The following is a 72,089-nucleotide window of genomic DNA, read 5'->3' as shown; positions in this document are numbered from 1 at the left end:
ACAAGAAAAAATTTGAGGTCTGTAGAAGGCAAATCACTTGCCAGTGATTGCTATTTCCTCTTGTTTTAGGATAGAAAGGGAAGGAAATAGAGTGTATGGGAAGGCGGCCAACACCTCCCTAGGGGGTTCTTCTTCTTGCTCAGGAAGGAAGAAATTAAAGTCTAGAGTAATTAGTGAAGAAAAAAGATAAAGTCAGAAAGATAGTTTCAAAAAGCTGGAGCCCTGATAGGTCCAGTCCACTCAGGAGCTGGAGCTAGACAATTAGAAAAAATGGTTCCCATGGTTTATTTCCCGGGGTATATCAAAGGCAGGGATAAGGTTTGAGGGGTGGGGTCTTGCTTTATTATGCTTTGCAGTCAGCAAGTTGATTGGCATCTTGGCAGGTCACACCTATCTCAGAGGGGATGAGCGGTTACAGCAGGTCACCCCATCTCTGGTGCTGTGTGGGACCTTTGACAGAGCAGAGGGGGAAGTTCACCTGCATCAGACTGTCTATCCCTGTGGCAGTGCCATGAGAAGTTCCCAGTGGCAGACCTATCTCCTCACTGGCTGCCATGCTGATGTAGTCCACAGACAGCCCACAGATGGCTCTCACAAATAGAAAAATTGCCCCGTGCTTACAAAATTAATGCAATTTAATTTATCTGGTTGAGCACAATGCTAGGTCCATTGAATACATAATAGTTATCAGTACTACAAGGCAGATAAATTCTGATTTTTCTATTCAAGAAACTGAATTTTCAATAGATGATGATGATATGTGTCCAAGTATCAGAAAAGCAAGAAAGCAAATTTGGGTCAGACTGGATAGTAGGTAGAATAGTCCCCTACTCTGACCTGCCACAAAGATACACATATCTTAGTATCTTCATCCCTAAACCTACGAGTGTGTTATATTACATGAAAAATAGGAATTAAAGTAGGTGAAAGTAAGATTGCTAATTAGTTAACCACAAAGTAGGGAATGTATTCTGGGTTTTACAGGGGGTGCTCAATGCAATCACAAGTGGCCCATTTTAGTTAGTTTGTCACTGTAAACAAAGGACCTGAAAAGAAAAATATAGAGGAGAAAAAGGTTTATTTGAGGGCTTACAACTTCAGAGTCCTCATTTCATACATGGCAGACTCCAATGTTCTGGGCCCCAGGAGAAGCAGAACATCATGGTAGAAAAGTGTGAGGGAGGAAATCAGCACAGAACATGACAATTGGGAGGCAGAGACAACCCCACTCACCAGTGACAAAAAATATACCTCAAAGGCATGTTCCAGGTGACTTACTTCCTCTAGCCACATCCTAACTGTGAGGCAGGTGTTACCACCCAGTTAATCCCTGTCAAGGTATTAATCCACTAGTTGGGTGACAACTGTCGTTATCTAATCATTTCACCTCCGAACCTTCTTGCATTGTCTCACACATGAACTTTTAGGGGAACACCATGTTTCTAAACCATAATAGGGCCTTAAACATGGAAGACGGAGGTATAAGAGTCAATGCCACAATGATATGTTATAAGAAACACTAGATTAGCTCTCTCTGGCTTGGAAGATGGACATAGGCTAAGAGCCATACAACGTGGACAGCCTGGAGAGGGAAGTAAATAGACACCTTCAACCCAAGACGACTGAGGTCATTTCAGATTTCTGACTTCTAGGACTGTTGTTTTAACCCACTACATTTAGAAAAAAAATAAATTTATTCTCATTAGTTATACATGACAGTAGAATTCATTTCGACACATTGTCAACCCACTAAATTTAAGGGAATATAAAAGAATTTCAGCAGCAATACAGAACTAATACATACTATATGAAAAAGAACAAGGATTGAATTAAAGACAGGTTTAAAGACTGAGTTTGAAAGCAAGTTGGCAGGAACTTCTGATGTCGTACTTGAGTGGCAGGCAAACAAAAGATATATTTGCTTCTGAGATACTTTGAGAAATGCCATAAAAAAGGTTTTAGAGAAAAGAGTATGAAAGAATAAACCCTCTTACCTCGTTGAACTGCCTACTTTGGGAGAAACTGGATAAAACAACCAAGAAAAGAGCATTTCTAAAACAGCTTTTCATGAGCACATTGTGCTTCGTAGGCAATTTTAAACCACACTGTCATTCTGTGGCTCCGTCAGTAAAAATGGTTTGCAAAAATACAGATTACTCCAAAGCAAAATAACTCCAAAACAATGTATCATGTCCATTTAACTCTACCTTTTAATCTAACACTAAACCAAAACATTTTGTGAAAAAAAAAATCCAACATTAAGGCTCACTTGTTCTATTTTAGAAACTAGTAAAAATGGCTATTAGTAGTTTTGGCTAATTATGGCCTTTGGGACATAAGATGCCCTTTTGAGATAGAACTGCCTCATGCCTATTCCATTTCGCATCAACCAGACATTCTAACCATGACCTACCTTGGAAGAGAACTAGCATCAACCAAAGGATGATAAAAATTGCTGTGGAATTCAGCTCAGAAAGCATCAGGAAATTATAAATAATATTTTAATCACATTTTGTTTTTTTCATGATAATTTATAGCAATGTATAAGAGTTTATCCATGCTACATTTTTTCCATTACTCCTTGAAAGTAACTCTGTAGGAGATATGCTATGCTTTGGCCCAGAATTCTAGATCCTTAGAAAACATTTTAGTTTTGGACTCACCCACCCTTGACCATCATTGTCTTTCCTTAAGTCTACAGGCTATGATTCAGAAAGAAGTCAAAAGAACTTCTGCCCCGTAAGACCACCACCGCTGTTTACTGGTCATTATCTGGACTTCTGAGATAGAACATAAAGGATCTGAATTTCTTTCCCTACCAAAGATGGCAGGAGAAGCAGCTTATAAAACACATCTGAAACACACTCTTCAATGGGCTAAAAAGTCCCTGAAGTGAGCTCACGTGACCAGTGCTAAACATTTTAGTATGTATTCATTTACCAACTTGCTTACAAAATTTTGAGTAATCACCAAGGAGGAAAAAAATGTGCATTGTAAATAAATGTGGTGTTAATAAATAGAAGGTGTTGGTTTTGCAAAATTACAAGTATTTCTGAAAAACTAAAATTTGAATATGGTCTCCTGACTCCAGGAAAGCCTCACTGAGATCAGGCACATGTGGATTTCAAAGTCTTTTAAGATGAATTTCTTATTTTAAAACTCTAAATGTACAGATTACATCTTATATCATTAATATAAGTAAAGTGTTTTTTCCTCTTCATTAACCTCTATTGGCAACAATCCTCTCGTACACTACATTCTCTAATATCAGAGAAAACAATTCTCTGGAGCTATTCTGAAGCCTTTTGCAGTTTAGAAAAAATGAATTTAAATAAATGAATATTGAGAGCCATTTATCTCATAATAATATTTCATTGTGTTTTAATAAGTAATACCCCAATTTTATCTGAACAAACCTGAACATCCCAGGTCTTTTCTTCTCAGGGAAGCTAGAAATTACCTTAATGAACAACAGAAAGTTTCACTTTCATTAGTGGCACATGGCTTTGTAAAGGGAGCTTTGTGGGAAAATAAAAAAATGTTCATTTGAGGCAGGTGAATTAGAGAAAGGGCCACTCATTGGTTGAAAAGGACAGATTAAAAACAGTGACCCCAAACACTCAGGAACCTTGTGGAAAGTATACACCCAGTACCCCCCAAAAGTAGTTAATGTACTGCTCAATATGTAGGCCATTGAAAGGCATGGCATAAATGTGTTTATGCAAATAAGAAAAATTAAAACACCATTGTAATTATTTAAAGGTAAGTGTTTGTAGCCTTGATGCACTTAGAGTACCATAACAGCTGTAAAATAATACCAATATCAATTACTTTGGAGCATTTTACCTTTGCAAAAAAACGTTTGCCTCTCGAGTCCTTGTTTCACTGCATTGTCATAACATTTGTGGGAAGGACTTGTTTCCTCATTTGCTTGATGTAGATTGTAAAATGCAGAGTATGTTCAATTACATACTGTTGAGGATTAATCCTGTTGAGGATTAATATGATTATCACATAAAGCAGTATTCAAAGGTGACATTCAGACATTGCAAACAAGTGAATTGTGGGGTAAATATTCCTATTGTTGGGTTTGTTTAAACTTTTGAGTCCTGCAGAACATTTAGGCAAATATTTAAAATCAATAAATTTTATATATGTCTGGATTTCCAAGATTATCATTCTAACATGGTACCAGACTATTGAAGCTAATATCCAACCTATTAGAAAAGATGTATCCTATTTAGGTGGACATAGTCTCTAGTTTATTATAGATAAATAAATTCATATTAGCAGGTTTCAAGCAAGGAGAGAGTCCCACCAGTCCCTGTCTCATACCTACTTCTTAAGTTAACATTTTCTTTGATTCACTGATACAATGTGCGTATGTATATTATTTACTTTGTTCATTATTTTCAGCTTGGTGTAGAATAATGGATGAGGATTTCTGCCCTCATGGAGATCTCTGTTGTATGGAGATTTGGATGGGCTCCGTGTATACCTCCATCTTATTTCATCATAAATGTTGTATGCAATAATTTTGAAACATACACATCCATTTGACATATTATGGTGTTTGTGATTCTGTTGATTAATTACTCTGCTTCAGGTGCAACAGTTCTTATCTAAAATTGAAAGCCCCACAAAAGCTCTCTGAAATAAGGTGGTTGTTTTTCTTATTTTAAATGTAATTTTACAAATGTAATCTCAGGGAAGAAAATATACACATGGTCTGTAAGCTGAGAAGCAATAAAGACATGATTCATATATATGTCTGATTAACCCAAAAGACCATCTTTCTTGTGATAATTTGTCATATGAAGGTAAAAGCAACTAGTTCTTGCTTAAACATTTCAACCAGAAACTATACTCAAATTTACATGTTCATTGAGTGTATTTAGTATCTCCTAAGTTATAACAGCAAAACTTGGCAACGTAAGTTGCCATTTCTCTAGCCTTTTACTACTTTCATTTCAATTTTGAACCTTTAAAAAAAAAAACAGTTTTCTTCTCTTCTGCTATTCACTCCCAAATCCAGTATTTTACGTTTTTTGTTACAGCAGTAGCATACTTACTACCTATATCAATGAAAATTTTAACTAGAAAATTTCTGCTTAATCAGAGAAATTTTCCTTCCAAAGCTATGTGATGTCAAGAGACATATATTTTTGAAGGTGGAGAGAGTAAGGAAATAGATGTGAGGTCAAATTAAATAATTATGAATTTTTAAGGACCATACCCTCACTTATAATATTAATCATATTTTATAGAAGATGTAGCTGTCAACAGATTCTGCTTTAGACCCATGAATGAAAGAATAAGTAGGCCTTCAAGAAATTAATTTCTAAAACAGTAAATTTAATTGTCTGGTAGAGTTGTTTTATGACTACTGAAATACTTTTTGTTCATATATAGAAATTCTCATAAAATGAATTACTTTCTGCAAGCTAATGTTCTTTTTTAAGAATTAAAATTAACTTTTTAATTCTAATCTTTATTCACACCATAAATCAAGAAATTCTGTGTTTGTATGTCAATCAAAAAGAAAGAAGCAACAGCTTGAGTAATATTTAGTTATCTTCAGGGTATACTTTAATACAAGTGAAAACATGCGGTGATGTATCACTCCAAGGGCATAAATTATGCATCTTCATAATTTATAGCTTTATTATCCATACAAACACAATATAAAATTTAATTATTTTAGAGAATAACTAGATTTGGTTAATAATTACTTATGAAAAGCAAAAAAGCTAAAAAAAAAGTCAATTAAGCCATAAGGAATTTGGCAATCTTGGTTTAGCAATTGGGTTGTTCAAAAAATAAAGAATCTCTTGAACCATAAATTATTATGTACTTTCACTGAAAACTTGCTAAGTTTGCAAAAATGGAAATTGCATGTGTACAAGAAAAAGTGCATTCCATACCACCTTCTGTATTTTGATATTTAACAATTAAGGACTATCATGGAGAAACATGTAGCAGAACCACTTGGCACTAGATTTAACATTCACAGTTTCTCAAATTTCAACTTGTACCATTATTTCCAAATGATGTTGTACTTAAATCACAGGGATACAATGATGGAATTTAAAGGAAATCATGAACACAACTCTATAAAGACACAACTAGTTTTAACTCCTATTTTTATATATGTTATTTTTTTAAATGTTAGCCCATGAAATGAAATCAACATTGGTTTCTGTAAAATTTTTGTAGACTCTGAAAATAAGACTTTTATTTAGTGTAGTTTTTTTTTAAGAATAGATACTTATAAGAACATTTAGCCAGTTTTTATATGTTGAATGTTATCATGATTAGTGTCATAGACCCAAATATCAATTTATGTATTAGTACAGTATCTTAATTCTTGAGAAAAACTTCCTAAATGAACTGTCTTGTAAGGGTAGAAACACATAAACTGATAAACGCATTTGAATGTTACAGCTGATTTGAGAAAAGTCTTTCCTGAGTACATGTCAGTGTGAATGACAAAAAAAAGAAGAAGATACTATTTCTAGGGAACAAGACAATGGAAAATATGAAGTAAGACTTCTATGAGAATTTATATTTTAGGTGAATATTGACACAAGTGAATTTCACTAGTCAATGGAAAAGAACAAGATAAAAGCATGAACCAGGACGTCCACAGCTGTGTGATGCATTTGGGACCCTTCAGGTTGTTCACTGTGCCTGATCCTTACCTAGAGCATTAAAAGAGAGAGAAGAAGAAGATGGAGACCTAAGCAAGGATGTAACATTAATCTCGTATCCCAGATGTTACAATTTGTGTTAATATCATCTAATAAGATAGCCACCAGTCATATGCAGTTACTCAAGTTAAAATTTTCATTATTTAAAATAACATAAAACAGTAACCACATTTTAGATGCTTAATAGCCGTATATGATAGAGTCCACCATTCAGAACAGTATGGATGTCAACCATGTGTATCACTGCAGAAAGTTTAATTAGTGTTGGATTGTATAGAATAGAAATTACAAAGTTGAATGCAAAGACCTTTGAAAATAATAATTCAGCATGATTCAGACATACTGTGGCAAAAGGGGAAAAAACAGTAAAGACTATTTTTCTTCTCAAGGAATCACACGTGCTATGTTTAGATACCTTGTTCCCCAAAGGGCCATGTGATTAAGTCCTGCTTCGAAGGCTGTGGTATACTGAGAGGTGGTGAAACCTATAGGAAATGGGGCCTAGTTGGAGGAGTTAGCTCTTGGGCCGGGGTCCTAAGGGGATACTGGAACCCAGCCCCTTTGGTGCTTTGTTTCCCTGTCACAATGGGGTGAGTTGTTTCCTCTACCATGTGTTCCTGCCATGATACACTGAGCTGACACAATCCCAAAGCAGCAGAGTTCAGTGACTATGGAGGGAAACTATGAAACCATGAGCCAAAATAAACCTTTTTTTTCCTTTTAAGTTGATTATCTCAGTTATTTTGTCACCATATTGCAAACTGACTAACCCAAGGAAGAAAACATCAGCAAGGCAGATTTGAAAATTCTGCCAGTTTGGACATTTCACAAACAATTTTATTTAAATTAATTCAAATTTCTACTGAAATGTTAGTTTAAAATGTCTTTTTGACATTTCTCCCATAATAATTCAACATTTATACAAAGCCATAGAAATGTGAAGAGGTTTCAAAACCTAAATCTATGAAACTTTAAAAATATTTTCATTTGGAACAGACCTTTAGAGAGGAACTTTAAGAGAAGACACTTCTTGGTAGACCTACAATGAAGTAGGTAACCATTCACGCAATCAGTGATTCACTCATCCGTCTACTGACTTAGCAAATTTTTTTAGGTACTTACTATTTACCAAGCAAGAACTATTTTGACCTTGAAGTAACAAAAATGTGCAAATTAATGAATTTAGGAACCAATTTAGATGTTAATATTTGGGGGAAATTATGTTCCATGGGATCATAAGAGAATATATTAGTAAAGTTTAAATATTTGTGTAAGAAATTAAACAAATTTATTAACTGCTACTTTCTCACTAAATTCCATAAGAATGTTAACATAGAAAATTTTAAAAATACATCAAAAAAAATTAAGTACATATTAAGTAAAGCTGAAAGACAAAAAATCAACAAAAACAAAAATAAAGTTGTTTCTATATACAAATAAAAGGAAAACTGAAAAGTAAATCAAGAAAATAATCCTTTCTACAATAACAAAAAATAAAATAAAATACTTGAGACTAAATGAGGAAAATAAAATATTTATGTTCTGAAAACTACAAAATATTGATGAAGGAATTTAAAGACACATGCAAAAAGTAGAAAGATTCTACATTAGTGCTTTGTAAAACAATATTATTAAAATGTCCACACTATCCATAGTGTTGTATAAATTCAATACACTCTCTATCAAATTTCCAAATGGTTTATTTTACAGAAATAAAAAAATATGCTAAAATCTATGTGGATCCACAAGAGACCCCCTAATAGCTAAAGTATGAGAAATAAGAGCAATATTGGTGGTATCACACTTCCAAATTTCAAAATAAATTATGAAATTATTTAATGATTTCAAAAATACATTAAGAGTGTACTTTATTCCAGTACTATAGTGTTTTAGTTACAGGAAGACATATAACAAATTCAAAAGAAGAGTGAGAATGGAAATAAGCCTAAAATATATGATGACATTGTCTTTGATAAAAAATGCTAAGAAAACACAATCAGGAAAAATAATCTTCAACAAATGGCATTAGAAAATTGGATATTTATATGGAAAAAAATCAGATCCTTTCATAAACAGGAAAATCAACTTGTCAAAATTAGATAAGTTAATTGGTACACCTGAAACTGTAAACCTTCTAGAATAAAATACATGGGGAAAGCTGCTACGCTTGGTATTGACAATGATTTCTTGGAGTTGACATCAAAAGCACAGGAACAAAAGCAAATATAGATGGATGGAAATACATAAAACCAAAAGCGTCCTTATAGCAAAGAAAATAACAGTGAAAGGGCAATAGTGTGGGAGAAAATATTTGCTATTAATATGTATATATATATATATATATATATATATATATATATATATATATATATGAATGGTAAAGAGTTAATACCAAAATCAAGTAAATACAAATTGTATAAATATTTTTCAGCTCAATTGTCAAGAACAAATAACCCTGTAAAAACATAGGCAAAGTACTTGAGTAGATATTTCTCCAAAGAAGAGAGACAAATGACAGCAGGTATCTGAAAGATACTAAGAACCACTTATCGAGGAAAAGTTTAAGAAACTGAATATCAGTGACTTTTGTTTGACTCATAAGAAAATTCAGGTTTCAGGGAAAAACACCACAAATTTTTAAAAATTGGGTTAGAAAGGTGATTTCAGAGTCTTAGTCGAAATCCCCTTAACTGGATCAGATGTCACTGTAGCCATAAAAGAGAAGAAACCCTTAGTAACTTTTATTAATTGCTGGGAGCTGAATGAACATGAGAAACTCATGGGTTTTACCACACCAAATTATTCCATTGACACTACTAGAAATTTGCCCTCATGGCTCTGGAATGGGGAGAGGAAAAGGAATAACTGTATAATACATCCAGTGTCTTCTCTGTAATAAAAATCACTCTCTGGGGAAAGAATTTACTAGTGTTCTGTTGAGGGAAATGATTTCCTGCTACTTTATTTTTTTTTTATTGGTTGTTCACAACATTACAAAGCTCTTAACATATCATATTTCATACATTAGATTGAAGTGGGTTATGAACCCCCAATTTTACCCCAAATGCAGATTGCAGAATCACGTCGGGTACACATCCACAATTTTACATAATGCCCTATTAGTAATTGTTGTATTCTGCTACCTTTCCTATCCCCTACTATCCCCCCTCCCCTCCCCTCCCATCTTCTCTCTCTACCCCATCTACTGTAATTCATTTCTCTCCTTGTTTATTTTCCCACTCCCCTAACAACCTCTTATATGTAATTTTGTATAGCAATGAGGGTCTCCCTTCATTTCCATGCAATTTCCCTTTTCTCTCCCTTTCCCTCCCATCTCATGTCTCTGTTTAATGTTAGTCTTTTCCTCATGCTCTTCCTCCCTGCTCTGTTCATAGTTGCTCTCATTATATCAAAGAAGACATTTGGTATTTGTTTTTTAGGGATTGGCTAGCTTCACTAAGCATTATCTGCTCTAGTGCCATCCATTTCCCTGCAAATTCTATGATTTTGTCATTTTTTATTGCTGCATAGTACTCCACTGTGTATAGATGCCACATTTTTTTTTATCCATTCATCTATTGAAGGGCATCTGGGTTGGTTCCACAGTCTACCTATTGTGAATTGTGCTGCTATGAACATCGATGTGGCAGTATCCCTGTAGCATGCTCTTTTAAGGTCTTCAGGGAATAGTCCGAGAAGGGCAATAGCAGGGTCAAATGGTGGTTCCATTCCCAGCTTTCCCAGGAATCTCCAAACTGCTTTCCCAATTGGCCGCACCAATTTGCAGTCCCACCAGCAATGTACAAGTGTCCCCTTTTCTCCACATCCTCGCCAGCACTTGTTGTTGTTTGACTTCATAGTGGCTGCCAATCTTACTGGAGTGAGATGGTATCTTAGGGTGGTTTTGATTTGCATTTCTCTGACTGCTAGAGATGGTGAGCATTTTTTCATGTACTTGTTGATTGATTGTATGTCCTCCTCTGAGAAGTGTCTGTTCAGGTCCTTGGCCCATTTGTTGATTGGGTTATTTGTTATCTTATTGTCTAATTTTTTGAGTTCTTTGTATACTCTGGATATTAGGGCTCTATCTGAAGTGTGAGGAGTAAAAATTTGTTCCCAGGATGTAGGCTTCCTATTTACCTCTCTTATTGTTTCTCTTGCTGAGAAAAAACATTTTAGTTTAAGTAAGTCCCATTTGTTGATTCTTGTTATTAACTCTTTTTGCTATGGGTGTCCTATTAAGGAATTTGGAGCCCGACCCCACAATATGTAGATCGGAGCCAAATTTTTCTTCTATCAGACGCAGAGTCTCTGATTTGATATCAAGCTCCTTGATCCATTTTGAGTTAACTTTTGTGCATGGCGAGAGAAAGGGATTCAGTTTCATTTTGTTGCATATGGATTTCCAGTTTTCCCAACACCATTTGTTGAAGATGCTATCCTTCCTCCACTGCATGCTTTTAGCCCCTTTATCAAATATAAGATAGTTGTAACTTGGTGGATTAGTCTCTGTGTCCTCTATTCTATACCATTGGTCCACCTGCCTGTTTTGGTACCAGTACCATGCTGTTTTTGTCACTATTGCTCTGTAATATAGTTTGAAATCTGGTATCGCTATACCACCTGATTCACACTTCCTGCTTAGAGTTGTTTTTGCCATTCTGGGTCTTTTATTTTTCCATATGAATTTCATGATTGCTTTCTCTATTTCTACAAGAAATGCCGTTGGGATTTTGATTGGCATTGCATTAAACCTATAGAGAACTTTTGGTAATATCGCCATTTTGATGATGTTAGTTCTGCCTATCCATGAACAGGGTATATTTTTCCATCTTCTAAGATCTTCTTCTACTTCTCTCTTTAGGGTTCTGTAGTTTTCATTGTATAAATCTTTCACCTCTTTTGTTAGGTTGATTCCCAAGTATTTTTTTTTTTTGAGGATATTGTGAATGGAGTGTTTTTCCTCATTTCCGTTTCAGAAGTTTTGTCGCTGATATACAGAAATGCCTTTGATTTATACGTGTTGATTTTATATCCTGCCACTTTGCTGAATTCATTTATTAGTTCTAGTAGTTTCTTTGTAGACACTTTTGGGTCTTCTAGGTATAGAATCATGTCATCTGCAAATAGTGATAATTTAAGTTCTTCTTTTCCTATTTTTATGCCTTTAATTTCTTTCGTCTGTCTAATTGCTCTGGCCAGTGTTTCGAGAACTATATTGAATAGAAGTGGTGATAGAGGGCATCCCTGTCTTGTTCCGGATTTTAGAGGGAATGCCTTTAACTTTTGTCCATTCAGAATGATGCTAGCCTGAGGCTTAGCATAGATAGCTTTTACAATGTCAAGGTAAGTTCCTGTTATCCCTAGTTTTTCTAATGTTTTGAACATAAAGGGATGCTGTACTTTGTCGAATGCTTTCTCTGCGTCTATCGAGATGATCATATGGTTCTTATCTTTAAGTCTATTGATGTGGTGAATAACATTTATTGATTTCCGTATATTGAACCATCCTTGCATCCCAGGGATGAATCCTACTTGATCATGGTGCACAATTTTTTTGATGTGTTTTTGTATTTGATTCACCAGAATTTTATTGAGGATTTTTGCATCTAGGTTCATTAGAGATATTGGTCTGTAGTTTTCTTTCTTTGAGGTGTCTTTGTCTGGTTTTGGAATCAGGGTGATGTTGGCCTCATAGAATGAATTTGGAAGAGCTCCCTCTTTTTCTATTTCCTGAAATAACTTGAAAAGTATTGGTATTAATTCTTCTTTAAAGGTTTTGTAAAACTCCGCTCTATACCCATCCGGTCCTGGGCTTTTCTTGGTTGGTAGTCTTTTGATGGCTTCTTCAATTTCATCCATTGATATTGGTCTGTTCAAATTGTGTGTATCCTCCTGACTCAGTCTGGGCAAATCATATGACTTAAGAAATTTATCGATGTCTTCACTATCTTCTATTTTATTGGAATATAGGTTTTCAAAATAATTTCTAATTGTCTTCTGTAGGGGTGGAGATAATACCATGCATTTTATCTGATCATAATGGAATGAAACTGGAAATCAATGATAAAAGAAGGAAGGAAAAATCCTACATCACATGGAAAATGAACAATATGTTACTGAATGATCAATGGGTTACAGAAGACATAAAGGAGGAAATCAAAAAATTCTTAGAGATAAATGAAAATACAGACACAACATATTGGAATCTATGGGACACAATGAAAGCAGTTTTAAGAGGAAAATTCATCGCCTGGTGGTCATTCCTCAAAAAAAGAAAAAAAAAAACAACAAATAAATGAGCTCACACTTCATCTCAAAGCCCTAGAAAAGGAAGAGCAAAACAACAGCAAATGTAGCAGAAGGCAAGAAATAATTAAAATCAGAGCGGAAATCAATGAAATTGAAACAAAAGAAACTATTGAAAAAATTAACAAAAGTAAAAGTTGGTTCTTGGAAAAAATAAATAAGATCAACAGACCTTTAGCCATGCTAATGAAGAGAAGAAGAGAGAGAACTCAAATTACTAACATACGGGATGAAAAAGGCAATATCACAACAGATCCTGCTACTTTAGATCTTCTGAGCTTCCTGTTTTACAAAACCAGAGGGGAAGTCATACCCAGGGAGACACAGCTGAGAAAGTCACAGCTCAAATATATGGGCCCACTCCAGGAGTAAGATTTAATCATAAGTTTATAGATTGCTTTCCCCTCCCCATTCCTTACTGCACAATAGGGCTCCAGTATAATAACAGGAAATTATAGCGGTTAAGATCTTCTTTAGAGAGAAGGGTACTTAGGATGCCCTGAGCCAAACAGGGAGACAAAACAAGCACTATAGGGAAATCTGAAGAATTTTTTTTTTCACCTAAAGCCAAATCAAATATGGATATAGTTCAATTCCTAAGCAAAACTAGCATAAATCCTCACACTGAATTTCTATTTGCTTCATTTCCATCTCTTAATAAATATGCCTAGATTTTTTTAAACAACAAGAGATGAGGTATGCCAAAGAGCAAAAGATAAATAGCTTAAAATGAGAAGGTAAGCATCAGAAAGCAGAGTCATGTAAAACCTAGATGTTAGAGTTAAAAAAAAATACTATGATACTATGCTATGTGCTATAATGGAAAATGAAGAATACATGTAAGAACATTTAGGTAATGAAGGCAAAGATGGAAACTCTGTGATAAAGTCCAGCAGATATGCTAGAAATCATAAATGCTATAAAATAATGTAGAATGCCTGTGGCAGGTTAATGAGAAGATGAGACACATTTTAGGAAAGAATTGTGAATTTGAAGATACATCCATAGAAATTCCACAAACTGAAATTCAAAGAGAAAAAAGAATGGAAGGGGGAAACCCAACAGAAGATTCAAAAACTTTGGAACAATGTTAAAAGGTATCAAAATAGGCATAACTGGAATACCAGAAGGAGAAATATTTGAAGTAACAGGGGTTGAAAACCTTTCTGGAACTAATGGTAGACACAAAACCATAGATGCAAGAAGCTCAGAGAACTCAAGGCAGGAGGAATATCAAAACAAAAACAATTTCTACAAATATCATATTCAACTTTAGAATTCTTCTCTCCCCCTATAAACAAAAAGACAGGAAAAAAAATTAAAAGAAACCAGAGGGGAAATTGCACTCTACCTAGAGAGTAACAATGAACTTCTTGCTACAGATCATGCAAGAAAGAAGGAAGTGGAATTAATAATTAAAGTGTTTTTTTCTAGAAAAGAGAAAAGATTAAACAAAGTCAAGAATTCTGTATCCACCAAAATTATCCTTCCAAGTCAATAAAAAATACTTTAACAAACAAACAAAAACATAAAGAATTCATTGGCACTACAACTGCATGCAAACAATATTGAAAAAAACTTTTGGTCAAGAAGAAAACAATAAAAACATGGATTTACATCAATAAAAAAGAGCATCAGAGAAACAAGTATATGAAGTTATAATAAAAATGTATTATTTTACTTAATCTCACTTTGTCTAAAATAAAATTCTTTAATAATAACAAGTTATTGTGTGATTATAGCATATAGATAAGTTAAAGGAATGACAACAATGTCATGTAAAATATACATTAGATAATCTAGGGAAACCACTACATTTAAAAGTATGCATATTCTAAAGACATAAGACGAAAGGAAATCACATAAGCTCACTTAAAACCAAAGAAAGTAGAAAAGATGAAAGTTTCCTCTAGTGAAATTCCTGCAAGAAGGCTTTGTCTCAAGGTCTGCTTTCTGTTGAACTTGACATCTCTGATTGTAAATACACCGAAGAGTCCAAAGTGTTAAGAAAAAATTAAAGTGAGCAATCTATCAATGGGACCACAGAAAATAGAGACTAGGTTCAACACACAAGATATAAGATTAGTGTACCTAACACACATTTGAATGACCTCAAAATGTAGAGAACTGGAGATATGTTTCTGATCCCAACAAACTAAAGGGGCTTCAGATGGAAAAATCTCATTTATCTGAATGCCTGAAACCTATTTTTATTTAATTATCACCCACATTAAGTTAAATACCATTGCTAATAGGTGGTGTCATTGTAGGTGTTATGTGGATGTTTAGTCTTATATATTTATCTAATGTATAATAGAAAATATAACCATTCTATGGTAATATGATTTAGCAGACTTTTTACTTAGAACAATAATCATGGTAATAGAAAATTATGAATTTGGTAATCAGCTGATTAAATTTTAATAATCACCGAGGTATGGGGAAAAGAGGCTGATTGGAAAAGCCATGGAGTGTGGAAAAATAAGTGGGGGGCAATAAAGAAGTGTAGATGGATGAAGTTTTGCAACTCAATGTGTGGCCATCTGGGGATCAGCTGTGGAACTTTGAGGAGAACAATACTGGAAGAGGGCATGGTAAGCTGGAAGAACAGAGCAGTCCAAAATTAATATGAAGAGTTATTGAGCTGAGATGGGACTTGAACTTGATTCTGTGGCAATCTGAAGGGACTTTTGCCAGTGAATACAGAATCTTCTAATGTTTAAGGGACTGCAACATGGAAAAATCAAATGTGTGTGTCTTGGGGTTTGCAGAATTGTAGGTCCTCCAGAGCTAATATTTAAACATTGTTTAAGTTCATCATGGGCAATGCCTGTCCTAGACATGAGAGATACAACAGTGAACAAAAGGTACAATATCCCTACTTTTATGGCCCATGCATTCCATCAGCCACATCTAAGTAGACTCAGCCTAAGTAGATTCAGTTTTGGGTGAACTGAATTATGATTTTTAACTGAAGAAATTTTTGTCTACTTTTGATTTTTTTTCTAAAATTTTTGTGTTAAAATTATTTCTGTTCTTTAGCATTAAACATTTAAGAGTTTTGATTTTTAGAATTAAACATTCAAGATTTTTAAGTTTCAATGTATTCAAATTTTAAATGTTAGAAAAACTTTAGTGATACTATTTTTTGAAGAAGATATTAATAATTTTTTAGTATTTATAAAATAGTTAGTTTGCATAGGAAATATTTCTATTAAGACCAAAATTGTAATTTTTATTTGCCAAGTAAGTTTAGCAATATTTTAGAATCATAAAATATGTCCTTCTCCTGTGTCATAGATGTGCTGTGGGGTATGTTACCAATGCTCTATTTTCAGTACTGAATAGAGAGCTTAAATTATGTATGTATTATTAAAGACAGTAATTCCAAACACATCAGTTGGTTTTCAGATTTATCTGTAGTGGATAAGTTATAAACAAACATTTGGTGACATTCAAGTGTTCTTAATGAATTGTTTTCCACAGAAAATCTGTACATTGTGATTGTTGCATTCCTTTTTTGTACTTATTTTAATAAAGAATGTTAAGCATTTCAAAATTACTCTTTTAACATATTCATGGCAAGCTATCAGCCCTACCCATCAAAATTTATTGATTGAACTCAGAAATGTGTTCCTATAAGTCCTTCCTCTAGAAGTCTTATAGTGCTGCCTCCTTCTTTGCCTTGATACTTTCTTCCCATTCTCCTCTCCTCCTATGTAATTTCAAAATGAAAATCTAGAAAGAAAGAAGAAAGAAAGAAAGAAAGAAAGAAAGAAAGAAAGAAAGAAAGAAAGAAAGAAAGAAAGAAAGAAAGGCTTAGCTTTTCCCTAAATTAAAAACTTGCTTTGGGGCTGGGGATGTGGCTCAAGCGGTAGCGCACTCGCCTGGCTTGCATGCGGCCCGGGTTCGATCCTCAGCACCACATACCAACAAAGATGTTGTGTCCGCCGAGAACTAAAAAATAAATATTAAAAATTCTCTCTCTCTCTCTCCTCTCTCCTCTCTCACTTTCTCTTTAAAAAAAAAAAAAAAACTTGCTTTGATTCCTGAAATGGGCAAATTTATGGAGACAGATAGAAGAGAGGTTACAAGTTCCTGAGGAGAGAAAGAAATATGGAATTATTTAATTGGCACAGAGTTTCTGTATGGAAAGATGAAAAAGTCCTGGAAATGGATCCTGGTGATGGGGGTATGACACTGTACATGTCCTTAATCCCAATAATACAAGCACTTAAATTGTGAAATGGTAAAATTAATGTTATGTGTATTGGTACCACAATTAGAAGTATACAAAATTTAAAACAAAGAAAAATTTGGAAACTACCAGATTTGTAATGGATTTATTAAATACTTGTTAACGTATTGCTATGTGTTACTTGTCAATGTTGGTGCGATCCCATTTTAACTGCCAGCTGGCAACAGTTAAGATTTGCAACTACATCAAATCTAAAACAACAAAAAAATCTCCACAGTATTTCCTCTAATCCCTGAGCAGCTTTCACTATGTGGTTTTACTCTCTTGGATAAGCACATAATGTTCTTATCATTCAGAGGGTAAACAAATCACCTTTTTAGAGAATGTTTTGATAGCAGGAACTTCTATGGTTCTTGGCCGATGGGAGGAATTAAGCACTCTGCTTATAGTTGGATTTTTGTATTGTCTTGGACCATGAGTAATGCTGGGGGAAGTTCCCAAAACTGGCCTCCAGGAATGAAGACGTTTCATGAGAAGCCAATCTTTTGATGAAGAAAGCTCTAAAGAGATTTAAAACTGAAACACCACATGTGATCATGCCCCAATTTTCTTTTGTTTTCCCCATAGGTTCATAATTATAAAGTAAGCTTGTCTGCTGGTGATTTAATGCCTTTTTAAATGATAAGCTTAGACATCATTCTGTGCAAAATGGTCACATAAATTATTTTCAGGAGGTACTATTTCCTCAGGTATTTGAAGTGGATTCATTCAAGATACAGGATGGTTTCCAAAAAAATAAAAACACTCATGATTTCAATGGAAAGCATGTTTCACTTTGTTGTCATGTTAATATATACCTGCATCAAAAAGCTCATCTCATGAATTGCTAAAGAAATAACCTCAACAAGGCAAACTACAAGGGATAAACTACAACCAGGGAAGGGGCAGCTTGAATCAGATCAGATCGTTCTCAAGGGGCCACAAATATCTCAGAAAAGTTTCCTAAACGAAGTCATTATTTTACAGTACTGACATTAGAATAAAACTTTTCATTCGTTTGCTTTACTTGAATTCTGGAAAGTTGTACTCTGTGGTGGAGAATTTACTTTCCCTTGGATACAGGGCAAATTGAAAGAGAATATTTACAGACCAAATAGGTGCCCTGCAGTAAACACACAGCACAGACATGACCTGCATCTGAATGCTCGAAACCAAACGGAACATAGCTTTCAGGCCAGAGTATGTATAAAAGGCAAGAAGAAGAAGAACAAAAATCTCTTAAAATCCTCAATCCTTTCTGAAATTTGAATTACTTAACACAAACTTACAGAATTCTTTTATGACAGGTTCTGTTCCAGACCCTTTACCCACACAGACTCATTTTATCCTCATGTGAGATAGCTGCTATCATTATGGAGAAAAAAAAAAGATTCCACAGATTATCAGTGGCAGAGCTGTGAGTCAACCCTAAGCAATCTGGCCCCAGGGTCTGTGTACTCAACTATCACACTGCTGCCTCCCTTAAAACTGATAATAAGAAAACATCTTCTTTAAAGGAAATGAAAAACACTGTGTGTTCTTTGCTTTCCCTAATTCACTAATTCATGTATTATACCTTATTCTGCTCCTTCTTGTCTTGAATTAAGCCTTGAGTTTTGTACTCACACATTTTTTTCTTTGCTTGCAAAAGACATATTACATGGCCATAGAAGCCTACTTTGACAGGTTTATAGTAGCAGCCCTTCCTTCCAGCTGCATAAGTCAACTAAGATGTAAAGAGGCAGGAGCAGGGCCCAAGAGGTGGCCTCGAGGTAGTGTCTGGGTTTTGTCTTTCTTTTCTGTAGTTTCCACTCACTTGCATTACACTGCTCCAAAGCTGGTCTCATCTGTGAAAGTCACCTTTCTTCCCATTTAGTGAGATAAACTTTTGTTGAAGACAGGGTCATTTCCCATGTGAGAATTCTGTCAATCAGGGGAGGAGTCTACATTAATTGTTCCTTTCTTCTTTCATTCTTCAATTCAGACTGCATGATTCCCCAATTACTCATAGTAAGGTCGCTATCAGCACTACACATTATTTTGTATCTTAAGAGTTGAACTCATAGAATATATTATATTTATATTCCAATAAATTCCAACCAGTGCATGCATCAAGAGATTTAGTCAACTCAGTTATTTTGTGGTTCTTTTCCTCATAACGTTCTCCTTGGAGGAGATAACAATGCAGACAAAGCAGCCAACTCTTTCCTGGCTAACACTTAAATGATAGAAGCCGTTGGTTGGAGTGGTATAGAGAACAGCTGGAGTGTATGCCTTCCTCACTCTTTAACTCTGTGCTTTTAAAATTGATTATGAAAATTGTTTATGATGCCACCATAGTAGAAGATTTATCATGAGCTTTAGTTGAGATAATGCACTTAAAGAATATACCTCAGTGTCTGACACGGAATAGATACTCCAAACACATCTTTCATATATCACATCAGCTGTCTGAGGAGTATCCCTATTTCTGCCTTGCTCATCTTGTTATTAAAATATTAAGCCAGGCACAGTGATGCTCTCCTACAATCCCAGAGATTCTGGAGGCTGAAGCAGGAGGATTGCAATTTCAAAGCCAGCCTCAGCAAAAGTGAAGCAGTAAGCAACTCAGTGAGACCCTGTCTCTAAATAAAATACAAAATAGCTCTGGGGATGTGGCTCAGTGGTTGAGTGCCCCCGAGTTCAATCCCCAATACCAAAACCAAAAAAAAAAAAAAGATATTAATAAATACACTAAAGCAATAACCTCTCAACTAGTTTCCTTGACTCACGTTTCACTACTATGAACATAGGTATAGAAATTGATTAGCTAAAATAAATAATTTTAACATGTTATTACCTCATTCAAGGACCTTTGATAATATCCAGCTTCCAGCACAGTAACTGGTATATTTTAATCACCAAATAAATATTTGCTGAGCAAACGAATGAATAGATGGATAAGTGCCCCACTGGAGACTTTCAAGTCCTTCCCCAGTGAGACTCTCTACTCATTTATTTTCTCATTTCTATAAACACTAAACAATCATTTAGTGTGTGTCTTGAACCTGTCATACAGCCTGGGAGTGTTTGAATATTCAAGAATGATAAAGGAGCTCATGGTTCCTTTCAAAGAAAAACATGTACTTCAATCACATTGTTTTCTTCATCTTTTGCTTTTTCATTTGCAAGATTATGTTAGCACAGTTTTGCCATTCTAAAAAGCCATTTCTCTCCTTTCATTCCATGCACATTCTTGTTATCCCTCAGGATCCAGCTGAAGTTAAACTCCGTTCTACATAAATACCTACTTAACAGTCCTGTGTAAAGTGATCTCTCCCTCATTCCTCCTTCTCACTTGCTAAGACAATTACTCTTAATTACATCATACTTTACTTTGGATGGGAATCATACGTTATAACTTCTCTGGTATGCTAATACTAACATGTTATTATATAAATACAGAGTTTACGCTCTATCTTCTCGTCCAGTGTAAATCCTTCGTGCTTAACTTTGTGTTTCTTAGTATCTTGCATAGGCCTTAATATTAATGCTATTTTCCCATAGTGGTTCCTCAGTCAGTATTTTCTGATTGGTTGAGGGATAGGTTACTGAAAAAATTGCCTTGTTTTTAACAAAGGAATATGTGCCTTCATCGAGAGAGTCAGTAAGTGTCGGCCTGTTGACCAAGTACAAATTGATTGTTCAATATTACAGGAAGAATAATTCGTCTCTTGATTGTAACTGAAAAAGATGCTCCTGAGCATTCCAGAAAAGAGTCAGAGAATAACAGAATTGATTATTTCCTTGCAGAGAAAGACAGGTTTATATCTCTGTACCTTTTCCCTATCTCAATTCATTCTTTATCCTGGCCGAGTCCCTATTCCTATTTCTCTATTAATGTTTAGCATAGTTATGCTGAAACTGGAGTCTCTGGTTACTTACAAAGTCCGTCAATGAATTTCAGCAGCACCTACTTCTATAAAACATTGTCAGAAAGAAAGCCTGGCCATTATTTAATGACAAAAAGTGGGGGTTGAAACCCAGACTCATCAAACTGCACAGTGTTCTTTCTTCTCACTATAATACAGTTTGGGTATTTTCTTAGGTTGTTGATAGAACAACCACTAGGGGTATAGTATTGAGTTCTGTACTGGAATGTCCAAGGGAACGTTTGTAACAGTACCATCCATAAGAGCAAGAACAGCAGAAACAACAACAAATGTGTATATGTTGTTGGAGATGCATCAGGCACAGCTCTAAACGATTTATATATTAGCCTTTAAACCTCAGCCAAACCCATGAAGAAAACAACACTAGGGCTTTCCACAATTTATGGGCCAAAAGCCTGTGGAGCCAGACACAGTGGCACATGCTTTTAATTCCAGAAGCTTAGGAGGCTGAGGCAGGAGGATTTAAAGTTCAAAGCCAGCCTCTGCAAATTAGTGAGGCCCTAAGCAACTCAGTGAGACCCTGTCTCTAAATAAAATATAAAACAGAGATGGGGATGTGGCTCTGTGGTAAAGCGTCCCAGGGTTCAACCCTGGTACCAAAAAAAAAAAAAAAAACCTGTGCAACAGAGAAATTTGTGTAAGGACACCAGGGTGATGGGTTGGGGACACATAGCAGGGGAAGGAAATCAAGGCAAAAGCGTCCTACACTAGGTTTTGTTTCAAGCCATCCTGCATTCAAGATTTCCCTAAATTTCACCTTAGTCATCTTCCTTGGTAGAGTGAGAAATCTATCTGGGGTGGCAAAACATACAGCCACATATTTCACTCCAACCCCTGACTTAACTTTGAAGTATCAGTCTAAGAATAGACCAGTCACGTCAGGTTTGTGAAGATAATCACTTGCTTCCAGACCTCTTAGGAAATAAAAGGGTGTTAGAGGAGGCCTTTCTAGGCTCTGGCATTCTTCACTACCTTAATGTGTTGTAAAATTGAAGTCGCTTGCTTGAGATGTCAGTGAGAAAAAGTGAGTAGCCTTGGAATGAACTTTGACAGCATGAATAATACAGTTGCCCTGTTAGCTAGTGGGCTGTCAATAGAAATCACAGTTATAATAGTTTAGCAGAAGGTATGGTATCTGCTCCGAATTAAAATACTTCACATAAAGTATTTTAATTCAGAGCACTTTATTATATATATATCAACCAAAGTTTCAGAGAACCCAGTGTTCAAACATTCCAAGTCAGGATGAAACTAAGCAATCTCTGCATAGACATTGATTCTAGCCTCAAAACTGTTCTAATTATGTTAGATTACAAAAGACCTGGATTTTAATTCATTTAATTTTATTCGTTTGATTATCTATTTATTTATTTGCTGTCAGGGATTGAACCCAGTGGTGCTTAAAACTGAGCTACATCCCAAGCCTTTTTTTTTTTTTAAACACAGGATCTCAGTAAGTTGCTTACAGCCTCATTAAGTTGCTGAGGCTGGCTTTGAACTCTTACCTCAGCCTCTTGAGCCTCTGGAACTACAGGAATGAGCCTCCCTGCCCAGCCACATATTACTTTTAAAGCAGGCAAAGAAATTAAAAGTCATCTATGTATATTTTTGCTTCACATACAAAACTCCATCAGTCATATGTGGCTTAATGAGGGCCACAGAAATTAAATAAGTTCCCCGAGTTCACACCATCACAGGAAAAAAACAAAATGTGAATCTCTACCATAATAGTCCTGCTTTTATAAAAGCAAAATGATCTGTATATCAAGGTTTATGTCTTTTTCTTCTTCTACTCCTGTTCTCCTTCTTCCACTTTTATTTACTACCTCTTTACCTCTACTTTCTTTTTTTCTTTTTTTATTAGATACAAATATTGTTATAATTCAACATTATACATGTTAGTAGGGCTGGTTTTTGATAAGGAGCAAATCAGGGGTTGAACCAGACAATAATCATGGTATAGTCCACAGTCAATATTTGACTGTCCTTGCTAATTCATCAAGTATTTCTTCATAATTCACTATGTTATATGATTGTTGAGTGCAGGTACTTTAGAAATATGGACATGGCCTGTTTCCTTCCTAAGAGTAGAACATGTCCATAAATAATGAGACTAGGAGGAAGAAGTAACTGTATATCATCAAAAAGTCATAAATTCTATGCAAGGAGAGCTCAGAAGAGGAAAATTAATTAAGTCCAGGTATGGGGAGTAGGGTGTTCACATGAATGTCAAAGAAAAACTTTTACATGCCTTTTTCTAAACTACCAGAAAAAATGGGCATGGGAGTATGAGATATTAAGGATATAGGGAGTGGGGGTAAAAACGTGGGAGGCTAGGCTTGGGAAAAAGCCAAAATATAATGGAGTCACACCCACCCCCTTCCTTTGAATACCCATTAAAGAATTTAATTCCTTCAAGTTGCATCAGGGAAAAAGAATATTTACTGTAGAAGTATATACTTAGATGACTACATGAGGGAGGGAAGGAGGGGGAGGTTGGGAGGGGGTTCTTCTCATGTTTCACAGATGTTGACTTTAAGTTTCCACCTGGTAACAGCCTAGGGGCCAGAGCATAAAGATACAAGTTAAAACAAAACATAGAGACTTACACAGAAACAACTCACAGCATCCAGCAAGGGAAGTATTTAAAAAAAAAAAAAAAATTCTTTCCAGTGGCTAAATAAATATCTTTCCTCGTATTTGTACTTTCTTTTTTTCCACTTACTGAAATTTGGAAAGAGCCAAAGAATCTATTTGCCTCTTCAAAGTTCTGGATTACATATAAATACAGCCTAAGAAAAGCAGTTTTTTCAAAATGAGGATTAAACTATATTGTAACCACTTTCTAGTATCTAGGTGTTTTATTTTATAACAGCACAACAACAACAGGCAGAAAACAAAACAATTTTTAAATTGTGAGTAATGAAAATAATAAATGACATACTTTTTATATAAATCCCTGGCTTTCTTCCAGGGTACTATAGAAACACATTTAAAATGCACAGAAAGGTCCATAGCATAGTACTTGAATTTGCACAAACCTTGTAAGGTAAGTAAAAACCTGAATGAGGAATTTTGAATAAGCCTACTCAGTCATCTTTGCAAACCACATTTAAAACAACTCCAGGATTAATTTCATTCCACTTTCTGGACTTGTGCATCTTAAAAGCAAGAAAACTTGTCATTTTGGAAGTATAAAGAATGTTCTTGATAAACAAAGCTAGAAAGTTTGCAGAGGGGGGATGGTGTTGGGGGTGGGGAGACAAACCCTTTAGTTACAATATTTTAGGGAAAGAATCAACAATAAGACAACTTTCAAGTCAAGTTGCTCCACTATACTACAAAAGCAGTTTAGAATCTTAAGCAGATGCAAAAAGAATAAAGCAAATGCGGAGGAAAAAAGACCGATAAAGTTTCTGGCTACAATACAAGAGACATATCATTACCATATGATCTAATGTGGGTGTCAGCCGGATTGTGTTCATTGAGGGAAACCTTATTTTTTAACTGTGCTATGGAGTAGAAGCAGGAGGTTTTCAACCTAGTGACAGTCACTGAGCAGCACCTACCCCCTCCTCCTTTCCACACCTGCAAACTCTTTTGCTTGGGCTGAATATTTAGTGTAATTGCATCTCAGCTTTGAGGGCTCCTGTGACAAGTACCCGGATTAAAAGGTACGGTTTTCAATAATTGTCCTGAACTCTGCTACAGACTAATAAAACTTCGGTCAAGTCGAGAGCAAAAGGAAATATTTGGTGAGAAAAAGAAAAAAAAAATCATGCTAAACTTTTAGTAATTTTATGCAACCTTTTAAACAAGTATTGCTTGAAAGCAGAAGTTAAATATTTGGTAAAATGGTTGAATGCATTGTTTTACTTTTTTCTCTTCTGTTCTTGCAAAGATGCTTATGAAAAAACTGTAACAGAACACCACGACTATCTATATTGATGTTTTTGTATTTGTACTGATGAAATGTTTAGCTCTTTATGAAGTGTTAACAGAAAAGTATTCTAAACTAGCATAGTATTTGTGGTTAGATTATACATTTAAGGATTTATTCCCATCCTGAATTCTTGTATATTTCACAAACTTTTAAAACCTCAGAGAAGTGAACTCTAGTGATTAGCGGTAGAGAGCTAATGTATATTTCTATAACCCCCAGAAATGAATAGAAATTATTACCAGAGGTAAAAAATAAACATTGCAAATACTTATTATGTTAAAGACCTAAGATATTTTTGCAATTGCACAATTCCTTTACTGTAAAGGAGTGTTCTTTTCAGTATTTTAAAGCAAATGGAATTTATTATATACATGCACTGTAAAATGAGGGTGTGGGTAATTTTCTTTCTATCTTTAAAACAGGGTAACCTGATGACCACTGGTTAAGTGGGCTCTCAGTGATGTAAATGCCTGTGGCTTTTTCTTCCTCCTGCTGTTTTTAACAGAAAACAAAACAAATACTTTTTATAGTAGTCCTATTTATGGATAAATGCTGCTATTATTTATTTTAAATTACTTGTATTATTAATGAAGTTTTGAAGTCACCCAGCACTGGGGATTTTAATTTTGATTTGCACTTAATATCTGCCCTTATCATTTGAGGGATATATTTTAACTTTAAAAGTCATACGAAAGGTATAAATGACATTTCATAAATGTTGGTCTGAACGATACAGTGACTTCAATGTGCTGAGGTCATTTTATTATTTTTGATAAAGCATTTATAAGCCATGACAACTAACATTAGTGGAATAATGACCCTACATACATTTTAAGAATACTTAATATAGTTGCAATGAAATGTAAAAAGTATGTCATTTCAGTAACAGCCTCCTTGCTTTTTATGGGCAAGTTCTATTTGCTGTTCATTTTTTGCATGTGATTTATTAAGAAAGGAAGGAAATAATTGAAGAAATCAAGACTGTCAGGAGCCTACATTAATCATTTTAAGATGCTGTGTTTTCAGGTACATATGACACTAAAGTAGAAGAAGTTATTTCATGAAAGGATTTACATAAAGTTTCTGGACATGTTAGTCTTTCTCAGGATATTTGTAGTTAAAATGCATTCATATACACAAAGCCCATGAAAATGATGTAAAAATAAGTCATTGAATCTATGAACTGTCTTACTCAGTTTCTATCAAAAAGAATATTGCACAGAGAATTTGCACCATTTTTAAAAAGAGTAAACAATTCCAAATGATGATACTATTGCTCTGAGCTAATGCTCAACATTTCCTTTTTTGGGTCAGTAGTAAAACAGCCAGGCATTTTCTACTCTGAGGAAAGGATTACAAAATGACATCTGCATTGACTCTCTTTGCTATTTATTAAATCTGCAATTACTTTGCTTCATTTTTTTTCTAAAATTATAAGACATTAAATATGCAAGGCTAGCAAACTTGTGGTAAACCGTAAACATTGCATTTTAATGTGAAACAGATAGAGGACCTCTCCTTCAGATCAATGCAAGAAAATGTCCTGCCAAAACAACAGTCTCCCCTTAAAGAGAAACTCAACAACTGAGTGGGAATGGGCTCAGGAGAACCCCTGACACTGAATTTCAATTGGCAGTGTTAATAATAACATTTATTTTTAAAAAGAAAAACCATAAGCCAGTATTGTGTATATTTCTTTAGACATACTACAATACTGAATATAAACTAAGAGCAAAGGTGTAAGAAATTGAAAAACATTTTGTTTCTTCTCTAGTGGATATGGAAAAACTTCCAGAAGACACATACAAAGATTTTTTTCCCTTTATTTTCATATGTTTCCATTGGCTAATGTGGCTCAAAACAATTCTTTAATTCTAATTATGAATGTTCTGCCTTAATATTAGTTCTTATACATGTACAATTCAAAGCAATGATGTTGAGACTAAACATAATATCTGCAATATGTTCTGGGAATTTAGAAGAGTTTCAACGGCATTTTAAAACACATCTTCTCAAAAATGGATTATTTGTTCTCTATGCAATCAACCACTTTTCCTATTCTGACTTATTCAGATTTATCATTGAGTTATTTAGGTCACATCGGCCCATTTAACAATATGGATGTATATATTTATAAGAGTTTGTTTAATGAATAGGTAAATATTATATTTATTTGTCAAAACTGAGCTTTTTTTCTTTATTTGACTTTACAAAAGATTAGTAAAATGTAAAAATAGATAATATATAAATTATCTACTAGTAAAAAGTAGATAATATATAAATTATATAACAATCAATTAGGTTTTCCACATGTATTTATTGACTTTTTAAAAATAATCAATTTGGGATTTTAACCAACAGATTTATTTTTTAAATGTGAATTTTTCTTATACCACATTGAAGCTCTTTCCATTTGATATATGTATACATTTTTTTATTCTAGAAATTTGGATTTGAAGAAAACACTAGATTGTGTCTTAAAACATCAAAATGATTGGTGACTTGGAAAAATATTGAATAAATTATGTTGTTAATAAACTGATGGTCAACTGAGTCATTTGTGTGCAAAACATTGTGCAAGGTTGGGTACAGAACAAGGGATAATAAGACACGCCCTGAAGGACTACATGGTCTAGAGGGGGGGACAGACCAAGCATGCAAAACAAATTACAATATAATGTGATAAGTTCTTTAAAAGAGGTAAGAGTGATGTGCTTTGGGAGCACAGAAGAGGCAGAGAGGAGCATCCTGCCTGTATAAGTCAGGGGACACAGAAGGAAAGCCATTATTTAACTTAACCTTTCCACCTCTCCGAAAGGTAAGTACTGTAAATGGCAAGTGACTTTGAGTATAAGAGTAGAGATAGGATCGAGTAGGAGAGAGAAAACAGAGAGAAATATGCCTAGAAATATCAGATGGCACCAAATTATGAGTGGTCTCACATTTGGCACAGGGAATGAGGACATTATTGGCAAGCCATTGGAAGCCAACAAAGGAGTTGCAATAGAAATTAATGAGGTTAATTTTCAGAGGATTGCTTGGGGTAGAGAAAATGTTCAGGGTAGAAATGAGCAAGCTCTTGCAGTAGTTCAGGGGATGATGAGAAGGCCTAGACCAAGATAAATACAGTAGTATGGAGAGATGAGGATGGTTTCCAGAGCTTCATCTGAGATAAGAATTGTTGATCTTTCTTCTGTATTGAAAGAATTTTAACTATGTCAAGGTTTGTGTTGAGAGTATCAAAAACCAGAATGACTTATAATCATTAAAACTTTGCGAATTATATGAAAGTATAGTATATCATCTTAATTCAGACAGCAGATTCAAATAGATTCACAACCTATTCAAAGTCTTCATAAGTAATTCGCTGTGCAAGTGAAGCTATAATTACTTTATTACCTCTTGAATACATCTTTAATGTTCTCCTTCCTCATAGTAAATATTATTTTTTATACTTTCTCCATCTTCACTTTAGTATGGGACATTATATAAAAAACAACTCATGGACTTTGGTCTTCCTATACCTTTCATTTGTTTCCTAGGTTCCTAGGTTGTGAAAATAACTGAGATAAATCATGAAGGCGACCCTCATCTTCCTCCTGCTTGCACAAGTTTCCTGGGCTGGACCTTTTCAACAGAGGGGCTTATTTGACTTTATGCTAGAAGATGAGGCTTCTGGGATAGGCCCAGAAGATCGTGTTCCTGAATTTGGAGAAATGGAGCCCCTGGGACCTGTGTGTCCTTTCCGTTGTCAGTGCCACCTTCGAGTTGTGCAGTGTTCTGATTTGGGTGAGTGGGGTGCAGGCTCTCGTTGCCTACCTAATTTGTCTCTTTCATGGGTCTGGCTTCTCTCAGAGTTGAGGATTTTCGGTTGGTATCTGCAATTCCAAAGACGAGAGACACTGCCACCTAATGAGGAGTAAAGGAAGCAGCATAGGGTAGAAAAGTAGTTTTCAGGTTAGGGACACTTTGTCTTTCCTCCCTTCTTAAAAATCAGGATTCCATCACTTTGCAATCTTGACTAAATCACTTTCTTAAGAAGTCTTTCTGAGCTTCACGGCCCCCTTTTTTTGTAAAATAGAATTTTGAACAAAACTTATATTTTATGATTCCAGAGGATGGTTCATTTTAATTCTATGATTTGGTGTCATAAAAATTTAGACAGTAAGAAAACCTGGACAATCTCTCTACACTGGATTCAGCCCACATAGCGGAGTTGGACCATGACTTGATCATAAACTATGGAGTTATCAGAAGCAAGACAAAGTACATTTTACAACAAAAACTTATCTTCCAAGTACTAAAATGCTCCCTTAATCTCTGGGTCTTAGTGTTGCTTCTACCTATGGTATTTCGTAATCTGGCTGTTTATATTCTTTAGAAAGTTTCAAAGGAAATATTTATGATTAAAGTATGGTATAAATATCCAATGTAATCGTGGAGCATATATCTTTAGCCTAACACCAGACAGTTTGATTGATCTTGTTTTCAGAAACACTTGGTCTGGAAATTCCAAGAGTAATATACTTAAGAGATAAACCTCCAGAAAGTTTGGAGGCCCAATGGATGGGCCAAAGAAGAGTAAACTTAGTTTACATGGCAGCCGATTCACATTCTTCCTTTCTTTTGATGTATTTTCTTATTGGAAAAAAAGAGAAAAAGAATCCTCTTATTATGATTTTGCCGTGTGTATTTCCTTATGGAAGAAATCCCATAGTGTATAAGGCACTTCTTTCAGAAGCTCTTTATTTATTCAAGACATGCCTGCCAAGAATATTTTTTGCAGGAAAAAAATTGCCATTAATTTCTACAGTGGAAATAAACTACACAGAGGAACTCAGACAAACATAAGATATGTTCAACAGAAAGAGCTGAAAAAAAAATACTTGCAGAAGTTTCTTCAATGTCAGTATATATATATATATATATATATCATATAGCTATCCACAACCCAAATGCTTGTGCACATAATGGTTTTCCAAAGGGTAAAGGATAAATTCCCTGGCTTCATTCATTCACTCCTGCAATTAAGATACTAAGAGCCCACCATGTTTCAATTCTATTCTAGATTATGGGGAAGATGAGGAAGCCATATATGGTCCTTGTTCTTTGGGTCTTACCTTTTAGTGGTGGCAACTTCCTTTTTGAATTGCATAGTCACTACAGGGGATATTAGATTACTATGAAATTCTCCAGAAAATTTTATAAGTGTCTAGAGATAACTCGCATTACTGTCTTGGGCAAGAAATTAATGAGGTTGAAAAAATATGAACAAAGTAACACCATTTGATAGATATACTAGTGGTAAACTCTTTTTTGAAGTTACTAAAATGGCAAAGTTTCCAAGAAGTGTGATGCAGTTAAAATTCACTTTACCTCTGAGAATAAGGTTAAAGGGACTCATGATTACTCCCACTAAATATATTATCAAAAATGAATGGTTGGTATTTTTGAGAGTGAGCCAGTCACTTTCCATAAGCATTATTTTTGAATATAGGTTCACTTTGCTTCCATGAGAAATAGTTTATAAAGCTGGAATCTGATAAAAGCATTGCACCAGTTTTCCAATTCTCTACTTTTAAAAGGCACAAACCTACTAATAGGTCAAAACTAAATAGAAAATCTTTGTCTTAGGAAACATCAAGTACACTGACTTGGAAGACACATAATGCAATTTGTTGTTTTGTTGTTGCTGTTACTGTTTTGTTTATCTTGTTTTATATTTAGACACTAAAGTTTTCTATATGTTATCTTTTTTTTGGTTTTGTTTTGTTTTTTTCCTCTAAGTGCCCAAAGCATACAACATTCCTCCCTTACACATAGATTTTTCTGAATCTTATAGGTTAAGGAAGTAGCCAAGATTCTGACAATGATTTATTTTAAGAAACTACATTTAATTAATAAAACTGAGTTTCAGTGAGCAGTGGGTTCATCCAGGGTACTTTTATTAATTCAGAGATGAATATTGAAATATATAGTAAAAAATTTAATGATGTATTTCTACAGTAGAAAATGGACTTGAAGAGAAGAGAAATCCCCTTGCCTTTAAAGAGAACAGTTAGCGCTATTCAGATTTTCAACTATTATCTAACTGTTACTTACTTTATGATCCTGGAAAGCTGTTGAGAACCTTTACATTTTCATGTGTAAAAGTCAGTCTAGGAGATCCCATTATGTAAGTGAAATACTCACCTCACAGAAGCAACTCAATACATGTCTTGATTATATAATGATCATGTCAAGTAAAAGATAATAGATGAGTTTTTTTTAAAAAATGTAAGAAAAAAATGCGACCTTATTCATAGTAAAGACAGTGTGGTATATTTTGTTTCATGTTCCCTATTGATCTTAGCATGCAGCTTGAATTATTGCAATAAAGAAAAAAATCCAATGCAGTTTATGATGGAAAATGTTGGTTATTTTCTTCATCAATAGCTAATATTATCTTAAGGATTATTCTTGCTCTAGCATTGAATGAAAAGAGAAAAGCTATGATGTTGAAAGATAATAATGCTTGGTTATTATCTAAATAAAATACAAGCAAATGTTTCTGTTATAATATTCAACTATTTTTTCCACTAAGAAGTATTTCTGGTAAAGTTAAAGAGTGAACAATTTAGATAATTTTTTCAAAGTTAAGAAGTGAAAACTGTGAAATTAAGTTGAGTGATTAGTCCACGGGCTATTTCAAGTCCCTAGTTGTAACTCATCGTAATATTATCATAATATACTTTTGTAGAGCATGAGGGACTGAGAAAGTACACATGAATTTCCACAGATGGTTGCCAAGTTGTTTTGCATAGTTTGTTGTAATTTAGTGTGTAACTTGAATGGGAATTTTATGAGACCCTTATTTTCTCTCTTTATCTGTCCTCTTCAGGCATAAAATAATTCACTCTTAATCATAGCATTTATAAAAAAAAAAAATAAAGGTAGATATAGGACTAGTGACTTCAGAAACCTATGGACATACTCATTCATTTTCATAAAAATACATAAAAATTTTACTATGAATGGGGTACTATGTGATACTTTGATACATGTGTATATTGTATCATGTTTAAATTAGTTTACACATATCTGTCACCTTAGTGTTTATCATTTCTTTTTAGTGAAAACTATCCTAATCCTTTCTTCTCGGTTTCTGAAATGTGTGGAATATTATTGTTATCTCTAGGGCAGCAGCACACCAAAACTTTCTGCTGCTGACTGTAACTTAGTACCCATAGATAACATTTCTTCCTATTCCCACTCTTTCTAGTCCCTGGCAACCACCATTCTACTCTCAGATTCTAAGAAGTTTCCACATAGGAGTGAGATCATGCTGTGCTTGTCTTTCTGTGCCTGGCTTATTTCACTTAGCACAATGATCTCAAGTTTTATTAATGTTGTTGCAAAGGACAGGATTTCATTATTTATGGCTGAATAATATTCCATTGTGTGCATGCATACCATATTTTCTTTACCAACTCATCCATCGATGAGTACTATTCTAACAGGATTACATCAAATTAAAAAGCTTTTGAGCCAAGACACAATCAACAGAGTAAAGAGACATCCTGCAGAATAGTAGAAAATATTTGCAAACTGTAACCATGATGAGGGAGAGTAGATATCCAGAATATAACAGGAACTTCAAACCTCAAAATAAAAAAAATATATTAAAAATTGAGGTTTTAATAAAACCTCATTTTAAAACCTCTATTTAAAAAGTCTAAATACATATTTCTTAAAAGAAGATAGATGACCAAAAGGTACATGAAAACATGCTGAATATCACTATCATCAAGGAAATGCAAATCAAAACTACAAAATATTACCTCACCTGGCTGGGTGGGGTGGCACATGCCTGTTATCTCAGTGTCTCCAGAGGCTGAGCAGAAGGATAGTGAGTTCAAAGCCAGCCTTAGCAAAAGTGAGGCACTAAGCAACTCTGAGACCCTGTCCAATAAAATATAAAATAGGGCTGGGCATGTGGCAAAGTGGTTGAGTGCCCCTGAGTTCAATCCCCAGTACCAAACAAGCAAACAAACAAAAACAATAACAGAAGATATTACCTCACCCCAGGATGAATTGCTATTATTGAAAAGAATAAAGATAACAAGTGCTGGCAAGAATGTAAAGAAATAAGGATGCTTGTACACTCTTGGTGGTAATGTAAACTATTACAGTCATTACGGAAAACATTATGGAGGCTCCTCAACAAATTAAAGGAACTAACATATGATCCAACAATTCCAAGCTGGGTTTATATTCTAAGGAAATGAAATCAGCAAATCTAAGACATCTGTGCATCCATGATCATTGAAGCACTCTTCATACAACCAAGAAATGGAGGCAACCCAAAAGTCCAACAATCTATAAATGTAACTCCTTGTCAAATCTTTTTAAAATGTCTTAATATCAGTCTTGTCCTTGTTATCATAAAGGAAGATAGTATTTCTTGTGTGTTCTTTGGTTCAGCCATTCATCGTTTGTCAAGTATTATCAGTTAGCAGAATTTGGTAATGACTTTAATCTCATTGATGAAAGACAGATTAGGCCTGAAAAGTCAAATATAAGTATATATCTCATCTTTTGTATATTTTTCAAACTTAAAATAACACTGATTAAATTTTTTTATAGTTAAGTTTCAAAAGATTTGGAGGAGGTTTTAAAATTATTTGATATTGGAAAGGGCTTGGGTCATACAATTAAACACCTCTGAGCTCCTATCCTGCTTTGCCATGGTAAGACTAGAAAATGTGTGTGAAAATGCTTATCATAGCAACTTTTACATATAGTTCATCATTTCTAAATTAACCAACAACCTGAGGTTACTTATGGCACATCCTTTATTTTCTATTTGAAATTGACAAGTCTCTCATATATGGTTTGTCAAACTAGATATAAAGAGTACTGTCTTTCTCCTGTCTCCTAAGGAAGGATGTGTTATCTCCAAATATAAATAGATGAGATTTTTTTTTTAAAAAATGTACAATTATCAAGAAGTTTGGTGCTCTTTAATCCAATATTCCTTTGAACAAAAACTGTTTGTCTGGAGTTGAGGATGAAGCATGTATTTATTTTATGATAGTAAGTGATTCAAACTTCACATTCTTAACCTTCTGGAAATGGCACCAGAAGATAGAACACATTAAATTTGGTCATGTGAAAGCAACACAATTACCTACTGGTACCTAAAATGTTCCTCTTAATGTAAAGGATATTTTCATTTAAAAAAAACTCAGGGAAACCATAGAATTGTTAAAATTGCATAGTTTCTTTTTAAAACTGACTCTGCTCATGCTGGTGAAAACTTTGTCCGTGGTTACCACTTGGGATATATTATGTCACAGTTGCTGGTCTGGGGAGACTAGTTTGCCCAAAGCAGATCTTATAAAGGAAACAATAAACCATTAGACTTCTCCCCTGAAGTCAATCCAGGATGCTAGAAGCTCCTGTTGCCTTCATAGTTTCTAGCTTTATAGCATCAGGGATGTGGGTGGCGGGGGTTAGGGGGGAGTCCCTTATTCAGATTGTCAGATGCATCAAAAGGGCTTCTTCAGAACACACTATAGGAAGAAGGATGTGCAGAGTATGCCCACTGGGTTGCTAAATTAGCATTGGGCAGAGGGTGAGTCTGGACAATCCTCAGAAAAAGCGAGATTTACACTCAGGTCTTACCCAGAGAGCTGAGATGCCTGACTCAGGGGTTAAAGATGGTGAGGAGGAAGAGAGGAATCTAAAACAACTGGATAAGCGTTTGCCTTCTTGACCCGCCTGAGAACTGATGCAGCCCTGGTTTCCCTCTTGGCCCCAGGAGGGAGAGCAAGGCAGCTGTGTGGGATCAAGGCATTTCATTAGACGCCAGCTGGGTTGCATTCTCTTTTGGAAGAACATCCTGGCTCCAGGGGACAGGATGGAAATAGGTTAGCTGGAACAGCAATTCCCTGGATGAAAGAGGAAAACCATGAGACCCTGTCATCTTAACTTTTTCCCTTCAAAATAATTACAAGAGGATTATATATTTCCTCAAAAAATGAGGATAAAGAATTTAAACCAGTTTGCAATCCAGTCTCAGTAAAAGGAGAAAGCCCCATAGCAACTGCATTGTAATACTCCTGATTTATTTACCCTGGATTTGTTCTGTAGACTGCTTTGAGACAACTTCTCCTGCATGTCTACTTCTGTGCTTTCATTCTGTCTATGATTGTTCTGTAACAATTGATTATACATACATGCATAGAATTATGCAATATTTTAAATTACCTCTGTATTGATCTGCTTTCTCCAGCAGAAGGGAAGTGTAGTGATAATTTATATTTGTAACATTCTATGCACAATAAAATGTCATATACTTGATGGGCTCTTAAAAATCAATAAGTAATTAATCAATTAATCAATAAACATATGCACGGCTTGGTGCTTGGGTGAATACTCTATAGTAGTACTCTTGATGCTACCAAACTGGACACCAGAGGGAATATGGTTGATTGGGTATTAGAGAGCATACAAGTACAGTGCACCCTGGCTTCTTCTTTTTGAGGATGACTGTAAAGCCAGGAAGCTTAACCCTTCCTTAAGTTTGTTTGGAAAGGCAATAGAAATAAAAGAGAAAATTTTCTGTTTCAGAAGCCTGGACTAACTGCTATCACAGTCCGATTACCATTTGTTTTTTAATATGGGAAAAAGGAAAACATGTTTGCCTGAAGTAGAAAACATTTTTTGTTGGGACTGGAGAACCTGAATGTTATTTTGGTGATTTGACAAAAACTAAGGCAAGTGTATCACCACTATCCTAATTATTAAATTGAAGACAGAATTATAAAAAATAAATCAACAAGTATAAATCCTAGAGTTTGGTCTCCTGCCACGTGGCAGGAAATAAAGCATGATGTTTTAGGGTAACCTGGCCTTTGTCCAACGTGATGTTTACCAGATTGCTGACATTTACCAGCAGAGCAGTGCTCTTCATCACTGGGACTACCAGAAGGGAAAAAAAAAAGGTAGTACATTTCTTACTAGTCTTTATTCAGAAATGATTTTCTGTTAACAACTTAGTATATTTGTATTTACTTTAATAATCATATTTTAAAGAAGACAAAACTCATTTTACACAATTTGTAAGAGCAAATAAAATAATTCAGGTTAACTTAGGGGAAAAAAAACTGTGTTGTAATAGAAAAATGAAAATTATATTAAAGTTTGTTGAAAACTAAATTTAGGAAATCGCTTTATTCCTGTTACTATTGCTGCAGAAGTATTTTATTCCCAAACATGGTAACTTCAAAAAAATCATCTTATTTTGCTTACAATTTGAGGAACAAGATATTTGGGAAGGGCTAATAAGGGTGTTCTCACTTGAGGTTTCTCACTGTTTACAGTCAAGCATTAGATAGGACCAGAATCATGGGAATGCTTGCCTTAGGCTGGCCACCTGGATGATGTCCTTTAGACTTATGATGAGCATTGGCGCTAGTCACAAGGGACTGTTCAATCTGTTGTCTTCAGAGTGACTCATCTGTCCAGATGGTGGTCTAGCAGTAAACATTTTTCTTCAGGCTTCTGGCTGCCCCCAGAGCAAGCATCTCAGAGGAACTAGAGGGCAGCTGTGAACTAGGTAGCAGCTATGAACTGGGTACCACCTTTTCTGACCTAGCCTCAAATATCATAATACCATTCTACAGCATCCCACAAGTTCACAGAGGCATCATAAGTCCATCCTAGTCTTAATGGAAAGGAGAGAGGATTGGACTTCACTTCTTAAGGGGTTTGGGATGAGTTTTTATATTAGAAGGACATGAAGATAAGAAATATAATTAATGAAATCTTTCAAAAGTACTATTATTTCGCACATTTGCTTAGATCTTCATGTTTCTAAAGAGAAGCATGAGCATAAGTTACTCTACAGAGTACTAAATAGAGAAGATCCATAGATACTACTTGTCTCTATGAAGGTCATTACTTATAATTGCAAACTGCTTAAGAAGTTAAATAAATTATATTTAAATTAGTTTTAAGCTAACATCATCTACTTAAGATTGTATGAGAAGCAATCAGTCATATTATCTGGACTTTGTTAAAACTATAGAACATCTTATTTGAAGCTTATTCTACCTGGCTAACTGTTATATCATTTTTAAAATGCTTAATATCTTATTTTCTCTATTGTTTTGTGAATTACTGTAAAAAAATCCATCAATATCTGTAGGAATGATTTTATGAAAATCATATGAAGTTAATATAATTATATGTAATTAAAGACAGTATTTGTTAACTTTGCTTATTTAAGTGGTTAAAAAAATAAGATAAAATAATGGGTTCCATAGAATACCACATAGCTTTTTGCATGGTGAAGATTAGTTTGGGTTCAAATGAGCAACTTTTAATCATCAAAATAATATTTAGCTCAAATGTATTTCTATCCAATTGACCCTAGGCTCAGTTGGTTTCAGATGAAAATATACAGGTTTAGAGATGCAAACTTGAGTTCTGGTCATCATTAGTTAGTGGTTGAGGTCATTTTAAACCAGATAATTTTGAATACAGATGGATAAATAAAGACTGATATTTTTTAGATTTGAAAAGTACAGCATTTACACCATCATATGGAATTAAATTAACCAGAAACAGCTAGTGAAGGCCTAATTACTTATTGGGATTTTTTGGTACAGATAATGTGAATGACATATTTGATGATATCATTTACTTGAGAATTAGAAACAAAGTTATGATAATTATAACCAGTTATATCCCAATACTTCTGAAAAAAATAACTACAATAAAAGTAGGATGTGGAGAGATTTAGTAACAAAATATGGTGGAAAGGATCTCAAAGACATGTTCACAAACTTCCTGCCTATGACTGTATTTCAAAATTAATCAGAAAGACACCTGTGTACAAACAGCTAGAGGACATCAGGAAACTTTTGAGGTAATTCATCCTCTTTTTTTCCCACAGGTAGAGACATCTGATGAAAAATGATCATTTGTCTTAGTTAACCCCAAACATGCAGAAACAAAGAACAAGCACAAGATCCTAAAATACAGGACAGTACATCATAAGCTTTAGAAGCAGGGGATCAGTGTTATTTGAAGTGGTAGAGATGAGTATTTATAGAGTGGGGAAGGAAATAAGAGGTGATTTAAAGCACTGTGAGATGGAAGTAGGAAGAGATGCCTGGATGGAGTTTTCCATGAGTGAGAACTCAAACCATCTTGGTTCTTGGGCTACTTTAGCCATGAGGCACCTTGACTAACCCACCTGGCATTTCTGGGTTTCTTTTTCTCTACCTGTGGGAAAAAAAGAGGATGTGTTAGCTCAAAACTTTTCTGATTTCTGGGACAACTAAATATTTGTGAATGTTGAAAATTTCATTGATTAATAGGGTCAAAATCAAGCCTAACAAAATAACAACAACCTGGGCTGGGGATGTGGCTCAAGCGGTAGCGCGCTCGCCTGGCATGCGTGCGGCCCGGGTTCGATCCTCAGCACCACATACCAACAAAGATGTTGTGTCTGCCAAGAACTAAAAAAATAAATAAATATTTAAAAAAAAATTCTCTCTCTCTCTCTCTCCTCTCTCACTCTCTCTTTAAAAAAAAAAAAATAACAACAACCTGATGTCTACTATCATAATGTTTCTTTTAAAGAAGGTGTGTATAAATAAAAGGAAGTAGTAGCAAGAAATACTCTCATAAATTGCGGGAGGTACTTTATATTAAAACTAACCAGATTCCCCTTGTTGTTTTTCTTATTTTGATATAGGCCAATAGAAACCTCGTTGTGCATGCTGGAACATTTGGGATGCATAGACTACCTGACATTTTCCCTTTGTGACATTCTAGAAACTCAGCTGTAGTATTTTGCCCGTGGTATTCTGCCCTTAGTTCTTGAACATTCCAGGCAACACTTGTTAGAGTCTTTAAAAATATAACATGATATTGGGTGTGATATCTTTTGGAGGATGTAGATTTGACAGGAGAAAGTATATGTCATGTTGGAATCCAAGAGAGCAATCTTCTAAACACACTTTGTCACTCTTAGCTAAATGAGTTTTCTCTTGTCATTAAACCTTGTCTGAAAATCATCTGGACAAAGGAATGTATCATATTGCCTTACCTGTCACATTGGGCTGTTTGGAAGAAAATGAAATAACATTGTATTTTTTTGAATAATTATTAAAGCCTCAGAAATATAAAGTATTAATAATAAAACATTCATATATGAATTATCTCAAAAGGACATGAATTTATGAGTGATTCATACATTAAAATAGCTCTACAGGAACTTAGCAGTAAGAATCACAAGGCTGAAGAAGGCATTTTTTAATGCTAAATCTTCGGAAATAAAGCATTATAATTAATCTCAAGCAATTTCTTTTATTAAAACATTCTGAGAAAACAACATAATAAAAATTGCTAGTCACTCGGATATATCAATCTCTTCCTCTACATCTAACACTATCTTTGCAGTTTGAATCTGAACAAATGTTAAGTGTAACCAGAATTCAAGTGCAACGATGTGGATAAAGTAAAAATAATGAAAATTAAGGCTTATTTTTGACTCCCCAAAAATGCCCAAGAAATAATATGTGGGCAGTAACTTTATATCTTTATTTGAAATTAAAGGAAATTATATCTTTTCTTGGTTGGATAACAACTAATTATCAAAGATTTGGCAGAAGTCTCCCACCTCTAATTGCATGTAATTAGTAAATTGACATTCTGAAAATGGCAGGGATTATGACTGCATAATGCCATTAAATATCCTCCTACGAGGTAGCTGTTCTGGTGGTTCACTGTTTATGATGGAAAACACTTCACTCTTGCTATTTCTATGGGAACTGTTTCTGTAGCAAGTTCTGTATTTACATGGCATATTGATGTAAGTTCAGAATCACATGAATTTTGATATTGCAATTTATGAAGAGAGTGGTCACTGGATTAGGGACAAGATTATTTTTTCCACTAACAAAACAATGATATCATGAACAAAAATTATTTGGAAAAAAAACTCATAAATACGTGACTTTAGATGTATTTTAAGTCATTTCCATGAAAAGCAATGAGGATAGTTGAAGTATGTCTACCATAATGGTTTATGAATGTATTCTAATTAAAACTCAAAATCGGAAAGGAATTTTCCAAACATAGGAGTTATTCTGCCTCATTATAATTTGATTTTTAATTGAAAAATTTGGATTAAGTTATGTTTTCCATGCAACATGGATAATTTCTAATTTATTCCTACTTTATATTCAGCTGCTAGCAAGTTGATGGTTCCTAGGAGGTACTCAACCACATGCTGTTGAATGAATGAAGACATGTTCTTCAGCACTTCAAGTTACAGATATGATGGAAGATTGCTTCTGTCAAAGACTAAAAAGTATTCCAGATTTACGTTATGCAATCTTAAAATATAGAAATAACCACATTGAGTTAATAGAATGTCAAATTTATATTTAGCATCCCACATCGATAAGAAAAAAGCCAAAGGAAGACCAAAGGCCTCATTTAATAATTTTCCATTAGCTTTCATTCCCTTTACTCAAGGTGGCATACATTTTGAATAAAATTGTTTTAGTGACTAGTGAAATTTTTTAATACCATGGACAAATTGCTTACTCAATACATTTATATTTGTAAACTAACAAAAATAACTCATTTAGACCTAAATGTAAAGTTCAAAAGTAAAATTTTATAGCATTACCTTTAGAGAAGTTATACTATCAAATTTATTTCATTTTATTCTAATTAGCCTAATATTGATTGATCATAAGATTTCAACTAAAACTAATATTGTTCTGGTATTACAGTTAAAACTGAAAGAATTGATCTCCAAAAGCGTGAAAAGTTTTCAAGTTGTTGGATTAACATTTTTCATGTAGTCAACACACATTGATTACATATTTATATAATTTAAGTTAAAGCGTAGCTCTATGACAGTGTTAAATTATCAATAAAAGCTTTACAGTTGATGATATGACTAAAGTATGTTCTTATTGACAGGGTGTTTATTTAGAAATATATAGATTTATACTTCACTCCTACCAAACAAATGTAGTAAAAAACAGTGTACACTGAAAGATTTGAGCCGCACCCTAAGGAAATACAAAATTTCCCCTTTGCATAAAAGTAAATACGCAGGGAGAATATCATGTTCTGCTTATTACTAGGAAATAAAATTGTTTGACTTGGTTAGAGGATAAAACAAACCTTTTAAACTATAAATGATGTAATTCTTAGAAGAAAAATAGTTTGCTGGTAAAACTATCATGGCAACATTGGTTTCTGTATAAATCTATGTTTTTTTTTTTTTTGTGATTCTATAGCTATGTGTCCCCTTTTACTGACTACACACTCCTTTTATTCCTATGCTAGGTCTAGACAAAGTGCCCAGTGATCTTCCACCTGACACAACACTGCTAGATCTGCAAAACAACAAAATAACGGAAATCAAAAATGACGACTTTAAGAACCTGAAGGACCTTCATGTAAGAGCAATTTGATTTTTTAGTGATAAAGTGGTATGCCTCAAAGTATTTTTTCCAAACAAAAACTATGTAAGGTCAAAACCATTTATGATAATAAATCAGCACCCAACCACATGTTTATTAAATTCTCTTCTTGGTAGTGGTGGGGGAGTAGAGCAGCATGTTAATTATTCAACAAAAAATCATCAAATGTTCCTCTGTATATTTATACATTTTTAGTATTTAATTTATATCTATCACTTTATATCTTAATCCCCTCACAAGTTTTCATGAGTAAATATATGTATTTTCTCAATTAGACTGTACTTAAATAGTAGAACAAAATGCAATATAAATTGATTTTTGTATTTTATTTCTTTTTTTCCTTTCATTCATTCATTTTTCTAAGAGAAGTGAGAATAACCTTGTAAATTCTCAAAGACTGGACCAACAGAAAAAGCAATAATCATTAGTATTTTATCTAGTAAATATAATCATATGTGTATGTACACATACATTCACCTATAGATAGGGTTGTATTCAGAATCATGCATGCTGCATCCTGAGCTGTGTTTTGATTAAGATTTTCACTTATCTATATTCCATTATGATGTCTAGTCTACTGCTCAGGATCCCCTCAGAAAACAAAAAACAACAAAACAAAACAGCATTCTCAAAAGGACTTCCTGCAGGAGACTTTACAGAAAGAATGGTTTGCAAAGAGGTATGGGAAACAACAAGGCTTTGCGAAGCACCCAGCTCCACAAGACTTCAAGGAACTTGTATTAGTTCCCCATGAGAGAACTGAGTAGCTATAGTCCTGTTCTTTTATTTCCTGCCAATGTCTCCATTGGCTGAACTTATTTGGAGGCCATATGTGGAGAGCACTGGGTTGGTATCGTCCCTATAGAGAGATCAGTGTCCTAAGACACGGAGAAGGGCGGGAAAGAACAAAGAATATAGTTGTAGATGGAAGACAATATGCTGTAAATGGACAATAGGGATACACCTCTAAGGCAGCCTTGTGTAAGAGTAAATCCATGGTCTCTTTATAGAGAGTACTATGAAATTTGTTATCTAGTCCAGCTCCCTACCTATGCAATGAGTATGCTCAACATCTCAGTGTACATTTAGAATAAATAAGCCAAATATCAATGTTCAAAAGATATACTGTGGAAATCTCACTATGTGTGTTCCACTGTTTGGCTATTCCTGGAGCAGTGGTTTTTTTCTTGGCAAAGAATGGCAATTAAGAGCATCCAGGGAAGGCAGGTCTTATGGGAATGAGGAGACTGGACATCACATGGGCACAATTGATGGATATGATCTCTAAACTGAATTTAAAAGGGCCACCAGTGAACTTTGAAAGGCTGTGTTGGAGAAGAGGAATTATATTTACTTGCTGCTATACTACAAAATGACAGAATTATCCTAGTGACTGGAAATTCCAGGGAAGCAGATTTTTGTTCAACATTAGAAATGCAATGAAGCTGTGTGTGGCAGCACATGCCTGTATGCTAGTGACTCTGGAGGAGGAGGCAGGAGGATCACAAGTTCAAAGCCAGGCTTAGTACCTTCGAAAGTTCATAAGTAACTTAGTATGATCCTGTCTCATATTAAAAAATTTAAAAAAGGGCTGAAGATATGAATCCGTGGTTAAGCACCCCTAGGTTCAACATCTGGTACCAAAATTTTTTTTAAAAAATTTTAAAAAAGAAATGCAATGAAAATTGTTAGAATTTTTGGAAAATTGTTATATGATATCTGTATATGGTGACAAAGAGTTCATTTTTTTATAATTAATGCTATAGAAATACATTCTTAAGCTTAAAATCATAAACTTGGTGAACTCTAATTTCACATCTATTTCTTCTTGTCATTATAGAAAGGCTATGTAGTAAAAATAGTCAACTTATAATAAAATATAAATATACAATACGTCATTTGATTGCTATGTATTAGAAATAAGAAATATAGATACAGGGGATAATGAAATATAAAATAGTAAAAATGGCAACTGTATACTTAATGAAATTAACATAAATTTTAGCTATGGATGTTCTAAAAGCCCTGGAGGGAAAAGAGTACCATTTAACCATCAGGAGAACATGTACCCGATTTTTAAAGGAAGTACATTTTTTTTCCATAAAACTTTTAAGATTGTACATGTAATATTTTTTTTGAAAATAGCACATAATAAAATATCCATGGTCAATTTATTATGTTCAATACTATAAGCCGTTATAAGTATTGAGTATTAATAGCACAAAGTAACAGAAAAATCAGTCATCATCATTATATCAGAATATCAGGTAGAGTATTAGGAGAATATGGGATAATGGGGATTTAGAAGATGAGCAGAAATTGGAAAGGTAGAGAAAAGAGGACATTTTTTTCTATAAGAGAAAAGCAAAGGCAGAAGACAAAAAGCAGTAGGTGATAAAATAGAGGTATGGATGTGGGCTCTGAGATAGTGCAGGACTAGGCCTGAACAAGAGATTCCACAGCTGGGCTGCTGGGTTCTGTTTCCACAGGTAGTAGGTGGGTCCCGAGCTGCTCACCTGCTCTCTGCCTTCACCTTAAGATTTCACTGGGAGTGAGGGCATGCCGAAACTAGCAAGGTTGTCAGTGATTATTTGGAATACGTTTAAAGAGGTGATAATAAAGAACGAATATCATTAATTTCAGTGAACTAAAGTATGTAAAAATCTTTATTTGCTAAGGTTAACCTAAAGCTACTTTTTTTAAGGAAGAAAAATTATCTTACTCTAATCTTAACTTCATATTTAAATATATGCCAAATAGTTTTTTAAAGCTGTTCAATAAGGGACATCTAAATTTCTGTGACGTTTCTTTAAATCCAGTATTGGTAACAATGTGTTCTTTCTTTCCCTAAGTCTCCTTCTAAGTGTGCTTTCAGGCAACCATTACCTTGGCAATCCCCTTCTTTCTACTTCAAAGTGCACATTGGAAGAGACAGAGAGCTTATTAGAGCTTCTAACCTTTCAGAGGATGTCAAACAGCTATTTTTATCTTACTCTTTCATTCCTGATCTTTACCATCCTTGTTATTATCCAAACAAACATCATAATTTCAGCTAGGAAAGGTACACTTGAATGGGAGGGAAGGAGGGCAATGAAAAATAAGCAAGGTTTAAAATAGAAAGGATTCAACTGGAAAAAAATTCTTTATTCTCCAATAATTATATCCATTTGCAATGCTGTGGCTTAATATGAGTAATACTTGTTGCATATTAGTACTTTTATACTTAGAGTAGAAAACTATATCATCTTTCTTTAAAATAATGGAGATAAAGTGTGGCAATACTAACAAAGTATTTCTTTTGAATTAAAATTTAATATATCTGGTAAAGAAGGTGTTTTTTAAATTAAAAATCAACAAAAAATTGCCAACAAACAAAAACTTGTCAGCAGTTTCTATATACTAGCTGCTCTTCTTAGTAACGTAGATATATGAAAATATTTAATATTTGTAACTATTCTTAGCGATTAAGAAACAGAACTTGAGTTTAGAATACCAGGATTATTCTTCTCTTGAGCATGTTCATTAAAAATTGCCAATAAATATGATAGTAACCTTACAATATCTAGTACAGTGTAAGCCCTGCACAAGGATGATATTAAAAGTCAGACTTTAACATTTAACATAATAGAAACCAGATTTTAAGACCATATTGCATACATTTGATTGTATCAACCTTCCGAATTTTTCTCTATGGATGGTAGTCAAAGATGTGCTTTGTATTTCTCATGCTTTGTATTTCTCATTGAGCTTCTGCCATTCTGTGTGTCTGATAAATATAAGTTTTGCTCACTCGGCTCCTCTGCTTTGACTTGTACTGATTTCCATAGCATTTGCCTATTAATTTCAATTTTATATTACTTAACCCCCATGAATGCTTTTAACTTTCTGTAATATACATTGGAAACTTTTAGAATTTTGTATTAATCAACCAATGTATCTTTGGATTAATTAAAAGACTATGTTACTCATAATAAGTTTTAATTCATAAAATAATGTGAATAACATGAGGATATACTTCTGAAAGCCACTGCTTTCAGAATAGATTCTTGCATTTCTGGGACTGAAATTTTTTATGTATATACTTTTTAGTTTTAGATGGACACAATAGCTTCATTTTGTTTATTTATTTATTTTTATGTGATGCTGAGAATCAAACTCAGTGCTTCACATGTGTTATGCAAGTAATGTACCTCTGAGCTACAATCCAGCCCTGTGATTGAAATTTTACCATTCTATTACCTCAGTTACTTTCCCCCACCCCTGGATTCTCATTAATGCAAAAACATGAGTACTGCATTTGAAAATTCATGTTTCCTAGACCTTCATAAAATTATCTCAAGTTCTTTAATAAGAGCACATAATGTGACTTAAAGCAATAAACACAGTATGGCTCTGTTAGAACAAATATTGGGACAGAATAAAGTGTCCACAACCATGTTTAGAAATTACTATAAATATAGCACTAATTAATTAAAAATAAGTTTTTGCATTAGGAGAACTCAGATACAAAAATCACCAAATATATTGTTTTATAAGGACTTTTAATTGTAAAAAGAAGAGAGAGAGAGAGAGAGACAAAAAAGAAAAAAATTTGCTTCTTCATGTTATATTGGCTACTTATTTATGTTCTAAACCAATTATTAAAATATATTACAATTTGTAAAAATTAAGAAGCTTTTGTGATCTGAAAATGTCTTCCCTAAGGAAAAAATAAACAATACCTGGCAAGTAAACATAATGAAGTTTAATTTTTCAAGAAAAGACAAAATAAAGCAATGATCTACAACATAATTAATGTTAACTTGGCAAAAGTTTTTTAAAAAGAGATCAAATTTTGTGAGGCTACAATAAAATTTCAGTCTCTTCAATTGTTGATGATAGTGTAAAATGGCACCACCGTCTGCAGCAGACTCTGTGATACAGTCAATGACAATGGACCTTTAGGATGAAGACTTGACTGGGACATGAATGTCTGTTACTAGGAAGTGCAATCTTGGGGAGTATTTATGGTTTAAAGATTGTATATGTACATACATATCTATGTAGACATACAGAGACACAGATAAAATGATCATATTTGCTGATTTTTCAGATTTCTTGCAATTTTCCAGATATCCTCCTCAAGTACCATTAATGGAATGAAGAGACTACATACTTGTTAAATATGTGTGTGTGTGTGTGTGTGTGTGTGTGTGTGTATACTTATATATAAGGTAGTTTGGAACTTAAGAAAATGTTTCTGTTTTCTGTCTATAGGCATTGATCCTTGTCAACAATAAAATTAGCAAAATAAGCCCTGGAGCATTTACACCTTTGGTGAAGTTGGAAAGACTTTATCTGTCCAAGAATCAACTGAAGGAATTGCCAGAAAAAATGCCCAAATCCCTTCAGGAGCTTCGTGTCCATGAAAATGAGATCACCAAAGTGAGAAAAGCGGTGTTCAATGGATTGAACGAGATGATTGTCATAGGTACAGATATTCTTAAAACTTGAAGACCAAGGCACCAGGTGGTCCTTAGAGATATCAAGTATTCTTTAGCTGCAGGAAGGTTGAGCAGCTGGAGCCTGTGTGCCTGAAACCTACATGGTGTAGAGTAGCAGGGCCAGGGGAAATTGGACTGAATTTGTACTTTACAACATTTTTCTTTCTTGATTTTGAGGATCTGAGGATGTAGAGGAGATCTAAGACTGAAGTTACCTTGCTGTGTGCTCAATGTGCAGGATGGACTGAAGTAGTGCTTAATTAGAAACATTTTTGTGTAGGGATTTGCCATATCCTGAACATTCATAAATCATTTGCTTTAAATACTATGTTATAACATTTTGCTGGAAGGATGGTCAAAATATATATAATTATATAACCAATTTGCAAAAAAAATAGATTCAGATATTTTTAGCAACACTTTAAAGTATCTTAGAAAAGTAATAGCATAATGTATGATCTATAAACACTTTTTTTAATGTCAGCATTTTCTGAAAAAAAACATTAGATACTTGGTTGCAATTCTTTTTTTGTTTCATATGTCTTTGGTTTTTATTGTTTGATTTTTGCTTGTTTTCATAATGGAATGTTTTATTCCACTTTGCTATTCTTCTGAAGAACATGCTCTTTTATTTCCCCTTTGTTTTCCCATTGTTATTAACCCAAATTTCTTTCTAGAAGCCTGACAGAAAGAGATACTATTCTGACTTATAATATCCTAAAATTCCCTCTAAAATCCTGCACTTTTCACACTTGTAGAACTTGGCACCAACCCGCTGAAGAGCTCAGGAATTGAAAATGGAGCCTTCCAGGGAATGAAGAAGCTCTCCTACATCCGCATCGCAGACACCAACATAACTTCCATCCCACAAGGTGATAGAAACTCTCCCACACATTCTGAAACACCTAAGTCCAAGGGATTTGACATTTTAAAAAAGTGGATGTGGACACTTAAATTGTGACTCAAGTGACCAACCTTATTTATGGTAAATCCTCTATCCCTAAAACCGGTCCTGTGGAGCCTGGGTGACTCTGAGACTATCCAGGCTCATTAATTGCTTCATCCATAAAGTGAGAACAATATTAATATATACCAGAATGGGTTGTTTTAAAATTAAATAGATAATCAGAAAAAAATCTGGCATTTAGATAAGTAGGGACTAATGTTATCTCCTATTATTCAAAAAATGTTTTCAACCCTCACTTGGCTTAGACAATGTACAGAATATTGGTGACAGGCTGGTGAATAGGAGATGCTATCTACATTGAGCAACCAAAAAATAAACAGCAATCATCCCACAGTCAGAGTAAGCTCATCCTGCTCCTGGATGCTTAGGAGAAGCACATAAGCCAGGCTTTGTGACAGGAAAGGAACAGAACTTCCAAAATAAGTGCCTATAATTTGCATATTTTTTCTGCTTTCTAGATGTTTCAGTCTCACAAACACCCCTCTATAAGTTTTCCCCTCGGTCTGGGCCTTTCTCAATTAGATGCCTTTCTCTTGATCTAGGTACAAGATTTTACTTTATTGAATTTTCAGAGAAACTTTAATTTTTTTTGAGCATTTTTTTATTGGTTGTTCAAAACATTACATAGTTCTTGATATATCATATTTCACACTTTGATTCAAGTGGGTTATGAACTCCCATTTTTACCCCGTATACAGATTGCAGAGTCACATCAGTTACACTTCCACTGATTTACATATTGACATACTCATTTCTGTTGTATTCTGCTGCCTTTCCTATCCTCTACTATCCCCCCTCCCCTCCCCTCCCCTCTCCTCTTCTCTCTCTACCCCCTCTACTGTAATTCATTTCTCCCCCTTGTATTATTTTTCCCTTTCCCCTCACTTCCTCTTGTATGTAATTTTGTATAACCCTAAGGGTCTCCTTCCATTTCCAAGCAATTTCCCTTCTCTCTCCCTGTCCCTCCCACCTCTCATCCCTGTTCAATGTTAGTCATCTTCTCATGCTCTTCTTCCCTACTCTGTTCTTAGTTACTCTCCTTATATCAAAGAAGACATTTGGCATTTGTTTTTTAGGGATTGGCTAGCTTCACTTAGCATAATCTGCTCTAATGCCAACCATTTCCCTCCAAATTCTATAATTTTGTCATTTTTTAATGCAGAGTAATACTCCATTGTGTATAAATGCCACATTTTTTTTATCCGTTCGTCTATTGAAGGGCATCTAGGTTGCTTCCACAGTCTTGCTATTGTGAATTGTACTGCTATGAACATCGATGTAGCAGTGTCCCTGTAGCATGCTGTTTTTTAGGACTTTAGGGAATAGACCCAGAAGGGGAATAGCTGGATTAAATGGTGGTTCCATTCCCAGCTTTCCAAGAAATCTCCATACTGCTTTCCAAATTGGTTGCACCAATTTGCAGTCCCACCAACAATGTACAAGTGTACCCTTTTCCCCACATCCTTGCCAGCACTTGTTGTTTTTTGACTTCATAATGGCTGCCAATCTTACTGGAGTGAGATGATATCTTAGGGTGGTTTTGATTTGCATTTCTCTGCTAGCGATGGAGAGCATTTTTTCATGTACTTGTTGATTGATTGTATGTCCTCCTCTGAGAAGTGTCTGTTTAGGTCGTTGGCCCATTTGTTGATTGGATTATTTGTTATCTTATTGTCTAATTTTTTGAGTTCTTTATATACTCTGGATATTAGGGCTCTATCTGAAGTGTGAGGAGTAAAGATTTGTTCCCATGATGTAGGCCCCCTATTTACCTCTCTTATTGTTTCTTTTGCTGAGAAAAAACTTTTTAGTTTGAGCAAGTCCCATTTGTTGATTCTAGATATTAATTCTTGTGCTATGGGTGTCCTATTGAGGAATTTGGAGCCCGAACCCACAGTATGCAGGTCGTAGCCAACTTTTTATCAGATGCCTTGTCTCTGGTTTGATATCAAGCTCCTTGATCCATTTTGAGTTAACTTTTGTGCATGGCGAGAGAAAGGGATTCAGTTTCATTTTGTTGCATATGGATTTCCAGTTTTCCCAGCACCATTTGTTGAAGATGCTGTCCTTCCTCCATTGCATGCTTTTAGCCCCTTTATCAAATATAAGAAAGTTGTAGTTTTGTGGGTTGGTTTCTGTGTCCTCTATTCTATACCATTGGTCCACCCACCTGTTTTGGTACCAATACCATGCTGTTTTTATTACTATTGCTCTGTAGTATAGTTTGAAGTCTGGTATCGCTATACCACCTGATTCACACTTCCTGCTTAGCATTGTTTTTGCTATTCTGGGTCTTTTATTTTTCCATATGAATTTCATGTTTGCTTTATCTATTTCTACAAGAAATGCCATTGGGATTTTGATTGGCATTGCATTAAACCTATAGAGAACTTTTGGTAATATCGCCATTTTGATGATGTTAGTTCTGCCTATCCATGAACAGGGTATATTTTTCCATCTTCTAAGATCTTCTTCTACTTCTCTCTTTAGGGTTCTGTAGTTTTCATTGTATAAATCTTTCACCTCTTTTGTTAGGTTGATTCCCAAGTATTTTTTTTTTTGAGGATATTGTGAATGGAGTGTTTTTCCTCATTTCCGTTTCAGAAGTTTTGTCGCTGATATACAGAAATGCCTTTGATTTATGCGTGTTGATTTTATATCCTGCCACTTTGCTGAATTCATTTATTAGTTCTAGTAGTTTCTTTGTAGACCCTTTTTGGTCTTCTAGGTATAGAATCATGTCATCTGCAAATAGTGATAATTTAAGTTCTTCTTTTCCAATTTTTATGCCTTTAATTTCTTTCGTCTGTCTAATTGCTCTGGCCAGTGTTTCGAGAACTATGTTGAACAGAAGTGGTGAGAGAGGGCATCCCTGTCTTGTTCCAGATTTTAGAGGGAATGCCTTCAATTTTTCTCCATTCAGAATGATGCTGGCCTGTGGCTTATCATAGATAGCTTTTACAATGTTGAGGTATGTTCCTGTTATCCCTATTTTTTCGAGAGTTTTGAACAAAAAGGGATGCTGTACTTTGTCGAATGCTTTTTCCGCATGTATCGAGATGATGATATGGTTCTTATTTTTAAGTCTATTGATGTGGTGAATAACATTTATTGATTTCCGTATATTGAACCAGCCTTGCATCCCAGGGATGAATCCTACTTGATCATGGTGTACAATTTTTTTGATATGATTTTGTATCCGATTCGCCAGAATTTTATTGAGGATTTTTCCGTCTAGGATCATTAGAGATATAGGTGTGTAGTTTTCTTTCTTTGAGGTGTCTTTGTCTGGTTTAGGAATCAGGGTGATGTTGGCCTCGTAGAATGAATTTGGAAGTTCTCCCTCTTTTTCTATTTCCTGAAATAGCTTGAAAAGTATTGGTATTAGTTCCTCTTTAAAGGTTTTGTAAAACTCTGCTGTATACCCGTCCGGTCCTGGGCTTTTCTTAGTTGGTAATCTTTTGATGGTTTCTTCTATTTCCTCAATTGATATTGGTCTGTTTAGGTTGTCTATATCCTCCTGTCTCAATCTGGGCAGATCATATGACTTAAGAAATTTATCAATGCCTTCACTATCTTCTATTTTATTGGAGTATAAGGATTCAAAATAATTTCTGATTATCTTCTGTATTTCTGAAGTGTCTGTTGTGATATTGCCTTTATCATCCTGTATGCTAGTAATTTGAGTTCTCTCTCTTCTTCTCTTCGTTATCATGGCTAAGGGTCTGTCGATCTTATTTATTTTTTCAAAGAACCAACTTTTAGTTTTATCAATTTTTTCAATTGTTTCTTTTGTTTCGATTTCATTAATTTCAGCTCTGATTTTAATTATTTCTTGCCTTCTACTTCTTTTGCTGTTATTTTGCTCTTCTTTTTCTAGGATTTTGAGATGAAGTATGAGATCATTTATTTGTTGTTTTTTTCTTTTTTAAGGAATGAACTCCATGCAATGAATTTTCCTCTTAGAACTGCTTTCAATGTGTCCCATAGATTCCGATATGTTGTGTCTGTGTTTTCATTTATCTCTAAGAATTTTTTAATTTCCTCCTTAATGTCTTCTATAACCCATTGATCATTCAGTAACCTATTGTTCATTCTCCAAGTGATGCATGATTTTTCCTTCCTTCTTTTATCGTTGATTTTCAGTTTCATTCCATTATGGTCAGATAAGATGCATGGTATTATCTCTACTCCTTTATATTGTCCAAGAGTTGCCCTGTGACATAATATATGATCTATTTTTGAGAAGGATCCATGTGCTGCTGAGAAAAAAGTGTAACTGCTTGATGTTGGGTGGTATATTCTATATATGTCAATTAAGTCTAGGTTGTTAATTGTGTTATTGAGTTCTATAGTTTCCTTATTCAACTTTTGTTTGGAAGATCTGTCCAGTGGTGAGAGAGGTTTGTTGAAGTCTCCCATGATTATTGTATGGTTGTCTATTAGACTCTTGAACTTGAGAAGAGTTTGTTTGATGAACATAGCTGCACCATTGTTTGGGGCATATATATTTATGATTGTTATGTCTTGTTGGTGTATGGTTCCCTTGAGCAGTATGTAGTGTCCCTCTTTATCCCTTTTGATTAACTTTGGCTTGAAATCTATTTTATTTGATATGAGTATGGACACTCCTGCTTGTTTCCAAAGTCCATATGAGTGATATGATTTTTCCCACCCTTTCACCTTCAGTCTATGTATGTCTTTTCCTATCAAATGCGTCTCCTGTAGGCAGCATATTGTTGGGTCATGTTTTGTGATCCATTCTACTAGCCTGTGTCTCTTAATTGGTGAGTTTAAGCCATTAACATTTAGGGTTATTATTGAGATATGGGTTATCCTTCCAGCCATATTTGTTTATTTATGTTACTGAATATGGTTTGTTTTCCTCTTTGATTATTTTCCCCCCTTTACTGTCCTACCTCCCACTGTTGGTTTTCATTGTTATTTTCCATTTCCTCTTCCTGTAATGTTTTGCTGAGAATTTTTTGGAGAGATGGTTTTCTAGCTGCAAATTCTTTTAACTTTTGTTTATCATGGAAGGTTTTAATTTCATCTTCCATCTTGAAGCTTAATTTTGCTGGATACACAATTCTTGGTTGGAACCCATTTTCTTTCAGTGTTTGAAGTATGTTATTCCAGGATCTTCTAGCTTTCAAAGTCTGTGTTGAGAGATCAGCTGTTATCCTGATTGGTTTACCCCTAAATGTAATCTGCTTCCTTTCTCTTGTAGCTTTTAAAATTCTCTCCTTATTCTGTATGTTGGGCATCTTCATTATAATGTGTCTAGGTGTGGATCTCTTATGATTATGCACATTCAGTGTCCTGTAGGCTTCTAGGATTTGGGATTCTGTCTCGTTCTTCAAGTCTGGGAAGTTTTCTCAAATTATTTCATTGAATAGATTGCTCATTCCTTTGGTTTGGAGCTCTGTGCCTTCCTGTATCCCAATGACTCTTAAGTTTGGTCTTTTAATGTTATCCCATATTTCTTGGATGTTCTGCTCATGGTTTCTTAACAGTCTTGCTGAGCTGTCTATGTTCTTCTCAAGTTGAAATACTTTGTCTTCATTGTCTGATGTTCTATCTTCTAAGTGTTCTACTCTGCTGGTAGTATTCTCAATTGAGTTTTTAAGTTGGTTTATTGCTTCCTGCCTTTCTAGGATTTCTGTAGTGTCCCTCTCTATCTCCCTGTATAGTTGATCTTTTGCTTCCTGGATTTGTTTATGTATTTCATTGTTGAAGAGATCTTTCATTGTCTGATTTTGCTGTCTAATGTCTTCCTTGAGACTCCAGATCATCTGAAGCATGTATCTCCTGAATTCTTTATCTGACATTCCATCTGCTGCAGATATTACCTCTTCTAACGTTGAGTTGACCTGCATTGCTTGTGGTCCTTTCTTTCCTTGTGTCTTCATACTGTTCGCGTTTCTTTCTGCTTACTGAGACTGTTGTGTTATTGAATTTTCCCCCTATATATTTGTATTACTCTTGTATAGTTGCAAAGTCTCCCGCGCAGGCGCGGGCAGGGGCTTTGCTCCTCCTCCAATTGGGGCACTGTGCCTACCACATCGGCAGGCCGCTGGGCCTGTTCTGCTGGTTGGTAGCAGGTGCGCCTACCTTGCAGGCGCGTGGGGCGGCTCTGCCACTCCCAGGTTGCTGGGCCTGACCTGCTTGTGGGTTGCAGGTCCGACTACCTTGCAGGCGCGGGGGGAGGGCGCACACCTATTTGTATTTAGACAGTTACGCGAAATGGAGGATGTAATGCTTGGGATGAAAGTTGGGAGGAAGGGGAAGGTAGGTGCTCTTGAAAAGAAAGAAGGAGAGGGAGATAGATAGCATAGAGGAGAATGGGAAGAGCAGTAAAACTTGGAAGGGGAGAGAGAGAGGGAAAAGGGAGAGAAAAAATTAAAATGAAATAGGAAATAAAATTAGGTCTTAGAGATCCATTTTCTTCTCTTCCCGTAGGCAAAGCTGTGCCCTCCGGGCTGAGTTTTGCCCTCAATGTGTCAATAGCAGTCCCTGTAAGGCGGTTCCTGGGAGTCTCTCAATCCTGTTGGTCCAGAGCCGTTGCACTTCTACGGCCCCTCCTCCCCTTCCTCCTGCCAGCCAGCCAGGTCCTGCTCACCGGAGGCAGTTCCCCAAGGATTTGGTTACACTTTCAGCCCCACCGAGTGCTCTATTTCCCTAACTACTGAGCACTCTCGCTATCATTCATCTAAGCCCCAGTGCTGTGGAGCTGTGGTCTGGGAGTCAATTGTTTAATTTTTCCGGACCCCTTTGGTGGGCACACCTTCGGAATCTGGCAGCTAAGACCATTGGTGTTGCTGCTGGTGGTATTAGGAGTTGGGGGTCGAGGATCCCCTCTACTTCCCTCAGCCCCTACAGTCACAACCACACTGCTGGCGGTAGGAGGAGTTGGGGGTCTGGAGTGTCCTCTGTTTCCCTCCGCCCCTACCGTCACACCCCCCCCTACCGTCACACCCTCTCAGTTCGCCGTTGGGGGATTTGGGGGTGGGGAGTCTTCTCTGCTTCCCTCTGCCCCTACAGTCACGCCCTCATCACTGGCAGTAGGGGGAGTTGGGGGTCGAGAGTCCTTTGGCCCTTACGGTCACGCCCACGGAGAGATTTTGAAGTTTCCCGGTTGTTTGTATCTCGTGTGGGTGGGAGTCACACTCCTGCTAAAGTAGATTCTGCTGGGAAGGAATCTCTTTGGCCGAACTTTGGTGACTTCCCCTCTCTGCTATGGTGGGCCCCTGGCTCCTTGCCGGAGTGTCCGAAGGGAGGGGTGGAACTGGCTTGTCTCTGGTCTGACACAATCTCTGGTTTTAGTTCCCAGTTCCCTATCTCTTAAAGGATTGGTTAGATTCCCTTCACGCTGTCTCAGGGGGGGGGAGCCATTCGCCGGGTGGGCGGGGCTGTTTGTAGAGCCAGGAGGGCACGGGCTATCTGCTGGGCCAGGCGGGGACACTTCTCGCTGCGCCGGGCTGCTGAAGGCTGCCTGTAGAGCCGGGCAGCTGCGGCCGCATGGCTAAGATCCGGGCGGGCGGGCAGGGTGGCCCTTCACTGAGCGAGAGCGGGGCCTCCCGGGACGGCAGAATGGCGGGTGCCGTCTGCGGGTTCGGGCGGGCCACACCGCTCGGGGCCGCTGGCCGCTTTCTGAAGCGGCTGGTGGCTGCGGGACTGGACCTCCGCGCCCGCGTGGCCGGCCAAGATCCACTTGTCTGGGACAAACTGACACTTCTAATAAACCTACCAATTCCCGGCAGGTCCCCTCTTAACGGAATTTTGCTAGAAGTTCCTCAGTAGGTAGACTGCCGCTGTTCCAATGGGTCTTTCTGATCCCGTTAATGTGGAGACATTGGAATCGCTGCTTCCTCGCCGGCGGCCATCAGAAACTTTAATTTTTGAGAGTACATACACCATAGAAGCTTTATTACTACTACTTGTCCTATCTATAGTCATCTCATACAGAGCATGTTTTGGGTGCCCTTAAAAGTAACTGCTGGGATGGATAGATGGGTGAACAGATAGCTATTTCAATTTAAAGTTTACAAGCCATGTTCTTGCTGAGTAACTTGCTGCATCTAACAAATGACTTTAAAAAAAAAAATCACCAGTGGCTCCATATCCATAGGTTCAACCATCTATGGATCAAAACAATTTTTTAAAAAAATTTTCATCTAAAATATGTGCTTTTTTTACTCCCTAAACAATACAATATAGCCACTATTTATGCATCATTTACATTGTTTTTTTATAAGTAATCTAGAAATGATTTAAAAACAAGAGGGTTCATGTAGTATATATAAAAATTCTATATCATTTTATATGAAGGCCTTGAATTCTAGCAAATTTTGGTTCATAGTAGGGTCCAGAAAAAAATCCCCTAAACCCCTACAGATACTCAAGGACACTGTGTACACACACCATACAGAAACAAACACACACACACACACACACACACACACACGCATGTAAAAATATATAGATGCAGATTAATATATCTGACCTAAAGGCATACTCCTAGGAGGTGAAGCAGCTGGAATTTCCCCATCACTTCATGTTGCCATAGAAATTTTATTAAGCATTTTCTTTGACTTTGCAATCCCTCCTGATACCTCCTATTAAATATCCCTAAGTGACACCTTTCATCAATGATATGTTTTCTTTTACTGTCTTAAATTTTCTTTCTCTCCTGCTTTACTCTTTTTCTTATCATTTCTGGCTTGCTTTTATTTACTATTTTATAAATATATAGAAGTTGTAGTAACTACATTGTATTAAGTACTTGCTGCTAGTATCATGCCAAACACTTTTCATGGAATCAAAAAACATCCCTCTATGGTGGTATCATTCTTGTTCTGTAAATGAGGACAAAATGAGTCTTAAAGAAGTGAAATAAATTGTGAGAAATGTCATAGAGTTAGGAGGAAGTATCATAGTGAGATTCTCTGGGCTGTATTAGAGTTCGTGTGATTAATTACTTTACTCTCTTGCCATCCACCATATTTATGTTCTGCATATTTATGTCTATCTAAAATAAGAATCTACTGTTAGACTGGGCCTCTTATGCCTGCCTGCGTATTATCCATGTCCTGATTATAGTTTCTCCCACTACTTATTGAAATGTAAAGGTGGGATAGTGTAGTAATTATAAAATCTAAATTGAATTAAAACAATACAGTGAGAGAGACCTCAGCCACTTAGCAATTCTTCAATTTTGCATTAATTATTCATTTCTCTAAAAACATCAGTTTTTCTAACTATAAAATGAAGGTATTAATAAAACCTACCTTCTAGGATTATTACCTAAAGTAATATTTATATACATATAGTACCCACACCTGAGTAATCTTCATTTATTTTATCTCATAAAACAAGGAAAAGGAAAAGAATTAATAAAAGTAACTGGAGAATATGTTTTCTCAGTCACATGCCATAGTGGCTAAGGGTAAGAAGAGTGTGTATAAATTTGCCTTTCTCTGTCCTGTTGCAAAGATTTTTCCATAGACAAACTTCTTCCTGGTTCTAACTTTATTTTGGGGAAACCAACACTAAAAAGGGAAGACACTAAGAAACCAAGAGGCAGTAATAGCTGTGGGATAAATGGTGTACTAGAGGCAGTGCATTTTAAAGAAATCTTTTCCTGGTGATAAAAAAGAAAGAATGTGTATTCAGTTGCTTTGATATATATATATATATATATATATATATATATATATATATATGTGTATATATATATATATATATATATATATATATTTGCTTTTCTCAGAGGATAATGTAAAAATATAAGTGCATTATTCTAAGGGGAATTAAGTGGTTTAAATCCTTTATTGTCAAAATGGCTACAATTCCCTAGATTCTATTCATAAGAAAAAATGCAATTGTTTTTTCATTTCCTCTAGTTGACAACAGGCTATTTTAACTTCCTTTGGCCATCTGGGATCATATTCTACTCTTTACCTAAGATACAGATGACCTACAAAATCTGTAATTTTGAATCTCTGTTTCCTCACTTATGACAAGGGATTAATTATCAATAATTTATACAGTGAGGGAATAATGAAATTGAGTTAGGACAAGTGCCATAGCAGACAAACTTATTTCCTTAGCATCTTCCAAAAAAAAAAAACACCATATTTCCTCATATTCATATATTCATTTTTGGTCAAATACAGAAAAAAAAATATTGCATTAAATAGAAAATATTGACATAATTCAGTGGGATGTAATGAAAGTTTCACATCAAAAGTAACCTGTGATTTTCCAAACTGATATCTTTATAGGCAAATATGCAAGACATTTTGCAAGTCAGATTTTATTTGTTCATGTAACAGATTTGCTATTTTTTTTAAGTTCTTGCTATTCTTTTAAGTGGAACAATGTGCTATTTAAAGAGCTGTATAAAAACACAATATATCCTCAGATGGCATGAGGAAATGAAAATAAAATATTTAAACTTTTATATATATACTACTCAGTCTTTGGACATTATAGCCATTCCGGAAGTACTGTTCCAAGACTTAGTGGGCATATTGGATCTTAAATTATTTCTCCAGGTGCTCTACATATGGCAGATGACTTGGTTATAGGCCTGTGCTTTCTTCTCATATAAAGAAACAGTTTTGATTTAATACATTCGAGTAAGCTTTAGCTCCTTCTACACAACCAGATTTCAGGGACATATGGTGATTTTTATGGAAAGGTTGGTAAGTGTAAGACCACCATAGCTTATCATTGTGGGTTATTAATGATTCTCATTAGTGAAATGCTTAGTTAAATTTACATATATACTTAACCAATACATCATCCCTTTGTTATATTCAAATGCTCATCTTTTTATTTTATAATGTATTTTTTTATCGGTGGCAGTGTTAGTTAGCCCATTAACAAAAGTAGAAAAGGATAGTGAGTTTCAACATTTGATTGCACTTTTGCCATTGCTAGTACAGTTATCACGTGACTAGAACATTTTATGATTTTGTTGAGTCCATCTAGGAGAAAAGTAGGAAGGTTTTCTACTACTTTCAAAAGCATGCATCATTATAAACGGGATGAAGGAAAAATATGAAAAGCAGAACTAATTCTTCAAAACTCATTGTCTGTTTAATGGCATAAACTCTCATTTAGTCTTTCTACATTCTGTACCTAAGTTTATTTGCTAAGTTAGCATTTCACGTTTCTATATTCCAGGCCTTCCTCCTTCCCTCACCGAATTACATCTTGATAACAACAAAATCACCAAAGTGGATGCAGCTAGCCTGAAGGGACTGAATAACTTGGCTAAGTAATAATCTTCTTTCATTACTCGATATGAATGACTAGGCATAATCAGTGCCTGCATTCTAGAAGATAGAAACACAATGATTGGTTTTTATTTAATATTTGCTACACTTTATTGTTGTTTCCAACAAATTCAAACTTTGGTCTACATGATTATTTCTTGAGAAAAAAAATCAATGAAATAGAATGCCTACTATAAACACCAACCTTGGCATTGCATTTTGTGAATACTGTATAGTTTTAGGTATTACATACCGGGTATTTTATTAACAGATTTTATTTAAATGTGTTTATTCAATATATTCTAACTTGGTATCAAGCAGAAAGTTAACAAAATTGTAAGTGTCCCAAATATAAAAATGCTGTAAAATGAACATTACCAAAATCTAGAAATGTTGAACATCCCACATATCACTGCTAGAGTGCTTATACTGAAATTCTCTAACCTTCTATTCTCCAAATTTTATAATAAAATGCATCTGGACATTAAATGTAGGCCAACTAGAAAGTATTTTTTTATTATTTTGGGTGGTATTGTTTAGCCTTCCTTAACTTTGTTTCTTTCTTTGTAAATGATCACTAGTGTCTGCTTCCTAACTTCAGTCTCTCTACATTTGCAATCTGGCTAATTATAAAAAGAGGAGAGTGCTGGCAAACTCTGGGAATACTTTGTTCTTGATATGCATACATTGCTGAATGTCCTTCAAAAGTATATTCCCACCATGTTTTTTTGCCAAATCAACTCCTCTCTTTACATATAAATTTCATGGGAGATAAAAATACATAACATGCATCATTTTATCTTTCATAAATATCTAAGTCCAAATAGATGTTTAAGGTGGCTTTTCCCATTTCTGTGGATAACACCCAGTGGAGTGGGCTGAAGATAAGCACATGCATGTGAATAGAGCTGACATATATTAACCCCAATGTCTCAAATAATAAGAAAAGCTTCATTTAGACCTGTTTGAATGCTATTCACTAATGTAGAAAACATTCTTCACAGTAGTATTACACATCACCTATCTGTATTTGTAGATCAGGTCCTCCTAACTACAGAAATGTATATTCAGATAAACTGCATTATTTATCAAGATCATTATTATTGGATTATTATAATTATTGTTGTTGGTGGTGGTAGTAGTAGCAGTAATAGTAGTAGGGAAAACAATATTTTAAAGTTCAATATATAGTAAATGAATCATTATAAGTGTGCTTTTTTAAGAAAAAAAAGAATAAATTCATTTTTTACTAAAAGTGGTAAGGAGATTTTAAGATTCTCCACTTGAACACTGATTTCATATGCTTTGTATCAAATACAAAATACAAAAGAGCTAATAAATATTGAAAATGTCAACAGAAATTTATATTTCTCTTCAAATGAATTTTGAATTCCATTCATTGCCTTATTGGCCAAGCAAACATTATAATTTCTTGAATTCATTGAACATATTTTTTTTCAGAATCAAATCCAAAATCCTTTGATTAAACCATGAAATAATTATGTTGTTTATTGCTTACTTATGTTAGAACAAGAAAAGTGTTTTGATGTTGAAAATGAAAATGGTGAAATGAAAAAAAATATAAAAACAACCACTGACCACAGAACATTGTTTTAGGGTAAAGGTTACCATTTGTAGTAAAGAAGAAATTTGGAGAAATCAGTGCATGCCCTTCATCAGAAGCATGAAATTATTTATTTATTTATTTATTTATTTATTTAGATAGATAGGTAGGTAGTTATATACATGCATGCATACACCATCATCACCTTTACTAGATGAACTATTCCTTGATGATAAAAATCATTTTTGAACTATTTCACCTCATAATTTCTACAATAAAATCATGCATACACTGTGTTCTCAAAAGTACTTTTTTTGAAGATTGGGGATGTGGCTCGATGGTAGAGCACACATCCAGCATGTGTGAGGTTTCCCAGTACTATAAAAAATGTTGATTGAATAGATAAATAAATGGTTACGTAATGATTTGTGTCATGAAAATCTTCCTTGAATAACTTCATGAGGAATGCTCTATTCTCAAATTTAATATTGGGACTTGGAGTATTGTAAGATACAATAGACACAATTCTGGAATAGAAAAGGAAAGGTCAAAAAGAAGACAGGAATATTTCAAGACTGAGTGTAAAACAAACTTTTCTGAGCCAAGATGCCAGCTTAATAATCAATAGCTAAGACAATACAGTACTGCTGTTAATAATAGCCTAAAAGCAGTTAACCTTAACCCTTATTTCAAATATCAATCCGTGATTAAAACTGGGAAATTTTGTTACCTAAACTAGCATCTGAATTCAGAAGGAGCTCAAATCAGAACTAGCTGGAGCCTAGGAGAAACCATCCGTGGACAGTGCCCACATCTCTTCCTTTGCACTTAGGGAATCTGATATACTGTCCCTCACCCTCCTTGGAGTGTCTGTCTGTCTGTCTGTCTCTCTCTGTGTCTCTCGTGTGTGTGTGTGTGTATGTATGTGTGTGTTTCTTTATTTTGCTGTCACATACCTGGTATCTTCTGTCTGCCCTTTGATTGACATCACTTTGCTTTTCATTCCCAGAGTGTTATAAAAAATATTCATGTCTCTAAGTCAACCTCTCCTGGCCTTGAAATCCGTGAAGGGACATTGCAGAACCCCCACATATTATGCATTTAATTTTTTTTAAAACTAGGAACCAAGACTTTGAGTGAATTAAATTTGAAGGAACTTGTATTAGGAATGTCAAAAGGGGCAAGAGAGGGAGATCTGAGTCAGAGACCTGGGTCAGAAGCAAGAATGCTGGCAGCAAAGCAGAGTTTGAAATTATTAGATAGTCAATGAGGAATATTTTTGATCTAGAAAACTGAAATTTTCTAGAAGGTGGGTTGCCAACTTTTTAGAATTTGGCACCTTTTATCATCTGTGAATAAATTTATATGATAAATGCACTGTAGCTCCATTTTCAAAAAAAAATTGGTTGTGCCATTTCTGTTGGTTCTCTCTCAAATGAATTTAATGTGTTCATTACACATGGAAATCCATTTTGTAGCTATTTTTGAGCATGACAAGCACTAAGTTAATTACCATAAGGTAGTTACTATTCCAAAGGAGAGGTATACATGTCCACAGGCCTTTAGAACACAGAACACAGTCTGTTATGTAATACAAGCAGTTGACCACAGGATGCTACAGAGCATTTAAGAGAGATGCCTGTATAATCTTGTTTTGTTAGAGGAGTCTCAAAGAAGGTAACACTGAGCCATTAAGAATAATGGGCTTTGTGTAAGTTCAGAGAGATCAGATAAAGCATTGTAAACAGTGGGAATAATACAACAACAAAACCAAAAAATTCCCTTTTCTATTTACTTGCCTAATCATACAATGCCTGTACAAAAGACACCTGTGTTGGGGTATGTGTTCATTTCTGCTTTGCTTTGCAGGTTGGGACTGAGTTTCAACAGCATCTCTTCTGTGGAAAATGGCTCTCTGGCCAACACTCCTCACCTCAGGGAGCTTCACCTGAACAACAACAAGCTTCTCAGGGTGCCTGGTGGGCTTGCGGAGCACAAGTACATCCAGGTGATGCATAAGCAAATACTCACTGTGAGGGATTCAGAGAGCAGACCCTCCCTCCTGGATGCTGGGAGGCAGGAGGATCTGGTTAGACATGGTTTCTACAATGTTACAGTCAGCTAAGCTGCTGTACCAAGTCACCATAAACTGGGTGGCTTAAACAGCAAACACTCATTTCTCACTGTTCTAGAGGCTGGAAGTCTGAGATCAGGGTGCTAGTGGGGGCCCTGTTCCAGGTTGGAGAATGCCAACATAACATTCTGTCCTCAAGTGACAGAAAGACAACTAGCCAGCTCTATGGCCTCTTCTTATAAGGGCACTAATACTATTCATAAAGGCTCCTCCCCCATGTCCCAATGACCTTCCTAAGGCCTTACCTCCTAATACCACCATGGAGGATTAGATTTCCAACATATGAATTTGGGAGGAGATACAAAATTCAACCTGTTTCTCAGAAAGACATATTTAATATTTCCATATAAATATTCATTTTCATTTTGTCAAAGAAAAAAAACATCGAAATTACTATTTTTAAATTGGTGCTATTCTTTTAAACACACTACAATGCTCGCTGTGAAGATACAGCTTATTATGAAGCAGCATCATTTCCAGGCACTGATCAGTGTAACAAATACACATTGTTGCACAGGATGATATAATCACTGATACATTGACATGAACTAAAAATAGTAGTTTTAGCTTTTATCTTCAGCAGATATTATATAGCTCAACAAAGAATGTTTAGCTAGTAGTATAGCTGAATTAACTATATAGAAATTACCAAATTATAGTGCTTAATAAGAATAAGAAGATAAGGGTCAGTGGTCCACTTTAATGATAGTGTTTTCCATTCTGCAAATCTACAAATTAAAGTAAAGCTTATCAGTTTAAGTAGTGATAATAATTTTATACATATATAACTTTCATCATTACTTTGAAAAAATAAGGTATTCAAACATTCAATTAAAAATTCAATATTGCTTGTAAAATTTATATATATCCTTGTTTTATCTAATTTTTCAGCTTTTTAAATTGAGTTTCTTTCAGAAGTTTACATAGGTACTTAGGTCTGTCATGGTGAATCAGAAACACTATCTTGACACTTTTTTATTGTCAAGTCATTTTATACAGTTGCCCTTTTCAAAATCTAATATCTAGATTTTTCTTGGGGTTCAAGATACATTAATCTTTTATTCTAATATAAACAATGTAAATAAATTACAAGTCACTTATTATTAATTTGTGACAAAACTCCAACTTAAATTGACATAGACCAATTTATACTGACTCAATTTCTATAACATGTCTTATAAGTAGGAAGATGAGACTTAAAATAAATATTTCTCTCTCTCTCTCTCTCTCTCTCTCTCTCTCTCTCTCTCTCTCTTTTGGTACTGGGGATCAAACCCAAGGCCTTGTGCATGCTAGGCAAGCACTCTACCAACTGAGCTATAGCACCAGCACCTAAAATATTTCTTGATGGTTGATTTTTTTTTCAACAGGGTCTTTGGTGATGCTGGAACAAGAAATAGGCAGTATTAAGTAAAAAAAAAATGCTTCAAAGACTTAATAAGACCAGATATTGTTTCTATTAGTTCTTTGTTGCTGTTGAGTTTTTGCTTGCTTGTATTTTTATATCCTTGCATGATCATTTTCACATTCTTGATTCCTATTTTTCAAGTGTCAGGCAGGACACATTATGAACTTCATAAGTTTTAAGTTCATTAGGAACATTTAAAGAATGCAGTAGACTAGGAAACAGCTGATCACTGTATCATATTTTTTTCATATGCACAGATGCATACATGCTAAACTTTCAAACATAATGCATCTATTATTTATTGTGAATCATAGAGAAAAATCATGAATGGAATAGAGTGAAGCTCTCTCTGATAAGAAAAGATTGATCACATGAGCTAAGTGCCTACAGATGTCTTGTAGCTTATTCCAAGTGGAGGAAGCCTGTGTGCGATAACCTGCAGAGGAACCATAGTTCCTGGTAGTAGAACAGCAAGTTGACAATTATGATTGGTTGATCAGTGAAGGGAGATGAGGTCAGATCATGTAGTATTTGTAGGCTATTGTGAGAACTTTGGATTTTTAACATGGGAAGGGAAACTACTGGAGTGTGGAGACAAAGAAGATAATAATGTGAAATAAAGTTTTTAAAAATAATTTATCTGGGAGGTAATTTAAACCATAAAATTTAGAAGGCAAAGGATAAAACAGAAAGAATGACTAGGACAACTTTAATAGTCCAGAAATAGACAATGGCAGTTCAGAGAATGTTGTGGGAGTAGACACGGGAGATCTGGATAGTGTGTACATTTTGGAGGCTGAGCTAGCAGGATTGTCATGAGGGTAGAAAGGATAAGAGAAAGGGAGGCTCATGCATAATGACAAGGATTACAAACTGAGCATCTGGAAGGTTGGCATGTTATTTACTGAGAAGCAGAAGATGAAGAAGGCAAAGGCAGTTTGAAAATGAAGGGAGAAAGGAGAAGTTTGGTTTGTGCACTGCTAAGTTTTTCAAACTGAAGGATGAGAATATTAAAAATTAATATTCTTTTTTAAGGCTGAGTAATATTCAGTAATATGTATACCACATTTTCTTTATCCATTCACTTGTTGAAGGGCACCTAGTCTGGTTTCATAGTTTAGTATTGTGAGTTGAGCTGCCATAAACATTGATGTGGCTGCATTACTGTAATACACTGATTTTAAGTCCTTTGGGTATAAACCAAGGAGTGGGATAACTGGGTCAAATGGTTGTTCCATTCCACGTTTTTTTGAGGAATCTCCATAATGTTTTCCATAATGATTGCACTGATTTGCAGTCCCACCAGCGATGTATGAGTGTAACTTTTTCCCCACATTCTTGCCAGCATGTGGTGTTGTTTGTATTCTTGATAATTGCCATTTCGACTGGGATGAAATCTTAAAGAGAAGTTTTCATTGCATTTCTTTAATTGCTAAAGATGTTGAACATTTTTTCATATACTTCTTCTGTGAAGTGTCTGTTCAGTTCATTAACCCATTCATTTATTGGGTTATTTGCTTTTTGGTGTTAAGGTTTTTGAGTTCTTTACATATCCTGGAGTTTACTGCTCTAAGTAAGGTGCATGTGGTAAAGATTTTCTCCCTTCCTCTAGACTTTCTCTTGAAGTTATGGTATCTGCCAGTAAATGGATGGAACTGCAGAATATCATGCTAAGTGAAATAAGCCAATCCCAAAAAACCAAAGGCCAAATGTTTTCTTTGATATGTGAATACTAATTCACAATAAATCAGGGTAGAACCTAGGGAAAAATAGAGTTACATTAGGTAGAGGGAAATGAAGGGAGGGGAGGAGGTTTGGGGGTAGGAATGATAGTAGAATGAATCAGACATTATTACCCTATGTACGTATATAATTATACAACAGGTGGGACTCCAGATCATGTACAATCAGAAGAATGAGAAATTATACTCCATCTATGTATAATGTATCAAAGTGCATTGTATTGTCATGTATAACTAATCAGAACAAATTAAAAAATGAATATTTACATGAAGGGCCTTGAAATATTTAGAAGAAAACAATCATTATCTCCTGTTTCATGTTGCAGGTTGTCTATCTTCATAATAACAACATCTCTGCAGTTGGAGCAAATGACTTCTGTCCACCAGGATACAATACCAAGAAGGCTTCTTATTCGGGAGTGAGTCTTTTCAGCAACCCAGTCCAGTACTGGGAGATACAGCCATCCACCTTCCGGTGTGTCTATGTGCGCTCTGCCATTCAGCTCGGAAATTTCAAGTAACTCCCAAGAAAACCCTAATTTTCATAACCTGGCAAGATTCTGTTCATGCCATTGCTAAAAAGAAAAAAGAAAGAAAGCTAGATATTGGAAACCTAACTGTATTGTGGATGTTTTCCCACATGACCTATTATGCATAAAGCCAAATATGCAGTTTAAGTAATTGCCTACAATAAAAATAATTTGCCTGACATTTTCAGAATCATTTTTTGAAGTTTTCTGTTGATGTTAACTAAGCTACTATAGGTATTTTTATTTCACCAAGTATAAAATTTGGAGTAACTATATATGTCAAGAATTTAATAAAATGTGTTCTTTTAATTTTTAGAAGGAATCAGAGTACCAGTCTTCTGTAATTCATAGGGCAATTGGCTCTTTCGACCTGAAGTCAAAAGCCAAATGCTAATTCTGTATTAATCTGAGTTATTAATGGTAAAGCCTAATTTGAATATGTAAATTCAATACAGGCTGTGTCAAAGTTTTGCTAATGTCATTATTTTAAAGAAAATAAATTAAAAATGCATTCAAAAATTGATATTGTATAAAAGCTTAATTGTAAACATCTCCTAGACTCAATTTTCTGAATAGAGTTATCAACAACAGCACAGATTTTTAAGTTCTTGATCACTTCTTCTATCCATATTTGATATTTGGGTATGGCACCTGTTTACAAGTCAGCTTTTTCACTGTTGTGACTAACAGACCCAACCAGAATTATATAGAGGAGGAAGAGTTTATTTGAGGGAATTGTAATTTCAGACATCTTAGTCCATAGAAGGCTGACTCCATTTCTTGGGGCTCAAGTTAAGGATGAAAATCATGGCGGAGTGTGTGGGAGTGGGAAGCAGATCACATCATGCAGTTCACATCAAGATGCAGATGCAGAGAGAGAGAGAGAGAGAGAGAGAGAGAGAGAGAGAGAGACTCTATTTACCAGATAGAAATATATACACCAAAGCCATGCCTCAATTTCCACCTCCTCCAACCACCTTATTTAATCTCATCAGGGATTAACTCACCAATTAGACTAACCAATAACCCAATCATTTCTCCTCCAAACCTTCTTGCATTGTCTCACACAAGAGTTTTTGGGAGTCACCTCACATCTAAACCATAACAGTACCTTACATTATCTGTATTCAGTATTGAGCCTATAAAATATAGAGCAGAATTTTTCTGACTAGCCTATAGAAGTAATATTTCCAGTTATTAATTTACTAAATCAACTTTTAAACTCTCAAGTGTATAATCATGCTGCTTGCCTGAACATTTCTACAGTTACTATATATGGTAGAAATATTCATTGCCTCCAGTTAACCACTGAATTTAGAAACTCTTTTCAGTAGGATCTGGAAACATCTATCAAAGCAGCCCATTAAATAAGCCCAGAGGATGGGTTGATTTACTAGGAGTAATTATCAAATAATACATCTATATTGCCAATATCTAACAAGCAAACTTGTGAACACAGTTTCTTATACAAAGCTGGATTTTTTTTGTCATTGCAGATCCCATAAAGAAACCCAAACTGATTTAAAATATAAATGGGAATGCAAAATAGTCGTGCCTTCAGATGAGCCTTCAAGTATAGTATAGATCAGAACTCTAGCCAAATTTTTCTGCCATTCCTTCAAACTTTCTCCTTCTTTTCATTGTCTGACTGGTTTTCCTCATGGTTCTATAACATGAATCCCATCTCTTATTTTCCCACTCTGAACAGAAAATCATACTATCTTAAGATTTATAGGAGCATCCCTGAGTTTTTTCCTAATTATTATATACCATCACCACAACTTCATAGAGCAAATATTACAAATGCTATTTTGCAAAGAGGTAAACTGAGGTGAGAACCTGAATAACTTTTCCACAGTCAAATACCTGGAGCTGGCACTAGTGCTATAATCTTGCACAAGTTGGAATGTGTTGGAAAACATAATTAAATTTGGAGGGTTACAATTAAGAAAATTTAATGAAGGAATTATTCTAGAGTGTAGACAGAGTTTACTATACAAACAAGGGATGGTGAGATATCCAGAGATTGGCTATGATGGGAAGCTATTCCCATCCATATGGCAGAGTGGACAGCAAAGGAGACAGCCTGGAACCAAGTGAAGATGGAAGATCTCTAAGCCCAGACAGCCTTGATTCTGCACAGCATGCAACATCTGTCACTTGTGTAATACTAAGGCAGGGTACCTTAGTACTTTGTTTCACTTCAGATCACCTGTTGGTGCTTCCACTAATCAAATCCAATAAAGAGATGAACATCAAGAAATCAGGGGGTTAGAGCTGGGGATGTGGCTCAAGCGGTAACGCACTCTCCTGGCATGTGCGGGGCACTGGGTTCTATCCTCAGCACCACATAAGATAAAATAAAGGAGACAAAAACTGACAAACAAATATTTTTTTTTAATTCTCTCTCTCTCTCTCTCTCTCTCTCTCTCTCTCTCTCTCTCTCTCTCTCTTAAAAAACAAAGAAATCAGGGGGGTAAGATGAGGGAGAGAAAGGAGAAAAATGGATCTGGTCAGACATATGGAGAAGAATCAGTAACTAAGATGGCCCAATAAGTTCTTCAAGCCACAGATAAGACTACACTTACATCATTACTTGGAAGATTGGAGAGGAAGGGAGGGGCCATGGGGTTATTAATGAACTCCCATTGTAGGCTCTTACAGACTTCTCTGCAGTGATCTGATGTACAAATCAGTTTTTTTTAATTTGATAAAAAGTTGTCAAATATTTAGCTGAATCTTGTTTTTCTTTATGAAACATCGGGCTGTTTTTAAAATGACTATGACTAAAGAAGAGTTTTGAAATGCAGGTGCCATATAAATAATAACATTTATACTGTTGATACTATGTATCAACTGTTGACATACAAAATTTTATTAGTATTTACAGTAACCCTATGGACTATATGTGGATGCTTAATATCCTTTTTTTCAGATGAGAAAATTGGGTCTCAGAGAGCTCAAATAATTTGCCTATGGCCTATAATACAAGCAAGAAAGGCAAACTTTTCATCAGTTCATTGTGTTGGTACTTGATAAAAGAATGCACTCCTGTCTGACAGTTATATATTACAGAATATCTATAGTATTTTCCATCTTCTTTGTAATAATGAGTAGCCCACCAGCCTGAATGAGCACTGTTACATTTGAAAAATGATGAATTTGCTCACAAAAAAAATTTGAAATATTTTACAATATTAATCGATGTTGCAAAAGTTCCTTATCAACAGTATCCAGTATGGTATAAACTAAAGCACTCATGACTGTTGAGAACTAGAAATGAATTAATGAAGTTGAGAAACTTATTTTAAATTAGTTTAATTTTAATGAATTTGAATTTAAATAACCACATGAAACTAATTGATGAAAGGGCAATTCTATTTACTATCAATTGAATTTAAATATTACTTTCATGGTATAGAATGGACTTTTGTCCAAGCAAAAATATTTATTAGGACTGTGATAGACCCTGGGGATATAAAATGAATAAGATTCCATCTTGATTTAAGATAATAATTATTTAACAAAAAAAAATGATAATTAAAATAGAGCAGAGTAATTATATCTTAGAAATATGTTTAAGTTACCGCAATGGCTCAGAAAAGGGGTGATGGGTTTTGCGAAGAGTGGTAGAATGAGTGAAAGGAACAGGGAATACTTCAGAGAGGAGCCAACGGTTTAGGGGTGTTTATGCAGGTGCCATAAGAATTCAATGGTGGAAAGGGGGAGACTTGAAAGACCCAGGAGACTGCCTGGACGTCTTCACAGGATTTTCTCAGTTTCTTTACCTTCTTCTCAAGTACAGACTGTAGTTTACATTTCCATTTGATAAATACACAGCTAAAGAGAACATCAGAGGAAGTCACCATTTTCTTTCTTTCTCTGAATTTGAAGAGGGAGAAGGAAATATCTCTTATGTTCTCTCTTCTCTCTCCTGAAATATTCTATATTCATGTCTACAGTTAAAAAAGTGTCCTCCATAAGAAGGCATTTGAGAGCCATGATAATCATTGGAATATAAAAGAAGGGTAGAAACAGAAGAAGGGAAAGATCATGTTGGATTGTCATCTGCAGGGCAGATCATTCAATACATCTTTTCCATTAGTAAAGCTATTTCTATTTTTATACCACACCAAGAAGACATAGAGGCCTGATTCTTCAGTGACCCTCTTTTACATAGCAACACAATTTCCTGTTTCATATATATATATATATATATATATATATATATATATATATATATGTATGTGTTGTATGTGTGTGCATATATAGATATATTTATATTTCTTTTTCTTTCATTATTAGAGCAGAACCTTGTGTGACAAGCCTTTCTATCCATGACACAGCCCATCTCTTGTAGGAGTTCTAAGGGGGGAAACCTGCAGTTACTCTGCTGTTTAAATCATGTCCTATTGTTCTAGGTGGAAATAAAATCCTGGGATTTAAAAGGTTAAGAACAACTAGGCAACTAGGGGAAAGATGGGTAGAAACAGAAGAAGGGAAAGATCATGTTGGATTGTCATCTATCTGTAGGGCAGATCACTAAATACATCTTTTCCATTAATAAAGCTATTTCTCTTTTTATACCACACCAAAAAGACATAGAAGCCTGATTCTTCAGTGACCCTCTTTTACATAGCAACACAATTTCCTGTTTCTTATGTATATTTCCTTTGAAAATAAAGATAAACACACCTCATTCTATATTTAGCCTTTCTCTGCCTTATTTTCCTGTCTATAAAATAGTAATAATAATAACAGTGCACCTCTTATAGGTTGAAACATGAATTAAGTGAGTTAACATAATGTACAACTCTTAGATCAGACTCCTACACATGGAAAGGGTTAAAATACATTTGCTTCTATTGCTGTTGGTATTGCCCAGGCAAGTAGTTTGGGGGTCAGTCATCTCAAGGGCAGTTCTATGCCTCAGGTGCAGACTCAGGTCTGAGATTCTGCATTTCAAATAAGCTCAGAAATGTTGTTCCTTCTTGCTGCATGTCTTGAGGAACAAGGCCACAGTCTTTTCTTGTTGCACTATGTCTTTCTCATCTCCTGTTCATTGGCCATTGTGAGAAAACCCTGCTATATGAGATACCCAGGGCTGCTGTCAAAAAATACTACCAAGGGATTGCTTCAAAGAATAGATATGTTTTCTTTACATTCTGGAGGTCTCTTTTAGGTCTGGGTGGTTTCCTGGGCTTATGGCAGAAGAACTCCAACCTCTGGTTCTATCTTCCTGTGACCTTCTTTTCTTATATTTCTGTGTTTCTTCTCCTTTCCTAAGCAACAACATGGACAAGGGCTCACTCTATTCAGTATGAGATCATCCTACCTTGATTA

The 72,089-nt window shown here is 35.0% G+C and overlaps 1 protein-coding gene across 3 annotated transcripts; it reads left to right on the top strand.

Moving 5' to 3' along the window:
• The first annotated feature begins 24,635 nt into the window (after positions 1–24,635).
• DCN (decorin) lies at positions 24,636–66,927 on the top strand. 3 transcript variants are annotated; one of them, XM_081312035.1, is made up of 8 exons: positions 24,636–24,943; positions 28,674–28,920; positions 41,497–41,609; positions 46,890–47,103; positions 47,875–47,988; positions 59,277–59,370; positions 62,802–62,940; positions 66,543–66,927. In XM_081312035.1, exons 2-8 carry the CDS (start codon positions 28,707–28,709, stop codon positions 66,735–66,737), a joined length of 1,083 nt encoding a protein of 360 aa, XP_081168161.1. In that variant the 5' UTR covers positions 24,636–24,943; positions 28,674–28,706; the 3' UTR covers positions 66,738–66,927. The 3 variants fall into 3 exon arrangements, with proteins under 3 accessions (XP_081168161.1, XP_081168160.1, XP_081168159.1); XM_081312034.1 differs by having other exon boundaries at positions 24,638–24,862; XM_081312033.1 differs by lacking the exon at positions 24,636–24,943 and adding an exon at positions 27,783–27,949.
• Positions 66,928–72,089: the final 5,162 nt, after the last annotated feature.

This window comes from Spermophilus citellus (genome assembly GCF_964194105.1).
Source record: "Spermophilus citellus genome assembly, chromosome: 10".
In the NCBI taxonomy this organism is placed as follows: domain Eukaryota; kingdom Metazoa; phylum Chordata; class Mammalia; order Rodentia; family Sciuridae; genus Spermophilus; species Spermophilus citellus.
This window is presented reverse-complemented; position numbering and strand designations above follow the sequence as displayed.

Coding starts and splice junctions, on each gene's coding strand:
- DCN (XM_081312035.1), top strand. CDS start 28,707: ATGAAGGCGACCCTCATCTTCCTCCTGCTTGCACAAGTTTCCTGGGCT. Junction 47,104..47,874: donor GAACGAGATGATTGTCATAG/GTACAGATATTC, acceptor TCACACTTGTAG/AACTTGGCACCAACCCGCTG. Junction 62,941..66,542: donor CGGAGCACAAGTACATCCAG/GTGATGCATAAG, acceptor TTCATGTTGCAG/GTTGTCTATCTTCATAATAA.